Source organism: Apium graveolens, chromosome 6 (assembly GCF_009905375.1).
Source record: "Apium graveolens cultivar Ventura chromosome 6, ASM990537v1, whole genome shotgun sequence".
Classification (NCBI taxonomy): domain Eukaryota; kingdom Viridiplantae; phylum Streptophyta; class Magnoliopsida; order Apiales; family Apiaceae; genus Apium; species Apium graveolens.
In genome coordinates, this window is record NC_133652.1 from 13,935,704 (window position 1) to 14,007,792 (window position 72,089).

The window sequence follows — 72,089 nt, forward strand, 5'->3', positions numbered from 1 at the left end:
GAAGTGAGCCAAGGAAAGGAGTTCATCGAGCTGAAGCAAACTTCACATGCAAAGAAACTGCTAGAGAGGTGTGGTATGGGCGAATGTAAGCCTACGAAATATCCAATGGAGCCAACATTACAGCTGCACAAGGATGTGAATGGAAAACCAGTAGACTCAACTGAGTTTAAAAGTGTTGTGGGAGGTCTGAGATATCTGGTTCATACGCGACCAGATATCTCCTATGCTGTTGGGATTTTAAGCCGTTACATGGAGCGACCCACGGTCATGCACTGGAATGCAGTGAAGCGAATTCTCCGTTATTTGAAAGGTACGCTTGGTTTTGGTCTGATTTATTCAAAGGGAAGTGGAAATAACATATTGTCGGGGTACTCTGATAGTGATCTAGCGGGGCAAATAGATGACAGAAAATCTACTGGGGGAATGGCATTCTATTTAAATGAGAGCTTGATTACATGGGTGTCTCAGAAACAGCGCTGCATAGCTCTATCATCATGTGAAGCAGAATTTATGGCAGCTACAGCGGCTGCTTGTCAAGGTATATGGCTACGAAATTTGCTGGGAAATATTACAGGGGAGAAGGTAGGTCCTGTAGTCTTATACATAGACAACAAGTCAGCGATCGATTTAGCTAAGAATCCTGTGTTTCACGGGAGAAGCAAACACATTGATATACGATACCATTTTATTCGTGAATGTGTTGAGCGGGGTGAGATAAAGGTCGAGCATATTGGAACTGAAAATCAGCGTGCAGATGTGTTGACTAAAGCTATGGCCACTGTCAAGTTCGAGAGGCTACGGGCACTGCTTGGCATGAAGAACTTGCAGAAACCAAATTTAGATTAAGGGGGTATTTGTTGGTTTTAATTTAAATTTGGTTTTCGTATTTTGAAGTTTGTATTTAAATAAATAAGCTGTTAAGTCAGGACTGCAGCTAAGGCTTAGTTAGGTGTTTGTTTCCTGTTTTATAGGATCGTGGAGTAGTAGATGAGGAGTAGGAATGTAGTCGCTATTTTGTAGGAACCAACAACTCTTGTTTCTATTTAAGTACTTCTTGTAATCTCTTTGGCTAAATAAGAAGCTGAGTATCATATTAAGCTCTTCAGATTTATCTACTTGTGTTAAAGAGTTCAAATATATAATTCTGTTTTTACATTTGGTATCAGAGCTCATATATTCAGAGTACTCTCGAGACAGCACTGTAAGATGGATAACGGGAAAAACAAAGGTGGATCGTTTGGGCTAACTTACCCAATGTTGGCCAAGGGAAATTACACGGCGTGGGCTTTAAAAATGAGAGTGTTTATGCAGGCCCAGGGAGTATGGAATGCGATAGAAGCGCCTGACCCCAAAGATGAGAAGAGTGACAAGATTGCCTTGGCCATGATTTATCAGGGCATACCTGAAGACATGTTATTATCCATCGCTGAAAAGAAAACAGCCAAAAAGGGGTGGGAAGCCATTAAAGTCATGTGCCAGGGAGCTGATCGTGTAAAGAAGGCCAGAGTGCAGACACTTAAGGCGGAGTTCGAGACTTTACGGATGAATGATGGTGAGCAACTTGATGACTTTTATATGAAGCTCAATGGTCTGGTGTCTACCATTCGAGCTTTAGGAGAGGAAATGCACGAATCATATGTTGTTAAGAAATTGCTTCGAGCAGTTCCGTCCAGATTTCTCCAAATAGCTTCAACAATCGAGCAGTTTGGAGATTTAGAGAAAATGACAGTTGAAGAGACCGTTGGTTCGCTTCAAGCTCATGAGGAAAGATTGAAAGGGCAGAATGAGACAGCAGGGAGTAAGTTATTGTTGACAGAGGAGGAGTGGTCCAGGCGTGAGAAAAATGACACTAAACTTTTACTCACACGGGAGGACTGGCTAAAACGTACAGGCAACACTGATGGGACTAACAATTGGCGAGGTGGTCGTGGTTTCAAAGGCATGAGTCGAGACAAAAGCACTGTGAGGTGTTTCAATTGTAATATGCTGGGGCATTATGCTGCAGATTGCAGGAGGCCTCGTCGAGAAAGAAATCAAAAGTCTGAAGCAAATCTGGTGGAAATCAAAGATGACGAGCCTGCATTATTGCTGTCTGAGCTAGATGAAAGTAAGACACAAATGGTGTTGCTGAACGAGGAGAAAGTAATCCCGAGATTGGAGACAAACCCAATAGCGAAGAGAACGTCACAAGTATGGTACTTGGACAATGGATCTAGTAATCATATGACCGGAGATAAAACAAAATTCTCGACGCTGGATGAAGGAATAACAGGTGAGGTAAAGTTTGGAGACGGGTCAACCGTGAATATAAAAGGGAAAGGGTCAATCACTTTTAAGTGTAAAAATGGAGAAGAAAGAATATTTGCTAATGTATTCTATATTCCATGCCTGTGCAACAATATTATAAGTCTTGGACAGATGTCGGAAGAAGGTAACAAGGTGGTAATGCTTGGTGATCTATTGTGGGTTTATGAGAAAGATGGGAGGGCGTTGATGAAAGTTAAGAGGTCTGTGAATCGGCTGTATAAACTTATGCTGGAAGAGTCACCAGGTGCCTGCTTATTTACACAGAATACAAAGATGGAAGAAGAGTCATGGCTATGGCACTGTCGCCTAGGCCACGTCAATTTTAACGCAATGTCCATCATGAAGGAAAATGATATGGTTGTAGGTTTACCCAGATTGCTTCAACCTACTGAAGTATGCAAGGGATGTCTCATGGCGAAGCAAACACGGACTCCGTTTCCATCTCAGTCAAGCTATGCATCTAGCAAAGGGTTAGAGCTGGTCCACGGTGACTTATGCGGACCAATCTCTCCACCGACCCCATCTGGAAAGAGGTACTTCTTACTTTTAGTTGATGATTTCAGTCGTATGATGTGGGTTTTCTTTTTGTCAACAAAAGATGAAGCTTTTGAAGGTTTTAAAAAATTTAAAGCACTGGTTGAAACTGAGTCAGACAAGAAAATTAAAACTCTTCGTACTGATAGAGGTGGTGAGTTTTGTTCCCTGGAATTTAAAAAATTCTGTGAAGATGCTGGAATTTTTAGGCAATATACTGCTCCTTATTCTCCACAACAGAATGGTGTGGTGGAACGAAGAAATAGAACAGTTGTAGCCATGGCACGAAGTTTTTTAAAGGAGAAGGGCGTACCGTCAGAATTCTGGGGGGAAGCTGTAAGGCACTCAGTATATGTGTTAAACAGATTGCCTACACGAGCCCTGTCAAGCCACACACCCTATGAAGCTTGGACAGGGCGTAAACCTGATATCTCTCATCTCAGAGTGTTTGGTTGTTGTGCGTATATGAAGGTACCATCGGTGCATACTCAAAAATTGGATGATCGCAGTCAGTATGTTGTGTACCTTGGACGAGAACCCGACACAAAAGCCCATCGTCTGTATGACCCAGACAAAAAGAAGGTGTATGTGAGCAGAGATGTAAAGTTCGTGGAGTCAAAATCGTGGGCTTGGAACATCATGGGCAAAACAAATGAAGCCCATACTCAGTTCTTTACTATCGACACGTCCCATGAACAAAGTTCTAGTGAAGCTAACACAGAGGAGGTTGAAGAACCTGCAACACCAGTTACCCAGACTATATCAGTCCAGTCGAGTGAGGCACTCCCATCAGATGGATCAATATCGACAGGTAGCAGTAGCTCTCAGACATCAGGTGCAAGCAGCACACCAAAACGTTTCAGAACGTTGTCTTCAATTTATGGCACGACAGAAGATATAGAGGCAGAGGATGAGCAGTTGTTATTCTTGGGGGTCGAGGAGCCAGTTACATATACTCAGGCTACAAAAGAACAAGCTTGGAATGACGCTATGCGAACTGAAATAGAAGCTATTGAAAGAAACAATACATGGCGGTTAGTCGAGCTTCCCACTGGCCAGAAACCAATAGGTTTAAAATGGGTCTACAAATTAAAGAAAAATACGGAAGGAGACGTGGTGAAACATAAAGCGAGGCTTGTCGCAAAAGGATATGTTCAGAAACAGGGAGTTGACTTTGAGGAGGTATTTGCGCCAGTAACCCGTCTTGAAACTGTGCGTTTATTGTTGGCGTTAGCAGCAAAAAACTGCTGGGAAGTCCACCATCTTGATGTTAAGTCAGCCTTTTTAAATGGTGATCTACAAGAAGATGTATATGTTATGCAGCCAGAGGGTTTTGTGCAAACGGGCAAGGAACAGATGGTGTACAAGTTAATGAAAGCGTTGTATGGACTTCGACAGGCTCCACGGGCCTGGTATGCTAAATTAAACAAGTGTTTGGAAAGTCTGGGCTTCACTAAATGCCCATATGAGCATGCAGTATATACGAAGCGGGTAGGCAATAAAACAGTGATAATTGGAGTATATGTAGATGACTTGTTGGTTACAGGAACCGACCTATCACTTATAAAATCGTTCAAGGAACAGATGAGTCATATATTTGATATGAGTGATCTTGGCAGATTGTCTCATTATCTCGGAATAGAAGTGAGCCAAGGAAAGGAGTTCATCGAGCTGAAGCAAACTTCACATGCAAAGAAACTGCTAGAGAGGTGTGGTATGGGCGAATGTAAGCCTACGAAATATCCAATGGAGCCAACATTACAGCTGCACAAGGATGTGAATGGAAAACCAGTAGACTCAACTGAGTTTAAAAGTGTTGTGGGAGGTCTGAGATATCTGGTTCATACGCGACCAGATATCTCCTATGCTGTTGGGATTTTAAGCCGTTACATGGAGCGACCCACGGTCATGCACTGGAATGCAGTGAAGCGAATTCTCCGTTATTTGAAAGGTACGCTTGGTTTTGGTCTGATTTATTCAAAGGGAAGTGGAAATAACATATTGTCGGGGTACTCTGATAGTGATCTAGCGGGGCAAATAGATGACAGAAAATCTACTGGGGGAATGGCATTCTATTTAAATGAGAGCTTGATTACATGGGTGTCTCAGAAACAGCGCTGCATAGCTCTATCATCATGTGAAGCAGAATTTATGGCAGCTACAGCGGCTGCTTGTCAAGGTATATGGCTACGAAATTTGCTGGGAAATATTACAGGGGAGAAGGTAGGTCCTGTAGTCTTATACATAGACAACAAGTCAGCGATCGATTTAGCTAAGAATCCTGTGTTTCACGGGAGAAGCAAACACATTGATATACGATACCATTTTATTCGTGAATGTGTTGAGCGGGGTGAGATAAAGGTCGAGCATATTGGAACTGAAAATCAGCGTGCAGATGTGTTGACTAAAGCTATGGCCACTGTCAAGTTCGAGAGGCTACGGGCACTGCTTGGCATGAAGAACTTGCAGAAACCAAATTTAGATTAAGGGGGTATTTGTTGGTTTTAATTTAAATTTGGTTTTCGTATTTTGAAGTTTGTATTTAAATAAATAAGCTGTTAAGTCAGGACTGCAGCTAAGGCTTAGTTAGGTGTTTGTTTCCTGTTTTATAGGATCGTGGAGTAGTAGATGAGGAGTAGGAATGTAGTCGCTATTTTGTAGGAACCAACAACTCTTGTTTCTATTTAAGTACTTCTTGTAATCTCTTTGGCTAAATAAGAAGCTGAGTATCATATTAAGCTCTTCATATTTATCTACTTGTGTTAAAGAGTTCAAATATATAATTCTGTTTTTACAAAAATTCATGAATTTTTGATTACCATTATTTCAGTGGAATTTTTAAAAGATTTTGATAGATTTTTCAAAATTTAAATTAAATACACTTAGATTTTAATGAATTTTTAATAATCCAAATTGAATAGATTTTGAAAGATTTTTCAAAATCTGAATTGAATACGCATATAATTTTGTGCTTAAAAATCCTTTAAAATTTTGATCCAATACACACAGTCTATTACCATTGCTGCAAGCTGAGAACAGGTATATTTCTTCATCATGATTTATGTTGGTAAATATTTTATTTATATTGTTGAATTATTTCATTTTATGTTGTATTTCTGATATCTATGGTCTATTCTCGGCTTGGAATGTTCTCTTTTATTTTTGCTAAATCTGTTTAGAATGTTCTAGTTCATAATTGAATTCATAGTTGTATATATATTCAATTGATAAAAAAAATACTGGATTGTCAACTGTGGATGTATGTTGTTTAAATGCTGTGCTAGTGGCTATTACCAGGCGAACACTGGTTTTTTTAATTATTGGTACCTGTTTGTATCTCCAGAATTATGTCGAGAATTGCCAAACCAAGGCGATCTGAGAGTGGAACAGCTGCAATTGATAGAATCAGCAGCTTACCTGGAAACGTAATTGACAACATCCTAGAACGCTTGCCCATTCATGATGCAGCAAGTACAAGTGTTCTTTCTAAAACGTGGAGGGATTTATGGGATTTGTACCCCAATCTGGTTTTTGATTGGGTTTTTTTCTCACGGATTGTTGCCAACAATGATACACTAGATAAAGAAAATTTAATATCGGAAGTTACAGGAACTATAAATGAGATCCTTTTAGGTAACCCTGGCCCCATTTTGAAGTTCCATCTTTGGGTTCCAGAAGATCTGCCTCTTCATGAAACTCCAAATATGGATTTATGGATTAAAAACATATCAAATAATAGGGTTAGGCAGTTGAAGCTTATAATTGGACCACTAACAGCCTACAAAATACCCTCTTATTTGTTTTCCTGTTCAGAGTTAACTCATTTGAGCCTCACTAATTGTTTACTCAATCCACCGCTTAGATTTGGAGGCTTTTGTAATTTGATTGATGTTACACTTGAGAATGTCATCATTACTGGCGACATGTCATTTGGGACCCAACTCAAGGAATTGAAGTTGAGATTTTGCTCCGGGATAGAACATTTAGAATCCTAATTTAAACAAAATCACCACCTCATCACCTTTCTTATCCACAAAAGTGGAGAAATTGATCTTAAATGGTTTGAATGCACCAAAAAGTTGCGAACTCTTGGTCTCTTGTCGGAAAAAGGGGCAGATTCTAGAAAGAGTTATATCAATCTAGAAAAGCTACTTGGAAACATGATTGAAATACGTACTATCCACTTCAATGGCTCTTTTCTCAAGGTAAATTGAAACTCCTATACGAATTGAAGTAGTTAATTTTCTTTGACTAATTTGATTATTAATGCTTACAAATACTCTTGGTGCCAAGTGTTTCTCACTTTTTTTTCCGTCAATATACATGCACACATGTGTATAATAGTTATTGGAGTCAAGTGCAGCTGTTTCGAAGAGACTTATAACAACAACCAGAAAGTTGTCCCTTTACAAAGTTGAATTTTATGATTTGGTTCAGATCCGACATGTTCTTTTCTTGATGAGAAGTTTCCCCAAGCTGCAACGTCTTGAAATAATTGTGGTAAGAACTATTAATTTAATCCGAAGCAAGTTAGATGTTCATTTGTCCTTCTCTAATTTTAATTTTTTTGAGTTTTTTATATCTCAAAATATTTTGTCATTTTTTATTGGTCTGGTCATGACAGACTTGTATATTCTAGGATTGCTTCATCACGATCTTATGCAATTAGATGATATTTGAACAATGAAACTTCTTATGCTCGGAGATTTATTATAAATATTGATATTGCATAATATGCTCATGTTTTATGTATCAGACAATAAGATCAGAAGCTAACTAGATTTATAAATGTTTCATGTTTATGAAAACCATCCTCATATATTTACCTTTGTACGTATTTAAATGGCAAACCAAAGGGCAACCATGGAATGGACTTGGTAGGAAGCAGGGAACCTATGGTATCATCTGTTCTGCAATATTTACAATCACCGAACCTCGTCAACGTGATTTTTGACCAACTTCAAACCGTGAAGATACATAGGATGGCCGGTTCAAGGGCTGAGCTTCATTTCATAAAGTTTTTGCTTGCATTTTCTCCAAGGCTTAGGTGGATTGAACTTCTCAACACCATGACTGATGATCCTAAAGAAGAATCGAGAATTTCAAAAGAGTTGATGAGTTTCCCTAGAACATCCAAAGTTGCACGGATAATATGGCCGTGAACTACTAGTTGCCTAGATGGTTTGGACTTTGAAAACTATTTTGTAGTGGAGTGCACCTTGTGTTAGAAAGATGTTGAAACTCATCTAAACTTCGCATAATGGTGTTATTTTGTAGAGCAATCCTGTAGTTGGCTCCCGTATTTGGTTTGTGGTATAATTACTTGTAACGTTTTCGAACTTAGCAAATTTGTTGTTGTTATTATTATACAATTAGACCATGATTTTATGAGTTAAAAGTTAAACTATTAATTTGTGTTGCATGTTGGCTTCAAGAAATCACATTCAGAAAATAATCACTTCTGCTATATATATATGTTTCTACTTTATATTATAAATATTAATAACAATAACACCGAAAACTTTAAGCAAAGTTCAGGTTTCAACCCTCACAGCTGGTTTCTGAGGGGAACTAATTTAACAAGTTTCTCGGGAAAGCTGATAAACTTTTTACTTGCATTGATTTTTTAAGCTTGACAGATAGGAAAACATGTTTATGTTGCTACTTTGAATTCACCAAAATAAGTAACATCTTACATGGTCAATTTTCTTAAGCTTCTTTTATCATCGATTAGGCATTGAAGACCTTAAAGAGTTTTAGTTGTTCTAAATTTTTTGGAGGAAAAAAGTTGATATTATGTTAAGATTGATATAATTTGTTTTAAAAAATTATGATATATCTTTTAAATTTAAATTCATGTATTCAAGATATAATAAATATTTTAACTTATTTTTAAAATTTTTGAATAATTTTTCATATACTCCTTGGGTCCTTAATTAATTTTCTAGTTCTGACTTTTGGGGTTCAATTGACTAAATTTTAAGTGAAATTTAGATATATATTATATAATTGAAAATATTATTAATGAATCACCCTATAAACATGTTTACATTGAAAATTGGTTCATAATATTAAATGTCTAGATTTTGTATTCTGTGTTGGTTAATATTTTATTTTAATATTTTTTATCCTTGGATTAGTTTGTCAATGAATGTACTTACTAGGTCCCCTGTACCACCAAGTAAACTAAGTTGTCTCTTGTGCTTGCAATTGAATCTATTAAATTAAATATATTAAAGGATGAATGTGCTTATAACTAGTAAAAACAAATTGGTGTTAGTTGTGTAATATTTTAATTAAAGGATGAATGTGCTTAAAGGATGTATGTGCTTATGGTAAAAAATGTTACTGAATTTTTTGTAAAAAAGATGAAGGAGGAGGTTAAGGAAGGAAAGCTTAAAGTTGAAGGTACTAATGATGTGTTAACAATGGCGCTCGTAAGCCTGAGCACGGAGGCAGAGTACGTGGTCAGAGAATTCATGTGAAGCAGTCGGTTTATTTTGATCTTCCGAGGGAAAAAAGCGAGGACAGTGGAAGAAAGGGTACATGAGGCAATTCAAAAGTACATGGCAGAGGAGACTCCAAAAATTATTAAAGAGAGAGATGCATTTTGGGCTGCTGAATTTGAAAAATACAACGCACATTCATCGAAAAATGGTGTACAACATGATGGTAGTCCGAAACCAAATTCCCAGCACGCAAGCTGTCACTCTAAGGGTGAGGTTGATGTGGATGTGGATGTGGATGTAGGTGTTCATAAAAATGTGACATTGATAGATAATTTGTTTGTGGATTTAGCGGTGGAGCTTGAGGATAATAAAAAGGTGGCGGGTGAGGATGATAATGGAAGGGCTGTTGAGGAAATGAAGGTGGATTCTTTGGGTGGTTCTGTATGCCGATTGGCTGTTGGATCGTTGAGCAACATTGTTGCTTGTGCAACAATTGATGAAGTACGCGTTCCCGAAGGACATGAGAAGACTATCCATGGAGTAAGTCTTGGAGAAAAGAACGCAAGGGTGTCTATCACTAAAGTCATTCAAGGAGATGCTAAGATTTCCTTCCCTATCGGGGATGAAATTTTGACTGTTCAAGAAGCCATGGGAACTTTTATTGCATGACCGAGAAACATGATAATTGCAGGAAACAATAGCAGTACTTCTCATGTTTTGGCCGCCAAGGTCAGAATGCTTTTTTAGTATGGTTAATATATGTACTATGTGTTTGTTTAGTCTGTTTTTTTAATTATTTTTATTTGCAATTATTTTAGAAAACCAAGAAATCCCGTGCTAAGAAAATGAAGAAGACGTATAAAGTAATTGAAGATGTTGAACCAGAGCTTGTTGTTCAAATTGGTCCGAATTATCCTTCTGCAATGAAACGTTTGTGGACATGGGCAAACGAAGCCTTGAGTGGTGGCCAAACAATTTCTTTTGAGCTAAGCAAAGAAGCATTTGGCTTTACAAAGAAGCAAATCATGTTCTTATCTGATATACATGTAGTGTGCTCTGGAGGTGAAATGGCCGGCTCTGTCATTTGCCTTTTTATTCAGTAAACTTTTCATTCAAAGTTTTTTTCCGGAGTATATAGCCTTGGAATAAATATGACAATCTTTACTAAGGACTGCTTAATTTAATTTGTAGCTTCTTGAATGAATATGTGAAGAAGCATAAGATGGTCAACATGATTAGCTTTGTAGATCCGGGCACAATTGGTGCCATTGGATGTGGCAGTGCAGTGCAGAGGTTGCGTGAATTGTGTACAAGATTTAAAGATTCTAGGAAAGGGCAGCATTTTCTCCTGCCGTACAATGATGTGTAAGTATTTTTACTATCCCAAGCTATTAAGCTGTTAAGCCTTGCCGGTTTTTTATTAATTTTTTTCAAGAATTTAGCTTTTATTTTTAAGGAATGGGTTCAATTGTATAGTTAAACTCGATAATATTTGTTGTTGAAATTTATATTAATTGCATTGGTTCAGTATAAACGTAATCAAATGCCTTGACAGTTTTGAAGTTAATATAATAGTAATCAAATGCCTTACAGTATTTAATTGATTTTGTTACTAGATGTTAGGTTTGTTTCTAAGACGGGAGAAATTGTATAGATCAACCTCATAATATTTGAAGTTCAAATTTGATGATAATTGTATAGGTTCAGTTTTAAAGTTGATTTATTTACCGGAATTTAAATTTTATTAGTATGAGCCTTCAATTTTTGATGTTATACCTGATCATGTTTATTACAGTAAATTACACTCTACTAAATCATTTTTCGCAAAACGAGAAAATTTATAAATTATCTAGATGTTCAGAACAAGGCGATTGTAAAAGCCATTTGATGAAAAATAAGGCCCATTATTTTATTTGAAATACTGGCTTTAAAATCATCGTTTGGGTCATAAAACGTTTGAAATAAAACCTATAAATGCATAATAAAATATCTGAAAAATACCTTAAAATACAGAAATGACATGGAATACACGTATCACGTAACAATTAGGGTTTATCAGATAATCACACATAAATGACACATTAATTCACATATTTTATTATAATCATGATATAATATAAACGTAAAGTTCCCAGTCGTTACATCCTCCCCCCTTTAAAAGGATTCTGTCCTCAGAATCTTCTATAAAAACAAATGAGGGTATTTCTCTAATATTTCACTTTCGAGTTCCCAGGTTGATTCTTCAACCATAGGATTTCTCCACAACACTCGCACTAAATATACAGACTTATTTCTCAACACTTTCTCTCGCCGATCTAAAATTCTTACCGGCTGTTCTATAAAAGAGAAATCAGGTTGGATTTCTATCGGCTCATACTCGATTACATGCCTAGAATCAGGATTATATCGCTTAAGCATGGACACGTGAAACACATTGTGAATATGCTGCATATGAGGCGGTAAAGCTAATTCGTATGCAACTTTTCCCACTTTCTTCAAAATTTCAAACGGTCCAACGTAACGTGGTTTCAATTTACCCTTATTTCTAAATATGGTTAATCCTTTCCATGGCGATATTTTGAGTAGTACGTTTTCTCCTTCCTGATAGTCTATATCTTTCCTGGCTTGATCTGCATATTTGCGTTGCCTGTTTTGCGCTGCATCGAGTCGTTTTCGAATGAGTTCAATCTTTTCTTTCATCTGTTGAATTAGTTCTGGACCCAAAATTTTGCGTTCTCCAACTTCATCCCAATATACTAGTGATCTGCATTTTCTCCCGTATAATGCTTCATACGGTGGCATTCCAATGCTGGCATGATAACTGTTATTATAAGAAAATTCCACTAGGGGTAGATGTTCATCCCAACTGCCTTCAAAATCGATCGCACAAACTCGTAGCATGTCTTCAATCGTTTGGATAGTTCTTTCACTTTGCCCGTCGGTTTGCGGATGATAAGCGGTACTCATGTTCAATTTAGTTCCAAGACATTCTTGAAATTGTCTCCAAAATTTTGAGTTGAAACGAGGATCTCGATCAGACACGATAGATACTGGAACTCCATGTCGCATCACAATTTCTTTGAGATATATGTGTACTAGCTTGTCGAGTGAAAATCTTTCATTGATTGGTAGAAAATGTGCCGACTTCGTGAGTCTGTCAATGATTACCCATATCGCATCATGATTTGCCTTTGTCCTTGGTAGTCCTACCACAAAATCCATCGCTAGATGTTCCCATTTCCATTCTGGAATGTCTAATGGTTGCAATAATCCACTCGGACGTTGATGTTCCGCTTTAACTCGCTGGCATGTGTAGCACTTACTTATCCATTCAGCTATTTCCTTCTTCATGTTCGGCCACCAGAAGTTTTCTTTCAGATCACGATACATTTTTGTACTTCCTGGATGAATGGAATACTTCGAATTATGCGCATCTCGCATTATTTCTTCTTTTAATTCTACTACGTTAGGGATCCAGATTCTCGACGTAAAGCGTAAAATTCCTTCATTATCTTTCTGAGTTGTGATTTCTTCTCCCGTCAGGTCATCATCTTGACTCATCACTTCATTTTGACAGCAGCGAATCTTTTCTAACAATTCCGGTTGGAAAGTCATATTGTAGATAGCTTCTGCAGATTCATTGGGAATACGAATCTCAATTTCCAATTTGTTGAATTACTTGATTAAGTCTTCACACAAAGTTAACCGATTCAATCTTTCTTTCCTGCTTAGCGCATCTGCTACAACATTTGCTTTCCCTGGATGATAACTAATCGTGACTTCGTAATCCTTTATCAATTCTAGCCATCGACGTTGTCGCATGTTCAACTCCTTTTGCGTAAAGATATACTTTAGACTTTTATGATCTGTGTAAATTTCACATTTTTCACCGTAGAGATAATGTCTCCAAAGCTTCAACGCAAATACGATCGCTGCCAATTCCAGATCATGAGTAGGATATTTTTGTTCATGAGGTTTAAGTTGTCTCAAAGCATATGCGATGACGTTACCGTGCTGCATCAGTACACATCCTAACCCGCGATACGAAGCGTCGCTGAAAATGACGAAATTTCCTAGCTCGTCTGGCAATACAAGTACTGGTGCAGTTACTAACCGATTTTTCATCTCTTGAAAACTTTCTTCACACTTATCACTCCATTCAAACTTTTCACTTTTTCGAGTTAACTTGGTCAGCGGCGTTGCTATTTTCGCAAAATCGTTGACAAACCTTCGATAATATCCTGCCAATCCCAAGAAATTTCGATCTTCTGTCGGCGTCCTTGGTCTTTCCCAATTTAACACAGCTTTAATCTTCGCTGGATCGACTTGGATGCCTTCTCTACTGATAATATGCCCTAGAAATTGTACTTCTCTTAACCAGAATTCACATTTCGAGAATTTTGCGTATAGTTGCTCTTTCCTCAGAATTTCCAAAGTTATTCTCAAGTGTTCTGCATGCTCTTCTTCTGACTTGGAGTAAATCAAGATGTCATCAATGAATACAATCACGAATTTATCCAAATATTTCTTGAATACTCTGTTCATCAAATCCATGAATGCTGCTGGCGCGTTTGTCAGACCGAATGCCATTACCAAAAACTCGTAATGCCCATATCTTGTACGAAACGCAGTTTTTGGAATATCTTCAGCTTTAGTCTTCAATTGATGATAGCCTGATCGCAAATCTATCTTTGAAAACCATGCTGCTCCTTTTAGCTGATCGAACAAATCATCGATTCTTGGTAAGGGATACTTATTCTTGATAGTGAGTTTATTCAATTCCCTATAGTCAATGCATAATCGCATGCTGCCGTCCTTCTTCTTCACAAATAACACCGGTGCACCCCATGGGGATACACTAGGTAGTATGATGCCTCGGTCTAGAAGATCTTGCAGTTGCGTTGACAATTCCTTCATTTCGACTGGAGCCATCCGATATGGAGCTTTCGAAACTGGTTCTGTACCTGGTGCTAGATCAATTGTGAACTCAATTTCTCGATCTGGCGATAACCCTGGAAGCTCATCTGGAAATTCGCACACAATTGGAATGTCTTCTATTCTAGGACTTCCTCTTTCGGTATCTAACACGTAAACTATGTACGCCTCACATCCTTGTCGAAGCAATCGTTTAGTCTGCATCACAGTAAGAAATTTCTTCTGCTATTTTTCGCCTTTGAATATTACTGTTGCATTCTCCGTAGTTCGCAATTTGACTCTCTTATTCGCGCAATCTATCTGAGCATTATGATATGCTAACCAATCCATTCCCAAGATAATATCAAATTCTCCTAGCTTAAAAGGAATTAAATCTACCGAAAAATGATGTCCGGCTATTTCTATATCACACGCAGGACATACTCGATCTACCAGAACTTGGTCGTCATTCGCTAATTTTATAATTAATATTTCACCCAACCATTCGATTTCACAATGTAACTTACCAAGAAATTCTTCAGAAACAAATGAACGAGTAGCTCCAGAATCAATTAATACTTTTGAAATTACAGAATTCACCAAAAGTGTACCTGCAATAACACTCGGACTCTGCACCGCTTCTTTCATGGTCATGTTAAAAGTTCTTGCTTTGGGTTGATTAAGCGGCGGCGGAGGTAATGCTAACATTCTCGGAACACTGGCTGCCATAGCTGATCCTTTGCAATTTCTGGCGATATGCCCTTTCTTTCCACACTGGAAACAAGTCATCTCTGCTATTCTACCTGTTGGACATTCGTTAGAATAATGCCCTTTCTGCTTACACCGATAACACGTTACATCCCTTTTGATACATACACCAGTATACTTTCGATTACATGTCTTGCAGTACGGCACTGGAACTCTGACCATTCCCTGCTGACTGGAGGTTTGGAAATGATTACCTGCCTTCTGTGAACCTTGTCCTATCCTTTTAAAATTCAAATTTGCCCGGGCTTGGAATCCCGGCTTTCTGCTGGAGCGATCTTGGAAACTTCCCTGTCCCTTGTCTTGCTGAGATCTTTCACTTTCCCCTTCAATAATCAAAGCTTTCTGAACTACGGCGGTATACGTCGTTAATTCGAAAACTGCAACTTGGCCACGAATCCATGGTCATAATCCTTCTTGAAATCTTTGAACTAGTTTTTCTTCAGTGTCAACCTGTTCTGGAACAAACCTAGCCAACTCAGTAAATTTGGCTTCATATTCTGTCACGAACATATTTCCCTGCTTCAGTTCTAGAAACTTAATCTGCATTTGATTCTTCACATAGCGAGGAAAATGCTTTTCTAAAACAAACTCTTTAAACCTATCCCATGCAATAACTTCTTCACCCTCTAAGGCCTTTTTAGATTCCCACCAATAATTCGCCTCTCCTTTCAATAAGTAACTAGCAAAATCAGTCTTCTGGTCCTCACCTACCTTCACTAGTGCGAACGCTTTCTCTACTTCTTTTAACCAGGTGGTAGCTTTAATAGGATCAGTAGTCCCTTCAAACTCTGGAGGTTTAACTGACTGAAACTGCTTAAAAGTAACAACAGGTAATACTGGTGGTAATTGAAGCTCAGGACGAGGTGGCTGTTGCAACATTTGTTGTTATATCTGCTGTTGCTGATGCTGCATCATTACCATCTGTTGTTGCATCAGATGGAACATTTGGTTCATGGTCTCATTAGTCTGATTTTCAGAATTGCTGTTAGAGGTCTCAGCCCTAGTCTTTCTTTTTGGTGCCATCTTTTTCTGATAATAAAACAGGTGATATTTATTTAACAGCTTAATAAACAATCGACAATATGTATGGAAAATAATTTATCCTGTATTCATAACATGGTTTATTTAAAGAAAACAGTTGCTGAGTGTACAGACTGGAAATCTAAATAGTTAAATAAAATAATTGTTTTATTTTATTTTATTTATTTATTTATTTATTTTTTTTCCAACAGGAATTTATTTATTTATTTATTTATTTATTTATTTTTTTATCATGTATTTCAGTCAACTATGATAAAGAGCTCAAAAGTGCAGCAAGAAGCAACCAATGAGACACATGTTACCTATGATTATTATGAGTATGATAATTTTCCAAATATAAGTCAAGATGCAACATAGTCAGAACCCGATCTTCATCAACAAGAACAATCAATTATTCAAAGATCAAATAGAGAGCATATACCTCCTGCTTGGTATAATGATTACTTTATCAGTGCTAATTGTGTTGGGAAGATAACTGAAACTCAGGCCATCTCTCAATTCTCATGCTTTATGAATACAGTAGGTAGAGCACCTGATACTAAATGTTTCAAATAAGCAGTAAGGCATAGTCATTGGCTCCAAGCCATTAATGAAGAACTGGATCTATTGGAAAGTAATCAAACCTGGGAAATTACTGATTTACCTGCTGGAAAGACTATTATAGGGTGCAAGTGGATGTACACAACAAAGTTTGATCCTTAGAGAAAAAGTACCAGATACAAGTCTAGACTTGTTATTTTGGGAAATAAACAAAGGTATGACATTGATTATGACCAAACCTTTGCCCCTGTAGCAAAGTTATCTACAGTCAGATTTTTACTTGTAGTTGCATCTTTGAAGGGTTGGCACAAATATCAGATAGATGTGAAGAATGCATTTTTACATAGAAATTTGCAGGAGGTGGTATACATGAAATTTCCTCCATGTTATGAAGGTGCTGATTTTAGAATTGATGTTGCATCACTAGAGAAATATGCAAAATACTCTGTGCTTCAAACTAAAGTTTGCAGATTACTTAAGACCATTTATGGTATTAGACAGTCACCAAGACTATGGTTTGATAAGCTAAGCTCAGCTTTAAAAGAGAATGATTTTACTTCATCTAAGGTAGACTGCTCTTTCTTCAAAAAACAGGAGGATGAAAATTTCACTGCAATTCTGGCATATATGGATGACTTGATTATGACAGGTAGCATCATGCCTCATATTCAGGAAGCAAAGAAATTTTTGAGCTCTTAGTTCAAGATGAAGAATCTTGGAGACTTGAGATATTTTCTAGGATTTGAAGTTGATAGAAGTGCTCAATGCATTTTTCTATCACAGAAGAAATATATGCAGAATATTCTTGAGGAGTTCAAAATGACAAAGTACAAGCCTTTAAGGTTAACGATGGATGCTCATGTGAAACTTCTTTTTACTGCTGGAGATCTCCTTCCTGATCCTGATGTATAGCAGAAACTTGTTGGTAAACTGATTTACCTTACAATCACTAGACTAGACATTGCATATACTGTGCATGTACCGAGTCAATTTATGCACAAACCTACATCTGTTCATTTTCAAACTGCAAAAAAGAGTTCTTAGGTATCTTTTTGGTTCTACAAATCAATGTATCCTCCTTACTTCTGATTCTGTAGCAGAACTCCAAGTTTATTGTGATAGTGATTGGGCATACTATCCTAACTCTAGGAGATCAACTTCTGGTTTCTGCCACAGTTGAACCAGAATATAGATCTTTAGAAATGGCTACATGTGATATAGGTCTTTAGCAATGGTTACATGTGAAGTCCCTTGGATCAAGCAACTTCTCAAGGACCTGGGACTTACTCATCTTGGAGCAAATACCATTTTCTGTGATAATAAAGTAGCATTGACAATTGTTGATAATCCAGTTCATCATCAAAAAACTAAATATGTGGAGATAGACTGTCATTTTATCAGAGAGAAGACTGTTGTAGGAAAAATTACTCCAACTTATGTCTCCACTACTAATCAACTAGTTGATGTTTACTAGTAGTGGTGGTAGACTTGTTTTTATCAAATGCTGAAGCTGTTGGAATATAAGCTAGAACCTTCCAGAAAAACTATTTAATTCCTTACATGAATGTGAAGTCACAGATACATGATTCTGGTGCATGAACCTTAGTTTACATATTCCTAGATAATTAAGTGTTCTATGTACTAGTTCAGTGAATCTATATCTATGTAATCCTATAAATTGTAATATCCAATTACTCAATCATATCAAGAAATTCTAGAGAACAAGTTTCTTCTCTTTGTATTTTATTTTTCCCATCAAATTGGTATTAGAGCCTGTTCGAGAACCTGTTCTATAACCTGTTCAGAGCCAATTTCTTAACTTGTTCATCAAACATCCTCTTCTAATATGGCCACCAACAACAACACACTATAACCTCAACTGCCAAGATTAAATGGAAAGAATTCCGGTCAATGGAGTATTATGATGAAAGCTTTATTTGGTTCTCAAGATTTATGGGATATTGTTGAAACTGGTTATGAAGAACCTCCTGATGAAACTACTCTCAATCAACAACAATTGGCAGTTGTAAAGGAAAATCGGAAAAAAGACAAGAAAGCACTTTTTTCATATATCAGGCAGTAGATGAAGCTATTTTTGAAAGGATCTCTACAGCAGCAACATTAAAAGAAGCATGGAGCACTTTTAATACAACATACAAAGGTGAAGACAAGGTGAAAATGATAAGATTGCAGGCTTTAAGGGGTGAGTTTGAGCTATTAAGAATGAAGGAGATAGAGTTCGTAGAAGACTACTTTAACAGAGTTTTTTCTATCTCGAATCAACTCAGGGTCAATGGTGAAGAATTGAAGGATCAGCGGATAATAAAAAAATAATTCTTCGGAGTATGTCAAAGAAATACGAGCATATAGTTGTTGCAATAGAGGATTCAAAAAATTTAAGTGAGCTTCCACTTGAATCTCTATTGGGCTCCTTACAATCTCATGAATTAAGGATTAAACAATTTGAATCATCACCCTCTGAGCAAGCATTCCGGATGCAAGAATTCCATCGTGGAGGCTTCCATGGAAGAGGACGCGGGAGAAATTTTTGTGGAAAAGGAAGAAGCTAACCAGATTCTTACGCAAGAGGAAGGTCTCAAGCACGAAATTATCAATATCAATTAAATCATGAAGCAAGTTCAGGAAATCAATATGAAAGAGGAAGATTCCATGGACAAGTTAGAGACAGAGGAAGAGGTAATTATCAATTTTAAATCCAATGCAATTTTTGTCATAAATTTGGTCATTTAAAGAAAGATTGCTACTCGAGATTGAAATATGAAAGAAATGAGACCAGTTTTTTACATGAAAGTTCTGAATCAAAGAATGAAGAATCTGTCCTTCTTATGTTTAATGAGCAAGAGGTCTCCACCAAGAATATTTGGTACATTGACAGTGGTTGCAGCCAGCACATGACAGGACACAAAAGCATTCTTATTAATCTGGATGAATCTGTCCAGCGAGAGGTAAAAACTGACGATGATAAACAGCACCTGATACAAGGATGTGGTGATGTTCCAATCCAAACCAAACGAGGCCAGAATTTTGTTTGTGATGTCTACTATATTCCAGGGCTGAAGCACAATCTTTTAAGCGTGGGACAATTATTAAATAAGGGACATAATGTGATTTTCAATGGTGAGCTGTGTGAAATAAGAGATAAGAATAATTCTCTTATTGCGAGAATCAAAATGACACCAAATAAAATGTTCCCTTTAAAGTTAAATGAGACATCACTCAATTGTTTCTCTAGTATTGTGGAGGAAAAATCATGGCTGTGGCATCTAAGATACAATCATCTAAGCTTCAGCACACTCTCAAAAATCTGTCAGGAGCATATGGTGAGAGGCATTCCATACATCAATAAACAAGATCAAATCTGTGAAGGCCATGTATTTGGAAAACACAAACGTGATTCTTTTCCAAGTGGAATGGCAAAAAGGGCATCTTAACCTTTAGAGCTGGTGCACTCAGATTTATGTGGTCCAATTCGAGAAAATTCACTTGGAGGTAAAAAATATTTTCTCATATTTATTGATGATTGCACTAGGAAAATATGGATATATTTTCTAAAACAGAAATCTGAAGCTTTTGGAGTGTTCAAGAATTTCAAAGCTCTTGTTGAAAAATAAAGTGGACTTGATCTAAAGGCCTTACGTTCTGACCAAGGCGGTGAATACATGAATGGAGAATTTGAAGCCTTTTTGAAAGAGAATGGCATTAAACATCAGCTGACGGTAAGTTTTAGTCCCCAACAAAATGGGGTGGCAGAAAGAAAAAAATAGAATTATTATGGAACTTGTGCGCAGCATGCTCAAGACAAAAAGGCTACCTCATCCTTTCTGGGCTGAAGCTGCATTATCAGCATGCTATGTCTTAAACCGTGCTTCTACTAAAGCTGTACAAGGAAAAACCCCAGAAGAGGCATGGAGTGGTCACAAACCTGGTGTATCTCATTTCAGAATTTTTGGAAGCCTATGTTATTCTCATATACCGAAGAAGAAGCGTGGAAAGCCTGATGATAAATCTGGAAGGTGCATTTTTGTTGGCTACAGCGAGAATCCAAAGGCATATAGGCTGTTCAATCCAGTGTCAAAAAAATTAATAATCAGTCGTGACGTAATATTTGATGAACAAGCATCTTGGGATTGGAAGAATGGAAAAGAAAGCGACACCATCATATATGACAACAATATACTGGAAGAAGAAACTGGGGCTGTTCTAGAAGAAGTTCCACTGCATGCATCACCAACATCTTCATCAAGTTCTGAGTCTGCATCTTCTTCAACACCTCGTAAAACCAGAAGTTTAGGTGAAATTTATGGCCAAACAAGAAGAATACTTGAAGAAGAATATGCAGACTTTGCTTTTTTCATGGAAAATAATCCTGTCACCTTTGAAGAGGCTACTAAAGAAGAAAAATAGAGGGAGGCCATGAAGCAAGAAATGGATGCAATTCAAAGGAATAAGACATGGGAATTAATTGATTTGCCTCCTGGAAAGAAAACAATTGGAGTCAAATGGTTGTTTAAACTAAACGTGATGCAGATGGAAAAATTCAAAAGCATAAAGCTCGCTTTGTAGTAAAAGGTTACAAACAGAAGGCTAGCATTGATTATCAAGAAGTATTTTCTCCAGTTGCCCTTCTTGAAACTATCCGGTTAGTACTTGCTCTTGCTGCTCAAAACAATTGGATTATTCACCAAATGGACTTTAAGTCGGCATTTTTAAATGGTGTTTTAAAAGAGGAAGTGTACATAGACCAGCCACCAGGATTCATCAAAAAAAGGAGAAGAACATAAAGTTTGTCGCTTAAAGAAATCCCTTTATGGATTAAAACAAGCTCCGAGAGCTTGGTACAGCCGTATCAATGGTTATCTCTTAAAGAATGGTTTCCAGAAGTGTCCTTTTGAACACACTCTTTATGTTAAAGAAGGGGCAAATAATAGTGTTCTTATTATCAGCTTATATGTTGATGATTTGATCATTGCTGAAAGCAATGCTGAAGATATAAATGTCTTTAAAGAAAACATGGAAAAAGAATTTGAGATGACTGATTTGGGACTGCTACATTTCTTTTTTGGCATGGAGATTAAACAAAGCAATGGTGGATTTTTTATCTCTCAGCAGAAATATGCTAAAGAATTGCTGAAAAAGTTCAAAATGGAAAATGCAAATTCGGTTAGTACACCAGTTACAGTTGGTTTGAAGTTAAGTAAAGATGATGATTCTGAGCTTATTGATCCTATATTATTTAGAATCCTTGTGGGAAACCTAATGTATCTTACTGCTACAAGACCTGACATAGCTTATGGGGTCAGCTTAATTAGAAGGTTTATGGAATGTCCCAGGATGTCTCACTGGGAAGCGGGAAAAAAATATTAAGATACATTCGAGGAACTCTCTCAGATGGAATTTATTATCAAAAGGTAAACAATCCTAAACTTGTTGGATTTTGCGATAGTGATTGGGCAGGAGACCATGATGATAGTAAGAGCACATCAGGAAATGTGTTTTTTTGTTGGATCTGGTGTGATATCATGGATGTCAAAGAAACAGGTTGTTGTGGCGCTCTCAACAGCGGAAGTAGAGTACATATCATTGGCTATAGCTGGTTGTCAATCCCTCTGGATAAAATGGGTGTTACAAGAACTGAAGCAAAATTTCAAGGATTGTCCAGAAATTTATTATGACAACAGCTCTGCTATTGCACTTAGTAAAGGTCCTGTTTATCATGGAAAACGTTAACACTTTCGAATTAAATACCATTTCATCCGTGATTTGATCAAGAATGGAGAGCTTGAAGTTAAGTACTGTAGAAGTGAAGAACAAGTCTCAGACATATTTACAAAGCCATTAAAGTCAGAAGTGTTCACTGGACTGAATACAAAGCTAGGTGTTGCAAGATTCTAGCTTAAGGGCGGCTGTTGGAATATAAGATAGAACCTTCCAGAAAAACTATTTAATTCCTTACATGAAAGTGAAGTCACAGATACATGATTCTGGTGCATGAACCTTAGTTTACATATTCCTAGATAATTAAGTGTTCTATGTACTAGTTCCGTGAATCTATATCTATGTAATCCTATAAATTGTAATATCCAATTACACAATCATATCAAGAAATTCTAGACAAGTTTCTTCTCTTCGCATTATATTTTTCCCATCAGAAGCTACAATAGACTTACTAAAATATGGAGTAGATTTGTCTAAGAAAATGTTAAAGCCTATATGAAGTCAACATTGTTGTAACATCTCTTTTGGTTCCGGTTGAATATTTTATCTCGTAGCAGTCATAGAGAATCCATTGGAGCTTTTTTGTGGTTGATATCAATTATCAATTATCAATTATCATTTCTTATTTCTTTGTCAGAAATATTTTTTATATTAACTTGTTCCTTTTTGTGTAGTTTATAGAACTCGATTAACTATTAAACTTTCACCTATATGCTTGAGTTTGTCGTCCATTACCTATTTCAAATGTTATTAAATTAATTAGTTTCTGTAAAGATTTTTTCATTGAATCTACCAGGTCTTTTTACCTTTGTATAAGCTAATGTTATTTAAATTTATCGTGATTTGCTGCATATTGTGGTTCAGACAAAACAAGCAGTTGAAAGGTTTACCTTATTCCTGCTCTATAGATCTGATTGAGTTAGGTTTGAGTTTCATTCCTAATATCTCACTCTCCTCACCTCCATCCCAAATTATGTTAAGTAAAAGTGATGTAGTGTGCCGTCCCCTTACCAGATTCAGTTCTTATTGATTGTGATGCTGCTGTTCCTGAATGCAAAATTGGTTGTGGTTTGGGAGTCAAAATTTTATTATTTCATAAACAAGCTCCATTTTCTAAAATTTAATAACCATTCCAACCTGGCCCCATTATGAAGTTTCATCTTTTCATTCCTCAAGATTATGAACCTTATATTTGTAAACCTTGCCCTGCTACAAGAAAATACTCTTACATTTGTATACTGAATCCACCCCTTAGATTCAGAGGCTTCTGTGATTTGATCGGTGGCGAGCTTCAAGATGTCATATTTTTTGTCAATATGATATTAAAGAATGATTTTTTTTATAAAATGTCATTTCCGTATAGAATGCCCTTGTATTTATTTTCCTCTTTGGTATCAAGTTAATTTGACTCTCACTAACTGTATACTGAATCCATCTCCAAGCTAGATTTGGGGGATTTTGTAATCTAATTATTGTCAACAATCTTGGTGTGTTAACTTATTAGTCTCATTATGATTGGAGAGGCCAATTCTAAGAGAGAGTCATCAATTTGGAGAAGCTGGTCAGCAATATGCCGAATTAGCAGTCTCCTGTCTTGATGGCCATTTCTTCTAGGTAAGTGAATGTCCTAAAAATTTTATAAATTCATATCGTCATCACTAATGATTAGCGTTGCATGTCATTCTACTGAATGTGTCTTCACTTCTTGATTTATTTTTTGATATACATATATGTATTATAGTTGTTGGAACCCGGTGCAGCTCTATATACTGTTAAAAATAAATAATATATTTTTGACTATTAAAATAATAGAATTGTGTGGGAGTCTCTGGAATAATCTTGGTACATGTATTAGTATCTTGATACATGTATTAGTATTTTTCTATGTTCAATGTATTGGTGTAGGTACATGTAATCTCTAGATACATGTATCTTGGTCAAGTGATATCTATTGGAGTCTAAGAGTTATCTAGATCTTTCTAAGGAGTCCTATATAAAGCCTTGTACCAAGTCATTTGTAATCAAGTAATTTTTCAAGTAATACATTTCTTCTCCTAAATTGTCTTGAGTGAGTTTGAGTGAGATCCTTTCTTCCAACAAAGTGGTATCAAGAGCCAAAGGTTCTACTTCTACTTGTCTTCAAAGAAGGCTTGTGTGGTGTAAAGAAGAAGGAGATCATGGAAAATGGAATGTCTCAATGGCAAATGCCAAAGTTCACCAAAGATAATTATGAGAATTGGTGCATTCGTATGAAGGCGATCCTTGGAGCAAATGATGTGTGGGAAATTGTAGAGAAAGGATTGGAGGTGCCCGAAAATAAAGCAAATTTGAATCAAGTTCAAAAAGATCAACTTAAAGCCCAAAGAAAGAAGGATCAAAAGGCGATCATGATCATTCATCAATGTTTGGATGATTCTATGTTACAAAAAGTGGCTTCCGCCACAACGTCAAAGAAAGTTTGGGATACTCTCAAATCTTCTTTTAGTGGCGATGCTAAAGTAAAGAGAGTTCGGCTACAAACACTTCGTGGCGAGTTTGAGGCTTTGCGAATGAAGGAATCCGAATCAATCTCGGATTATTTTTCAAGGGTCTTGACCGTTGTCAATCAAATGAAAAGCAATGGAGAAGAGGTAAGTGATGTTCGTGTTATTGAAAAAGTTCTTCGTTCACATGACTCTAAATTTGATTATAAAGTTGTGGCAATTGAGGAGGCTAAAGATATAGATGAAATGACTATTGATGAGCTTATGGGATCATTACAAGCCCATGAAGAAATTTTTTTAAAGAAGGAGCCAATTGAACAAGCCTTACAATCAAAGTTATCTTTTAAAGATAATGATGGAAGGTATATGAGGAGCCAAAGAGGTCTTGGACAAGGACGTGGAAGAGGATTTCTATACGGACAAGGAAGAGGTCGTGGCAAACAAAGGGAGGAAAGTCAAAAGTATGAAAGATTGTACGAGACAAGAAATTCAAGAGGCCGTGGAAGAGGAAGAGTTACACCAAGGTATGGCAAGTCAAATGTTAAATGCTATAATTGTCAAAAATTTGGTCACTATGCATCTGAGTGTCACGCTTCAAAAAATCAAGTGGAGGAGAAAGCTAATTTTGTTGAAGATAAAGGCAATGTTGATGAGCCCACTTTGCTTCTAGCGCATAAAGGAGAAGTAAATTGTGAAGATAATTTATGGTATCTTGATAGCGGCGCAAGTTATCATATGTGTGGCAATAAAAATTTGTTCGTAGATCTTGATGAGAAAGTGAATGGAAAAGTAACTTTTGGAGACTCTTCGGGAGTGCCTATCAAAGGCAAAGGTAACATCTTAATTCGCTTGAAAAATGGAGATCATAATTTTATTTCAAGTGTTTATTATGTGCCTAGCATGAAAAATAATATCTTGAGTTTGGGGAAACTAATGGAGAAAGGCTATACCATCACCATGAAAGATGGATTTCTCAATTTGAGAGATTCTAATGATAATTTAATTGCAAAGGTGCCTATGACCAAGAATCGTATGTTTATTCTCAAAATTCAAAATGATGTTGCAAAATGTCTTAAGGCTTGTGTTGGAGATTCTTCTTGGCTTTGGCATCTTAGGTTTGGGCATTTGAACTTTGATGGACTAAATTCACTATCAAAGAAGCATATGGTGAATGGATTGCCTCACATCAACCATCCAAACCAAATTTGTGAAGGATGTCTTTTCGGAAAACAATCAAAAAAGAGCTTTCCAAAAGAATCTATGTCAAGAGCAAAGGAGCCACTTGAACTCATTCACTCCGATGTATGTGGGCCTTTTAATACTCCATCTTTTAGTAAGAATCGCTATTTCTTGTTATTTATTGATGATTTTAGCCGCAAGACATGGGTGTACTTTCTCAAAGAGAAGTCTCAAGTTTTTGAATGCTTCAAAAAGTTCAAAGCCCAAGTTGAAAAAGAGATCAAGTATCAAATACAAGCCATTCGTACGGATCGAGGAGGTGAATTCAATTCAAAGGAGTTCTTGCAATTTTGTGAAGCTCATGGTATTAGACGACCCGCAACGGTTCCAAGATCACCGCAACAAAATGGAGTCGCCGAAAGAAAAAATAGGAGCATTCTTAACATTGGTCGAAGCATGCTAAAGAGCAAGAATATGCCTAAGGAATTTTGTACCGAAGCGGTAGATTGTGCCGTCTACTTGTCAAATAGATGTCCCACAAGAAGTGTTAAAGATATAACTCCGTAACAAGCATGGAAAGGAAAGAGACCATCTATTGCTCACTTAAGAGTTTTTGGAAGCATAGATTATGCACACGTCGATGATGAGCTAAGAACAAAGTTGGATTACAAGAGTGAAAAGTATGTGTTTGTTGACTATGATGCAAGAGCAAAAGGGTACAAACTTTACAACCCCATCAATGGAAAGATTGTTATTAGTCGAGATGTTGTATTTGACGAAGAGAGCTCATGGGATTGGAGCAACACACAAGAAGATTATAATTTCTTCCCATTTGTTGATGAAGAAAGTGAAGAAAATATCACTCCTCCCACATCACCATGAGCAACAAGTGATGGACAAACTCCTTTATCTTCTTCAAGTGATGATGACGAGACACCACCAAGATGCTATAGAAGTCTTGGAGAAATATACGATGAAACGGAAGAGGTTCCCGCTATTTCCGACTTAACACTTCCTTGTCTTCTAGCGGAAACCGAACCAACAAGCTTCAAAGAAGCCGTGCAAGATGAAAGGTGGAAGAAAGCAATGAACGACGAGATTGAGTCTATAAAGAGGAATGACACATGGGAGTTAGCAACACTTCCAAAAGGACAAAAAACTATTGGTGTAAAGTGGATTTATAAGGTGAAGAAGAATGCCCAAGGTAAGGTGGAAAAATATAAGGCAAGATTGGTGGCCAAAGGCTACAATCAAAGACATGGAGTTGATTATGATGAAGTTTTTTCCCCGGTTGTAAGAATGGAGACTATAAGGCTAATCATCTCATTAGCGGCTCAAAATGGATGGAAAATTCATCAAATGGATGTGAAGTCCGCTTTCTTGAATGGTATTCTTGAAGAAACCGTGTATATGGAGCAACCATTGGGATACATCGTAAAAGGACAAGAAGGAAAAGTGTTAAAGTTAAAGAAGGCCTTGTACGGATTAAAACAAGCACCGAGGGCTTAGAATAGTAGACTTGACAAATACTTTCAAGCTCAAGGATTTTACAAGTGTCCTCATGAACATGCTCTATATGCCAAGGTTGCTAAAAATAGAGAATTTCTTCTTGCGCGCTTGTATGTGGATGATTTAATATTCACGGGAAATAGTCCAAGTATGTTTGAGAAATTTAAACAAGACATGATAAGAGAATTTGAGATGACCGATATTGGGCTTATGTCATATTATCTTGGCATTGAAGTAAAGCAAATGGATGATAGAATACTAATATCACAAGGAAGCTATACAAGAGAGATTTTGAAGAAATTCAAGATGGAAAATTGTCAAGCCGTAAGCACCCCCATTGAATGTGGAACGAAGTTGTCGAAATTTGAAGAATGTGAGAAGGTGGATCCTACATATTTCAAAAGTCTTGTGGGAAGTTTGAGATATTTGACATGCACGAGGCCCGACATACTCTATAGTGTTGGACTTATTGGTCAATATATGGAGGCTCCAACAACAACACACATGAAGGCGGCCAAGAGAAATTTTCGTTATCTCAAAGGCACAATGGATTATGGATTGTTGTATCATTACCTAAATGAGTTCAAACTTGTTGGTTATTGTGATAGTGATTGGGCCGGTGACATTGATGATCGAAAGAGTACCACCGAATATGTATTCTTTATTGGTGACACATCTTTTTCATGGAGTTCAAAGAAACAACCCATTGTTACCCTGTCCACTTGTGAGGCGGAGTATGTGGCGGCCTGTTCTTCTGTTTTTCAAGCTATATGGCTAAGGAGAGTTTTAGAAGAGCTCCACATGCCATAAAATGAGTCCACGTAAGTATTGGTTGATAACAAGTCGACAATAGCTTTGGCCAAAAATCCGGTGTTTCATGAACGGAGCAAGCACATTGATACAAAATATTACTTTATTCGGGAATACATCGAAAGGCGTGAAGTGGAGTTAAATTATGTGAAGTCCCAAGATCAAATTAGTGACATATTTACAAAGCCTCTCAAAAGTGACGCCTTCAACAAATTCCGAAGTCTATTTGGGATAGTCAAAATTAAGGGGGGTGTTAAAAATAAATAATATATTTTTGATTATTAAAATAATAGAATTGTGTGGGAGTCTCTGGAATAATCTTGGTACATGTATTAGTATCTTGGTACATGTATTAGAATTTTTCTATGTTCAATATATTGGTGTAGGTACATGTAATCTCTAGATACATGTATCTTGGTCAAGTGATGTCTATTGGAGTCTAAGAGTTATCTAGATCTTTCTAAGGAGTCCTATATAAAGCCTTGTACCAAGTCATTTGTAATCAAGTAATTTTTCAAGTAATACATTTCTTCTCCTAAATTGTCTTGAGTGAGTTTGAGTGAGATCCTTTCTTCCAACATATACTAGCTATATTTTAGGATTCGGTTCAGATTTAATATGTTCTTTGCTTGATCAGATGTTCCCCTAATCTGCAGTTAACTAGTATTGTATTTGACAAACTTGCATCATTGGACAATTATGTAACATATGAATATGTATATTTCTAGCAAACATGCCTTCTGATAGGTGATTTATTCATTTGTTTTATGGGTTTTGATGTGTAATCGCTCAGTTTTCGTTGAAATACAGCTGGATTAAAGTTATCATGTTTAAAATTATGTAAAGAATTGCCTGTTTTACTATTTTTGTGATGAACAATTGCGTATTTGACTAGTTAAAGCAATTGTTCAAGTTATTTGTTGTGACTATACTGTATATGTGTATAAATGATTCCTTGAAGGACTTATTCGATGAACAATTTTACTATAAAAATTTGTCGAAATCTTTTACCAATGTACACAAAGAATTAGGTTTTCTAGTTTTGTGGATGAGTGTTGATTTAGTTTTTAATAAGCAATCTAACTTCTGGCTAATTACAGTTGGTTCAAATGTTTCCTGTTTTGTCTAGTAGCACAGCAGTGAACTAGTGATGCTAAAAAAAGACGAGTTGAGTGTGTAACTGCAGTCGATGGAATAAGCAACTTGACTGTAAACATAGTGGATTTCATCCTAGAACACTTGTCATTGCACAATGCAGCAGGAACGAGTCTACTCTCTCAAACTTGGAGGGTAAATTTTAGATACTCTCTTTATTTTTCTTTTTTTGTCTAGAGATACTATTTGCCTTTAACTTAATTATAATGGCCAACCTTCCATGGAGGGCCATATTATATAGAGGTCTAGAGAGAACCCATTATTTAATTTCTGCCCTTAGATTAGAAATAAAGTTAACGGTCCAGATTTTTTAATAATTAAATATTAAATATTTGAGACAAAAAGCGGTGATAGTTGTATCTATAGGCTGATAGTTAGATACACACAGATGATTAAGGTTGATCCGACCATCTCCCTACGACGATCTATCTCTCTACATCTTTCTCAATTTATGCGTTTAGGCCTTTTCTTGAAATCAAACTCAAAATTTTGATTTTGCAGCTTCATTAGATTTCTCTCTTCTTCCTTTATTTTGATATCATCAAATTTGTTAATTGAAATCTATTTCAATTTTAACCTTTAATTTGTGTATTTTATATCTATATTCTTGAAATTTTGGCTTCGTACTTGTTTGTGGTTTCTTAATTTCGATGTACTCGTCATTTTTATTCTCTTTTAGAATTTTAATCTACATTTAAATTAAAATTTGTTAATTTGTTGTTAATAAGTTGATTGACAATCATAAAACTCAACTTTTTACGAATATGTTTTTTGATTCTGTAGTAAAATCATAATAATAATTTTATTTTTATATATTTATGATTTTTGGGAGTGTTTTATACTCATAAGCGTTTGATTCTACATTAGAATCAAATTAAGTTATGAACACAAAAAATATTTATTATTCTAAAATATATTTATTTTAGTTTTCTAAAATGTAATCAAAATTATGTAAACTCGGTTGCATAAGGATAAAGATAAGAATATTTTTAGTGTTCTATATTTTTTTTTCAGTTGGAGTCAATTTGTTGTTATAATGTTAATTCGACTATCATAAAACACATAATTTTTATGAATACATTTTTTTGATTCATTAGTAAAATAAAGAAATATATTTTATTTGTTTTTTATATTTTCTGGTAGTGATCACTGTTAATTTTTTTTGGCACTAGTTTTGGTTGTGATTGAATAGAACTAATATACTAATTTTGCACAAGTACTGATGCACCAATGGGTGCAACTTTTCATTTACAACTTAAGAACTTAGCTTGAGTATTATGCTTCCAAATTTTAAATTATAAATGCATCTAAAACTAAATTATTAAAGGTATATATCCGAAAATGGGTCTGTAAATATCATTGGAGTGGTGTGTTCATCTAGCCAATTTGGTCGGTTGACGCTTATTTGAGAGATTGTGATGTAAAGTTATATATTTTGTGTTTTTTTTGCTAAATATTATTATTATTTTTTATTTTTATTAATTACAAATTAGGGGGACTTTACTTTCTTACTATTGTCAAGGAGTGCAAATATTTAATTATATTGGTAGCATCCTAGTTGTAATAAATGTGTGCATTTTAATAGTTGTAAGGTTGTTTTCGAGGGTGTTGCTAACATATAATTTTAGGGCTTTTTAAAAAATACATAGGGCCAATTTTTTTTTGCAAAAATACTTTTGTTTTTGCAAAAATATGATTTTTTTGTAAATCGAATCAACTGAATGCAATTTTTGACGAGTTTCTACAACTATATGCAACCTTAAATCCAATAAAAAAACTCGATTGATTTTGGTTGATTTCTCTTGATTTTATTTTAGAAACTCGTAAAAATAAATTAAAGTTAATATTTTTGGTAATTTCTCTTATTTTATTTTAGAAAAAAGGTCATCCTAGGTTCTTTGTTGGTAGCAAGAAAATAAGTTTTGATTTGAACTACAGGGGAATTTTATAGAGGTCAAACTTGGAGAATTTTATAGTCATATTGTAATTAGATGAGAATTTGATTGAAGTTGAACTTGAAATTTTCTGGAGATAAAAATTGATTTTACAGTAGAATCAAATTAGTATTTTTAGTACATCCTCTGCTAATGTTTCTTCTTTTTTGGATTTCTATAAGTTTCTATATTAGAATCATATTATGTGTCAAATTTATGTGTTTTCTTTTGGAACTTATGTGCGCTTCTATTTTAAAATCAGTTTATATGTATAATTTATGTCCTTTTAAAAACTCGTATGAGGTTCTATACTATAATTATTTTTTATGCCTAATTTATGTGCTGCCTTTTTCAAATATATGAGGTTTTGTATTAGAATCATTTGTTGCGCCTAATTATGCATTTAATTTTTGAATTCATATGATATTAGAAAGAATTTGTGTGCCTATTGTATGTGGTTCCTTTTGTATTCACATTAGCATATATTAGAATCATTGATAAAATTTGTTGTTTGGTTATAAGCATTTGGTGTGTTTAAGACTTTGGGGTTCTCCTTTTTATATTCCAACTTTTATGATGGTAAAAGTATTATGAGTAATTGCATCATTTAGTTAGCTTGGTTACGAGTCTAGTGATTGGATGACTCTGTTCAATTATTTGCGGATATGTTCTTGCATCCTGGTAGAAGTTTCTGGTTTGCTTATCGTGGCTTTAAGGTGTTATCTCTGGAGCCCATGAAGGGTGCTTTTTAATGGTCATTGGTCATCACTTTGACCATAGTAATTTTTATTAGGTTCATTATGGACTTGGTTTAACTTTTGAATAATAGTAGTACATTGTAGAGTAAGTTCTCTAATGACATAATTTTAGCCCTAATTATTTTTGTGTATTAATTACTACACTAAGTGTGACATTTTGAACCTAAGCAGTATCACTGAATATATGATTATTATGGTCACATAAGAGCATAGTTGCGCATAAAAGTTCATAGCAAAGAAAATATTTCTTATTTAGCATTTAATATAATTTTTGATTTAGACAAGTCTATGAAATGGGTTTCACATGCTTTAAGTATATTTGCTGGTCATCTAATGATCTAGGCTTGAGGAAGAAATAGAAGGTTAAAAAGGATTACAAGGAAGAAAAAAAGATTTTTTTTGCAAAGAGGTGTGACCAGCGCATGACTCTTATCCATTTGAGTCAGATAGATAAGAGTAAGACTTTGTTTTCTTAGTAGCCGGCGCATGACTGTTATTATCCATATGGATATACGATTTGTTCCCTAATAAAAAAATTATAATAGCTTTGCATAATAAATTATCTCTTTCATGATAGTACAGTTTTCTAGTACTTTTTTCTTCTTTATGACTTCTCCTAACATCCCAGCAAATATATGACCAAATCTGCAATGTAATCACCTTTCTTGGCATCTAATCCACATCTCCCATTCAAAATTTTATATCCTTACATGTTAAATATATGAAGCTGATTTTTGTTCAAGAGATAAGCACACATTAGTTAGTAAATCAACAAATATTGATAATCAAATGCAAGCTTAGTACTAGAAAATTATCTTTTGGGGAGTTTCCAAATACAATTTTCGTCGTTCTAATTATGTAAACCATAACAAAACGCACATATATTAACCCAATTTCAATATATTAACCATAAATAGTTTCTGAGTTACATGTCATTGATGGTGCGGAGCTACTAATGATTTATAGTAAAGAAGGAGCCACACATGACAATAAATCGATATTTACATAAATTTTTCATACCGTATTACCAACCATCTCGGTAGAAAAGAGCCCGACATCATGTCTTTGTTATCAACTCACATGTTTAGACAAAAATGTATTGCCATTAAAATAACTTTCAAGTACATGGCAGAAGTATTTCAGTCGAACAAAACACATACAAGAATAGACGAAGTCAAATTTTATTTACTACAAAACCATTATTTTACACAAAAGTTCTAGACAAAAAAACTTAGATGATATGCTTCTACTATAGATCACATAACATACAAAAATCATTAACAACACTAGAATTAGATCTATTATGCTTCTGCTTCCATAGTAGAACACAAAATACTTGCACAAAGGACATAAAATTCCGAAAATATACTACTAGAATCATGACAGTACAAAACATTTTGTAAGGGGGAGACGAATAAAGCAAAAGAGATGTGTGAATAAATAGAAAAAAAGAATAATCAGCTGAAGATTCAGTTCAAGCCAAATTGGACACAACACATTATACATTTGACTTCAAACACAAGAAAAAGAAAAAAAACTGGTGTATCCAAATGCATACAAGTTCCACCCGTATATGTAAATAAAATACCAAAAATCTATTCTATTTAATTTTTAAATTTTTGTTTCGACGGCTTTACCATACACGACCCTCAAATTCTCAAGTAATTGGATTGCTACAAAATTGGAAAACTCACGCCCTCGACTGTCAATATCTTACGACTTTTTTCTTAGTTAACCTTTAGTGTGGTTTTGGTATGTATCCATCAATAGAAAAAATATGTGTAGCAGCAGACAGTGCTAAACGAAGTTCATCAGGTTTGGGACTCGAATGACTTGACAACCCAGTCGAGATCTGCTTCGTATTAAATCCAACTCAATCTTTTTTAGTAAAGTATAAGTATGTTGCATTATAAACCAAATATATTTAGGAAAGAAACCTACGTTTCTGTGAGGCCAAAAGTAAGGTATAACATGTCATTTTTCTCGTCATTCAGATCCTCTAATTTATGTAATACTCTATATCATAAGAAAAATTCACTAAAAATTTAGTTTTATTAAAATAGATGCATGAAGTCATATTGCTAGTGAGTAGTGACCAATGTAGAAAATTGTTGTGCAGTTATCCAAGCATAGGGAGAAATAGACCATCACAATTACATGATAAGTGGAACAAGCAAGCGATTCTTCAAAAGCCCCTATATTAAGAATCAAGTTTAACTATCTTTTACATATAGAGGAAGAATACCAAAATTGAACAAAACCTAATTACATATTTCAGATTGTGTAATAGGATTAAGTGCACCAAAAACAGTTCTAGATTCCAGAGTATTAGATGTTACTAGGGCATGTATTAGAGCAAAAAAAGCTTCATTAAATTAAAGACCTTACATAGGTATCTTGATGTTTAAAAAAAATATGCATATTACTTTTATGACAAAAACATAACAATTAAGTCAGAGATCATTTTTGCATCAATACACGGCCAGATAAAAAATATTTATCCAAGTGCTTACCTTGAAGTTCTATGTCATTTTCATGGGCAGCTTCCAACATAGACATGCCAACAGGGACCTTGATGGCCTTCTCCTCTCCTCCATCACCAACAAATGTCAGAGAAATTCTGCAGAATCGCATAACAAGAAAAAAATCATATATATCGACACAACTGCAGGATATTTTGTGTATTATGAACTTCATGATTCTCAATTTGGTTCTAAATTTAAATTAAACAAGTATTGATATGTACAAAAAGCTATGAGCCTTTCAAAAAGTGTGAAAAATTCAGTAAAAGTTACAAAACATCAGGAGGTGAATCAATATTCGGATCTACAAGCTATTTTCACCATTATTCAGTTCCATCTCAATCTAGAAGATATCTAAAGCAATAAAGTGAAACTACCGCTTCTCTCTTTACTTCCATAACTCTAAAATTTCTTATATATTTTAATTAGAAAAACATAAACTAGCTTCTATGAATTGAAATTAGACTATGCTAATATAATTTTTCAATAGAATCAATCACTAAAAAAATAAAAACTAGCTTCTATGAATTATAAATTTGAAGCATAATTATTTTCTCCTATAGAATTCATATTTACAAACAACAATACACATAATTAAAAGTCAGATCTAATTCATATGCGTAAAAATCACATATGATTCTACTATATATAAAATCACATAAATACAAGTATTCTTTTAAAGTAGAATCAAACAATATAAACACATAGATTATGAATGTAATGTAGAATCAAAATTTTAAATATAACATATTTTTAATCCACTGTAGAACCAATATTTCTATGTGTAAATATAGAACACAAATCGATATGCGTTTGAATTTTGGTCAATTTTGTATAATTTTTACCGTGGAAGCAAAAACAAGCACAAACATAGTTCAAAAACTATAAAAATCACATTCTACTCTCTGAACCTCAAATATAGTATAAAACATTAAAAAACAACTTACCTATTCGATTAAACATCATTTAAAGATGAATTTCTTCCTGGAATCAACCTGAAAAAAATGAATTAAATATTAGAAACATATACATTTTATCTCGAAAACCTTAAAAATACGAATTAATGACTAATACTCCCTCCGTCCCATCCATTTGTATACAAATGGTTTGGGCACGGAGGATAAGAAACATAATAAAATAATGTTAGTTTTGTTAAGATAGTGGGATGAAAGAGAAAGAAAAAGTATAATTTAGTCAGAAAAAGTATAAAGTTGGTTAAAGTGGTGGGACCATTTAATATTTAATGAATAAAGTGAGTTTAGTGGGAGAAAGTAGTGAGTGTAGTTGAATTTTATATTATAAAATTTTTACTATTTTTGGTAAGTTTGAAATGTATAGAATTGAATGGGACATTCAAAAAAGGAAAGTGTATAGAAATGAATGGGACAGAGGGACTAACAACTTTTTATGAACCCCTTTTTGCTGAAATCTTAGACTATCAAACTCAAATCGTCCATTTCTTACTACCCTCAAATCTTCGATTCCTCCCCACTCTTGTTCTCAATATCTCATTGACTGGGTGTATAGTTTGTGTACTATATGTATAGTTTTGGAGTATGTATCTGTTGCTGTTATAAAATATATTGGGGATATATTTTTTTTTATTTTAATTAGGCTTAAAAATTCTAACATTTAGAATAATGCCACGGCATTATATTTAATCTAGGCTGTTTAGAACGTTGATAGCTGTGATTGTGGTTCTCTGTAGATCTCTATCTAATTAGTTCTCTCTTAATTGATACTCTAATTATAATACCCTTTTCCATTTATGAAAAGAAAGAGGTCACAGAATGTGACGTGAATCCTTGTCTCTCCTTTCAAGCTTAGGGGAAGGGTGTATCGTGTATGCAATCCATTTCTGAAGAATTGATAATAATTTATGGATTTTATAAGATTTTAGTTGACTTTAAATGTTGGCGGATTTTGATGGTAAAAAATCTTTCAGAGTCTTTATGATTTTATGAATTTTTTTAGAAATATTTCAAAATCTCATATAAGATTTCAAAAAATTAAAAATGTACTACCAAATCCATCAAAATTCATATATTTTTCAAATAAAACAAAATTCATGAATTTTTGAATACCATTATTTCAGTGGAATTTTTAAAAGATTTTGATAGATTTTTTAAAATTTAAATTAAATACACTTAGATTTTAATGAATTTTTAATAATCCAAATTGAATAGATTTTGAAAGATTTTTCAAAATCTGAATTGAATACGCATATAATTTTGTGCTTAAAAATCCTTTATTATTTTGATCCAATACACACAGTCTATTACCATTGCTGCAAGCTGAGAACAGGTATATTTCTTCATCATGATTTATGTTGGTAAATATTTTATTTATATTGTTGAATTATTTCATTTTATGTTGTATTTCTGATATCTATGGTCTATTCTCCGCTTGGAATGTTCTCTTTTATTTTTGCTAAATCTGTTTAGAATGTTCTAGTTCATAATTGAATTCATAGTTGTATATATATTCAATTGATAAAAAAAATACTGGATTGTCAACTGTGGATGTATGTTGTTTAAATGCTGTGCTAGTGGCTATTACCAGGCGAACACTGGTTTTTTTAATTATTGGTACCTGTTTGTATCTCCAGAATTATGTCGAGAATTGCCAAACCAAGGCGATCTGAGAGTGGAACAGCTGCAATTGATAGAATCAGCAGCTTACCTGGAAACGTAATTGACAACATCCTAGAACGCTTGCCCATTCATGATGCAGCAAGTACAAGTGTTCTTTCTAAAACGTGGAGGGATTTATGGGATTTGTACCCCAATCTGGTTTTTGATTGGGTTTTTTTCTCACGGATTGTTGCCAACAATGATACACTAGATGAAGAAAATTTAATATCGGAAGTTACAGGAACTATAAATGAGATCCTTTTAGGTAACCCTGGCCCCATTTTGAAGTTCCATCTTTCGGTTCCAGAAGATCTGCCTCTTCATGAAACTCCAAATATGGATTTATGGATTAAAAACATATCAAATAATAGGGTTAGGCAGTTGAAGCTTATAATTGGACCACTAACAGCCTACAAAATACCCTCTTATTTATTTTCCTGTTCAGAGTTAACTCATTTGAGCCTCACTAATTGTTTACTCAATCCACCGCTTAGATTTGGAGGCTTTTGTAATTTGATTGATGTTACACTTGAGAATGTCATCATTACTGGCGACATGTCATTTGGGACCCAACTCAAGGAATTGAAGTTGAGATTTTGCTCCGGGATAGAACATTTAGAATCCCAATTTAAACAAAATCACCACCTCATCACCTTTCTTATCCACAAAAGTGGAGAAATTGATCTTAAATGGTTTGAATGCACCAAAAAGTTGCGAACTCTTGGTCTCTTGTCGGAAAAAGGGGCAGATTCTAGAAAGAGTTATATCAATCTAGAAAAGCTACTTGGAAACATGATTGAAATACGTACTATCCACTTCAATGGCTCTTTTCTCAAGGTAAATTGAAACTCCTATACGAATTGAAGTAGTTAATTTTCTTTGACTAATTTGATTATTAATGCTTACAAATACTCTTGGTGCCAAGTGTTTCTCACTTTTTTTTCCGTCAATATACATGCACACATGTGTATAATAGTTATTGGAGTCAAGTGCAGCTGTTTCGAAGAGACTTATAACAACAACCAGAAAGTTGTCCCTTTACAAAGTTGAATTTTATGATTTGGTTCAGATCCGACATGTTCTTTTCTTGATGAGAAGTTTCCCCAAGCTGCAACGTCTTGAAATAATTGTGGTAAGAACTATTAATTTAATCCGAAGCAAGTTAGATGTTCATTTGTCCTTCTCTAATTTTAATTTTTTTGAGTTTTTTATATCTCAAAATATTTTGTCATTTTTTATTGGTCTGGTCATGACAGACTTGTATATTCTAGGATTGCTTCATCACGATCTTATGCAATTAGATGATATTTGAACAATGAAACTTCTTATGCTCGGAGATTTATTATAAATATTGATATTGCATAATATGCTCATGTTTTATGTATCAGACAATAAGATCAGAAGCTAACTAGATTTATAAATGTTTCATGTTTATGAAAACCATCCTCATATATTTACCTTTGTACGTATTTAAATGGCAAACCAAAGGGCAACCATGGAATGGACTTGGTAGGAAGCAGGGAACCTATGGTATCATCTGTTCTGCAATATTTACAATCACCGAACCTCGTCAACGTGATTTTTGACCAACTTCAAACCGTGAAGATACATAGGATGGCCGGTTCAAGGGCTGAGCTTCATTTCATAAAGTTTTTGCTTGCATTTTCTCCAAGGCTTAGGTGGATTGAACTTCTCAACACCATGACTGATGATCCTAAAGAAGAATCGAGAATTTCAAAAGAGTTGATGAGTTTCCCTAGAACATCCAAAGTTGCACGGATAATATGGCCGTGAACTACTAGTTGCCTAGATGGTTTGGACTTTGAAAACTATTTTGTAGTGGAGTGCACCTTGTGTTAGAAAGATGTTGAAACTTATCTAAACTTCGCATAATGGTGTTATTTTGTAGAGCAATCCTGTAGTTGGCTCCCGTATTTGGTTTGTGGAATAACTTGTAACGTTTTCGAACTTAGCAAATTTGTTGTTGTTATTATTATACAATTAGACCATGATTTTATGAGTTAAAAGTTAAACTATTAATTTGTGTTGCATGTTGGCTTCAAGAAATCACATTCACAAAATAATCACTTCTGCTATATATATATATGTTTCTACTTTATATTATAAATATTAATAACAATAACACCGCAAAGTTCAGGTTTCAACCCTCACAGCTGGTTTCTGAGGGGAACTAATTTAACAAGTTTCTCCGGAAAGCTGATAAACTTTTTACTTGCATTGATTTTCTAAGCTTGACAGATAGGAAAACATGTTTATGTTGCTACTTTGAATTCACCAAAATAAGTAACATCTTACATGGTCAATTTTCTTAAGCTTCTTTTATCATCGATTAGGCATTGAAGACCTTAAAGAGTTTTAGTTGTTCTAAATTTTTTGGAGGAAAAAAGTTGATATTATGTTAAGATTGATATAATTTGTTAAAAAATTATGATATATCTTTTAAATTTAAATTCATGTATTCAAGATATAATAAATATTTTAACTTATTTTTAAAATTTTTGAATAATTTTTCATATACTCCTTGGGTCCTTAATTAATTGTCTAGTTCTGACTTTTGGGGTTCAATTGACTAAATTTTAAGTGAAATTTAGATATATATTATATAATTGAAAATATTATTAATGAATCACCCTATAAACATGTTTACATTGAAAATTGGTTCATAATATTAAATGTCTAGATTTTGTATTCTGTGTTGGTTAATATTTTATTTTAATATTTTTTATCCTTGGATTAGTTTGTCAATGAATGTACTTACTAGGTCCCCTGTACCACCAAGTAAACTAAGTTGTCTCTTGTGCTTGCAATTGAATCTATTAAATTAAATATATTAAAGGATGAATGTGCTTATAACTAGTAAAAACAAATTGGTGTTAGTTGTGTAATATTTTAATTAAAGGATGAATGTGCTTAAAGGATGTATGTGCTTATGGTAAAAAATGTTACTGAATTTTTTGTAAAAAAGATGAAGGAGGAGGTTAAGGAAGGAAAGCTTAAAGTTAAAGGTACTAATGATGTGTTAACAATGGCGCTCGTAAGCCTGAGCACGGAGGCAGAGTACGTGGTCAGAGAATTCATGTGAAGCAGTCGGTTTATTTTGATCTTCCGAGGGAAAAAAACGAGGACAGTGGAAGAAAGGGTACATGAGGCAATTCAAAAGTACATGGCAGAGGAGACTCCAAAAATTATTAAAGAGAGAGATGCATTTTGGGCTGCTGAATTTGAAAAATACAACGCACATTCATCGAAAAATGGTGTACAACATGATGGTAGTCCGAAACCAAATTCCCAGCACGCAAGCTGTCACTCTAAGGGTGAGGTTGATGTGGATGTGGATGTGGATGTGGATGTAGGTGTTCATAAAAATGTGACATTGATAGATAATTTGTTTGTGGATTTAGCGGTGGAGCTTGAGGATAATAAAAAGGTGGCGGGTGAGGATGATAATGGAAGGGCTGTTGAGGAAATGAAAGTGGATTCTTTGGGTGGTTCTGTATGCCGATTGGCTGTTGGATCGTTGAGCAACATTGTTGCTTGTGCAACAATTGATGAAGTACGCGTTCCCGAAGGACATGAGAAGACTATCCATGGAGTAAGTCTTGGAGAAAAGAACACAAAGGGTGTCTATCACTAAAGTCATTCAAGGAGATGCTAAGATTTCCTTCCCTATCGGGGATGAAATTTTGACTGTTCAAGAAGCCATGGGAACTTTTATTGCATGACCGAGAAACATGATAATTGCAGGAAACAATAGCAGTACTTCTCATGTTTTGGCCGCCAAGGTCAGAATGCTTTTTTAGTATGGTTAATATATGTACTATGTGTTTGTTTAGTCTGTTTTTTTAATTATTTTTATTTGCAATTATTTTAGAAAACCAAGAAATCCCGTGCTAAGAAAATGAAGAAGACGTATAAAGTAATTGAAGATGTTGAACCAGTGCTTGTTGTTCAAATTGGTCCGAATTATCCTTCTGCAATGAAACGTTTGTGGACATGGGCAAACGAAGCCTTGAGTGGTGGCCAAACAATTTCTTTTGAGCTAAGCAAAGAAGCATTTGGCTTTACAAAGAAGCAAATCATGTTCTTATCTGATATACATGTAGTGTGCTCTGGAGGTGAAATGGCCGGCTCTGTCATTTGCCTTTTTATTCAGTAAACTTTTCATTCAAAGTTTTTTTCCGGAGTATATAGCCTTGGAATAAATATGACAATCTTTACTAAGGACTGCTTAATTTAATTTGTAGCTTCTTGAATGAATATGTGAAGAAGCATAAGATGGTCAACATGATTAGCTTTGTAGATCCGGGCACAATTGGTGCCATTGGATGTGGCAGTGCAGTGCAGAGGTTGCGTGAATTGTGTACAAGATTTAAAGATTCTAGGAAAGGGCAGCATTTTCTCCTGCCGTAGAATGATGTGTAAGTATTTTTACTATCCCAAGCTATTAAGCTGTTAAGCCTTGCCAGTTTTTTATTAATTTTTTTCAAGAATTTAGCTTTTATTTTTAAGGAATGGGTTCAATTGTATAGTTAAACTCGATAATATTTGTTGTTGAAATTTATATTAATTGCATTGGTTCAGTATAAACGTAATCAAATGCCTTGACAGTTTTGAAGTTAATATAATAGTAATCAAATGCCTTACAGTATTTAATTGATTTTGTTACTAGATGTTAGGTTTGTTTCTAAGACGGGGGAAATTGTATAGTTCAACCTCATAATATTTGAAGTTCAAATTTGATGATAATTGTATAGGTTCAGTTTTAAAGTTGATTTATTTACCGGAATTTAAATTTTATTAGTATGAGCCTTCAATTTTTGATGTTATACCTGATCATGTTTATTACAGTAAATTACACTCTACTAAATCATTTTTCGCAAAATGAGAAAATTTATAAATTATCTAGATGTTCAGAACAAGGCGATTGTAAAAGCCATTTGATGAAAAATAAGGCCCATTATTTTATTTGAAATACTGGCTTTAAAATCATCATTTGGGTCATAAAACGTTTGAAATAAAACCTATAAATGCATAATAAAATATCTGAAAAATACCTTAAAATACAGAAATGACATGGAATACACGTATCACGTAACAGTTAGGGTTTATCAGATAATCACACATAAATGACACATTAATTCACATATTTTATTATAATCATGATATAATATAAACGTAAAGTTCCCAATCGTTACATCCTCCCCCCTTTAAAAGGATTCTGTCCTCAGAATCTTCTATGAAAACAAATGAGGGTATTTCTCTAATATTTCACTTTCGAGTTCCCAGGTTGATTCTTCAACCATAGGATTTCTCCACAACACTCGCACTAAATATATAGACTTATTTCTCAACACTTTCTCTCGCCGATCTAAAATTCTTACCGGCTGTTCTATAAAAGAGAAATCAGGTTGGATTTCTATCGGCTCATACTCGATTACATGCCTAGAATCAGGATTATATCGCTTAAGCATGGACACGTGAAACACATTGTGAATATGCTGCATATGAGGCGGTAAAGCTAATTCGTATGCAACTTTTCCCACTTTCTTCAAAATTTCAAACGGTCCAACGTAACGTGGTTTCAATTTACCCTTATTTCTAAATCTGGTTAATCCTTTCCATGGCGATATTTTGAGTAGTACGTTTTCTCCTTCCTGATAGTCTATATCTTTCCTGGCTTGATCTGCATATTTGCGTTGCCTGTTTTGCGCTGCATCGAGTCGTTTTCGAATGAGTTCAATCTTTTCTTTCATCTGTTGAATTAGTTCTGGACCCAAAATTTTGCGTTCTCCAACTTCATCCCAATATACTGGTGATCTGCATTTTCTCCCGTATAATGCTTCATACGGTGGCATTCCAATGCTTGCGTGATAACTGTTATTATAAGAAAATTCCACTAGGGGTAGATGTTCATCCCAACTGCCTTCAAAATCGATCGCACAAACTCGTAGCATGTCTTCAATCATTTGGATAGTTCTTTCACTTTGCCCGTCGGTTTGCGGATGATAAGCGGTACTCATGTTCAATTTAGTTCCAAGACATTCTTGAAATTGTCTCCAAAATCTTGAGTTGAAACGAGGATCTCGATCAGACACGATAGATACTGGAACTGCATGTCGTATCACAATTTCTTTGAGATATATGTGTACTAGCTTGTCGAGTGAAAATCTTTCATTGATTAGTAGAAAATGTGACGACTTCGTGAGTCTGTCAATGATTACCCATATCGCATCATGATTTGCCTTTGTCCTTGGTAGTCCTACCACAAAATCCATCGCTAGATGTTCCCATTTCCATTCTGGAATGTCTAATGGTTGCAATAATCCACTCGGACGTTAATGTTCCGCTTTAACTCGCTGGCATGTGTAGCACTTACTTATCCATTCAGCTATTTCCTTCTTCATGTTCGGCCACCAGAAGTTTTCTTTCAGATCACGATACATTTTTGTACTTCCTGGATGAATGGAATACTTCGAATTATGCGCATCTCGCATTATTTCTTCTTTTAATTCTACTACGTTAGGGATCCAGATTCTCAACGTAAAGCATAAAATTCCTTCATTATCTTTCTGAGTTGTGATTTCTTCTCCCGTCAGGTCATCATCTTGACTCATCACTTCATTTTGACAGCAGCGAATCTTTTCTAACAATTCCGGTTGGAAAGTCATATTGTAGATAGCTTCTGCAGATTCATTGGGAATACGAATCTCAATTTCCAATTTGTTGAATTCCTTGATTAAGTCTTCATACAAAGTTAACCGATTCAATCTTTCTTTCCTGCTCAGCGCATCTGCTACAACATTTGCTTTCCCTGGATGATAACTAATCGTGACTTCGTAATCCTTTATCAATTCCAGCCATCGACGTTGTCACATGTTCAACTCCTTTTGCGTAAAGATATACTTTAGACTTTTATGATCTGTGTAAATTTCACATTTTTCACCGTAGAGATAATGTCTCGAAAGCTTCAACGCAAATACGATCGCTGCCAATTCCAGATCATGAGTAGGATATTTTTGTTCATGAGGTTTAAGTTGTCTCAAAGCATATGCGATGACGTTACCGTGCTGCATCAGTACACATCCTAACCCGCGATACGAAGCGTCGCTGAAAATGACGAAATTTCCTAGCTCGTCTGGCAATACAAGTACTGGTGCAGTTACTAACCGATTTTTCATCTCTTGAAAACTTTCTTCACACTTATCACTCCATTCAAACTTTTCACTTTTTCGAGTTAACTTGGTCAGCGGCGTTGCTATTTTCGCAAAATCGTTGACAAACCTTCGATAATATCCTGCCAATCCCAAGAAATTTCGAACTTCTATCGGCGTCCTTGGTCTTTCCCAATTTAACACAACTTCAATCTTCGCTGGATCGACTTGGATGCCTTCTTTACTGATAATATGCCCTAGAAATTGTACTTCTCTTAACCAGAATTCATATTTCGAGAATTTTGCGTATAGTTGCTCTTTCCTCAGAATTTCCAAAGTTATTCTCAAGTGTTCTGCATGCTCTTCTTCTGACTTGGAGTAAATCAAGATGTCATCAATGAATATAATCACGAATTTATCCAAATATTTCTTGAATACTCTGTTCATCAAATCCATGAATGCTGCTGGCGCGTTTGTCAGACCGAATGCCATTACCAAAAACTCGTAATGCCCATATCTTGTACGAAATGCAGTTTTTGGAATATCTTCAGCTTTAATCTTCAATTGATGATAGCTTGATCGCAAATCTATCTTTGAAAACCATGCTGCTCCTTTTAGCTGATCGAACAAATCGTCGATTCTCGGTAAGGGATACTTATTCTTGATAGTGAGTTTATTGAATTCCCTATAGTCAATGCATAATCGCATGCTGCCGTCCTTCTTCTTCACAAATAACACCGGTGCACCCCATGGGGATACACTAGGTCGTATGATGTCTCGGTCTAGAAGATCTTGCAGTTGCGTTGACAATTCCTTCATTTCGACTGGAGCCATCCGATATGGAGCTTTCGAAACTGGTTCTGTACCTGGTGCTAGATCAATTGTGAACTCAATTTCTCGATCTGGTGGTAACCCTGGAAGCTCGTCTGGAAATTCGCACACAATTGAAATGTCTTCTATTCTAGGACTTCCTCTTTCGGTATCTAACACGTAAACTATGTACGCCTCACATCCTTGTCGATACACACAGATGATTAAGGTTGATCCGACCATCTCCCTACGACGATCTATCTCTCTACATCTTTCTCAATTTATGCGTTTAGGCCTTTTCTTGAAATCAAACTCAAAATTTTGATTTTGCAGCTTCATTAGATTTCTCTCTTCTTCCTTTATTTTGATATCATCAAATTTGTTAATTGAAATCTATTTCAATTTTAACCTTTAATTTGTGTATTTTATATCTATATTCTTGAAATTTTGGCTTCGTACTTGTTTGTGGTTTCTTAATTTCGATGTACTCGTCATTTTTATTCTCTTTTAGAATTTTAATCTACATTTAAATTAAAATTTGTTAATTTGTTGTTAATAAGTTGATTGACAATCATAAAACTCAACTTTTTACGAATATGTTTTTTGATTCTGTAGTAAAATCATAATAATAATTTTATTTTTATATATTTATGATTTTTGGGAGTGTTTTATACTCATAAGCGTTTGATTCTACATTAGAATCAAATTAAGTTATGAACACAAAAAATATTTATTATTCTAAAATATATTTATTTTAGTTTTCTAAAATGTAATCAAAATTATGTAAACTCGGTTGCATAAGGATAAAGATAAGAATATTTTTAGTGTTCTATATTTTTTTTTCAGTTGGAGTCAATTTGTTGTTATAATGTTAATTCGACTATCATAAAACACATAATTTTTATGAATACATTTTTTTGATTCATTAGTAAAATAAAGAAATATATTTTATTTGTTTTTTATATTTTCTGGTAGTGATCACTGTTAATTTTTTTTGGCACTAGTTTTGGTTGTGATTGAATAGAACTAATATACTAATTTTGCACAAGTACTGATGCACCAATGGGTGCAACTTTTCATTTACAACTTAAGAACTTAGCTTGAGTATTATGCTTCCAAATTTTAAATTATAAATGCATCTAAAACTAAATTATTAAAGGTATATATCCGAAAATGGGTCTGTAAATATCATTGGAGTGGTGTGTTCATCTAGCCAATTTGGTCGGTTGACGCTTATTTGAGAGATTGTGATGTAAAGTTATATATTTTGTGTTTTTTTTGCTAAATATTATTATTATTTTTTATTTTTATTAATTACAAATTAGGGGGACTTTACTTTCTTACTATTGTCAAGGAGTGCAAATATTTAATTATATTGGTAGCATCCTAGTTGTAATAAATGTGTGCATTTTAATAGTTGTAAGGTTGTTTTCGAGGGTGTTGCTAACATATAATTTTAGGGCTTTTTAAAAAAAACATAGGGCCAATTTTTTTTTGCAAAAATACTTTTTTTTTTTGCAAAAATATGATTTTTTTGTAAATCGAATCAACTGAATGCAATTTTTGACGAGTTTCTACAACTATATGCAACCTTAAATGCAATAAAAAAACTCGATTGATTTTGGTTGATTTCTCTTGATTTTATTTTAGAAACTCGTAAAAATAAATTAAAGTTAATATTTTTGGTAATTTCTCTTATTTTATTTTAGAAAAAAGGTCATCCTAGGTTCTTTGTTGGTAGCAAGAAAATAAGTTTTGATTTGAACTACAGGGGAATTTTATAGAGGTCAAACTTGGAGAATTTTATAGTCATATTGTAATTAGATGAGAATTTGATTGAAGTTGAACTTGAAATTTTCTGGAGATAAAAATTGATTTTACAGTAGAATCAAATTAGTATTTTTAGTACATCCTCTGCTAATGTTTCTTCTTTTTTGGATTTCTATAAGTTTCTATATTAGAATCATATTATGTGCTTATGTGCGCTTCTATTTTAAAATCAGTTTATATGTATAATTTATGTCCTTTTAAAAACTCGTATGAGGTTCTATACTATAATTATTTTTTATGCCTAATTTATGTGCTGCCTTTTTCAAATATATGAGGTTTTGTATTAGAATCATTTGTTGCGCCTAATTATGCATTTAATTTTTGAATTCATATGATATTAGAAAGAATTTGTGTGCCTATTGTATGTGGTTCCTTTTGTATTCACATTAGCATATATTAGAATCATTGATAAAATTTGTTGTTTGGTTATAAGCATTTGGTGTGTTTAAGACTTTGGGGTTCTCCTTTTTATATTCCAACTTTTATGATGGTAAAAGTATTATGAGTAATTGCATCATTTAGTTAGCTTGGTTACGAGTCTAGTGATTGGATGACTCTGTTCAATTATTTGCGGATATGTTCTTGCATCCTGGTAGAAGTTTCTGGTTTGCTTATCGTGGCTTTAAGGTGTTATCTCTGGAGCCCATGAAGGGTGCTTTTTAATGGTCATTGGTCATCACTTTGACCATAGTAATTTTTATTAGGTTTATTATGGACTTGGTTTAACTTTTGAATAATAGTAGTACATTGTAGAGTAAGTTCTCTAATGACATAATTTTAGCCCTAATTATTTTTGTGTATTAATTACTACACTAAGTGTGACATTTTGAACCTAAGCAGTATCACTGAATATATGATTATTATGGTCACATAAGAGCATAGTTGCGCATAAAAGTTCATGGCAAAGAAAATATTTCTTATTTAGCATTTAATATAATTTTTGATTTAGACAAGTCTATGAAATGGGTTTCACATGCTTTAAGTATATTTGCTGGTCATCTAATGATCTAGGCTTGAGGAAGAAATAGAAGGTTAAAAAGGATTACAAGGAAGAAAAAAAGATTTTTTTTTGCAAAGAGGTGTGACCAGCGCATGACTCTTATCCATTTGAGTCAGATAGATAAGAGTAAGACTTTGTTTTCTTAGTAGCCGGCGCATGACTGTTATTATCCATATGGATATACGATTTGTTCCCTAATAAAAAAATTATAATAGCTTTGCATAATAAATTATCTCTTTCATGATAGTACAGTTTTCTAGTACTTTTTTCTTCTTTATGACTTCTCCTAACATCCCAGCAAATATATGACCAAATCTGCAATGTAATCACCTTTCTTTGCATCTAATCCACATCTCCCATTCAAAATTTTATATCCTTACATGTTAAATATATGAAGCTGATTTTTGTTCAAGAGATAAGCACACATTAGTTAGTAAATCAACAAATATTGATAATCAAATGCAAGCTTAGTACTAGAAAATTATCTTTTGGGGAGTTTCCAAATACAATTTTCGTCGTTCTAATTATGTAAACCATAACAAAACGCACATATATTAACCCAATTTCAATATATTAACCATAAATAGTTTCTGAGTTACATGTCATTGATGGTGCGGAGCTACTAATGATTTATAGTAAAGAAGGAGCCACACATGACAATAAATCGATATTTACATAAATTTTTCATACCGTATTACCAACCATCTCGGTAGAAAAGAGCCCGACATCATGTCTTTGTTATCAACTCACATGTTTAGACAAAAATGTATTGCCATTAAAATAACTTTCAAGTACATGGCAGAAGTATTTCAGTCGAACAAAACACATACAAGAATAGACGAAGTCAAATTTTATCTACTACAAAACCATTATTTTACACAAAAGTTCTAGACAAAAAAACTTAGATGATATGCTTCTACTATAGATCACATAACATACAAAAATCATTAACAACACTAGAATTAGATCTATTATGCTTCTGCTTCCATAGTAGAACACAAAATACTTGCACAAAGGACATAAAATTCCGAAAATATACTACTAGAATCATGACAGTACAAAACATTTTGTAAGGGGGAGACGAATAAAGCAAAAGAGATGTGTGAATAAATAGAAAAAAAGAATAATCAGCTGAAGATTCAGTTCAAGCCAAATTGGACACAACACATTATACATTTGACTTCAAACACAAGAAAAAGAAAAAAAACTGGTGTATCCAAATGCATACAAGTTCCACCCGTATATGTAAATAAAATACCAAAAATCTATTCTATTTAATTTTTAAATTTTTGTTTCGACGGCTTTACCATACACGACCCTCAAATTCTCAAGTAATTGGATTGCTACAAAATTGGAAAACTCACGCCCTCGACTGTCAATATCTTACGACTTTTTTCTTAGTTAACCTTTAGTGTGGTTTTGGTATGTATCCATCAATAGAAAAAATATGTGTAGCAGCAGACAGTGCTAAACGAAGTTCATCAGGTTTGGGACTCGAATGACTTGACAACCCAGTCGAGATCTGCTTCGTATTAAATCCAACTCAATCTTTTTTAGTAAAGTATAAGTATGTTGCATTATAAACCAAATATATTTAGGAAAGAAACCTACGTTTCTGTGAGGCCAAAAGTAAGGTATAACATGTCATTTTTCTCGTCATTCAGATCCTCTAATTTATGTAATACTCTATATCATAAGAAAAATTCACTAAAAATTTAGTTTTATTAAAATAGATGCATGAAGTCATATTGCTAGTGAGTAGTGACCAATGTAGAAAATTGTTGTGCAGTTATCCAAGCATAGGGAGAAATAGACCATCACAATTACATGATAAGTGGAACAAGCAAGCGATTCTTCAAAAGCCCCTATATTAAGAATCAAGTTTAACTATCTTTTACATATAGAGGAAGAATACCAAAATTGAACAAAACCTAATTACATATTTCAGATTGTGTAATAGGATTAAGTGCACCAAAAACAGTTCTAGATTCCAGAGTATTAGATGTTACTAGGGCATGTATTAGAGCAAAAAAAGCTTCATTAAATTGAAGACCTTACATAGGTATCTTGATGTTTAAAAAAAATATGCATATTACTTTTATGACAAAAACATAACAATTAAGTCAGAGATCATTTTTGCATCAATACACGGCCAGATAAAAAATATTTATCCAAGTGCTTACCTTGAAGTTCTATGTCATTTTCATGGGCAGCTTCCAACATAGACATGCCAACAGGGACCTTGATGGCCTTCTCCTCTCCTCCATCACCAACAAATGTCAGAGAAATTCTGCAGAATCGCATAACAAGAAAAAAATCATATATATCGACACAACTGCAGGATATTTTGTGTATTATGAACTTCATGATTCTCAATTTGGTTCTAAATTTAAATTAAACAAGTATTGATATGTACAAAAAGCTATGAGCCTTTCAAAAAGTGTGAAAAATTCAGTAAAAGTTACAAAACATCAGGAGGTGAATCAATATTCGGATCTACAAGCTATTTTCACCATTATTCAGTTCCATCTCAATCTAGAAGATATCTAAAGCAATAAAGTGAAACTACCGCTTCTCTCTTTACTTCCATAACTCTAAAATTTCTTATATATTTTAATTAGAAAAACATAAACTAGCTTCTATGAATTGAAATTAGACTATGCTAATATAATTTTTCAATAGAATCAATCACTAAAAAAATAAAAACTAGCTTCTATGAATTATAAATTTGAAGCATAATTATTTTCTCCTATAGAATTCATATTTACAAACAACAATACACATAATTAAAAGTCAGATCTAATTCATATGCGTAAAAATCACATATGATTCTACTATATATAAAATCACATAAATACAAGTATTCTTTTAAAGTAGAATCAAACAATATAAACACATAGATTATGAATGTAATGTAGAATCAAAATTTTAAATATAACATATTTTTAATCCACTGTAGAACCAATATTTCTATGTGTAAATATAGAACACAAATCGATATGCGTTTGAATTTTGGTCAATTTTGTATAATTTTTACCGTGGAAGCAAAAACAAGCACAAACATAGTTCAAAAACTATAAAAATCACATTCTACTCTCTGAACCTCAAATATAGTATAAAACATTAAAAAACAACTTACCTATTCGATTAAACATCATTTAAAGATGAATTTCTTCCTGGAATCAACCTGAAAAAAATGAATTAAATATTAGAAACATATACATTTTATCTCGAAAACCTTAAAAATACGAATTAATGACTAATACTCCCTCCGTCCCATCCATTTGTATACAAATGGTTTGGGCACGGAGGATAAGAAACATAATAAAATAATGTTAGTTTTGTTAAGATAGTGGGATGAAAGAGAAAGAAAAAGTATAATTTAGTCAGAAAAAGTATAAAGTTGGTTAAAGTGGTGGGACCATTTAATATTTAATGAATAAAGTGAGTTTAGTGGGAGAAAGTAGTGAGTGTAGTTGAATTTTATATTATAAAATTTTTACTATTTTTGGTAAGTTTGAAATGTATAGAATTGAATGGGACATTCAAAAAAGGAAAGTGTATAGAAATGAATGGGACAGAGGGACTAACAACTTTTTATGAACCCCTTTTTGCTGAAATCTTAGACTATCAAACTCAAATCGTCCATTTCTTACTACCCTCAAATCTTCGATTCCTCCCCACTCTTGTTCTCAATATCTCATTGACTGGGTGTATAGTTTGTGTACTATATGTATAGTTTTGGAGTATGTATCTGTTGTTGTTATAAAATATATTGGGGATATATTTTTTTTTATTTTAATTAGGCTTAAAAATTCTAACATTTAGAATAATGCCACGGCATTATATTTAATCTAGGCTGTTTAGAACGTTGATAGCTGTGATTGTGGTTCTCTGTAGATCTCTATCTAATTAGTTCTCTCTTAATTGATACTCTAATTATAATACCCTTTTCCATTTATGAAAAGAAAGAGGTCACAGAATGTGACGTGAATCCTTGTCTCTCCTTTCAAGCTTAGGGGAAGGGTGTATCGTGTATGCAATCGATTTCTGAAGAATTGATAATAATTTATGGATTTTATAAGATTTTAGTTGACTTTAAATGTTGGCGGATTTTGATGGTAAAAAATCTTTCAGAGTCTTTATGATTTTATGAATTTTTTTAGAAATATTTCAAAATCTCATATAAGATTTCAAAAAATTAAAAATGTACTACCAAATCCATCAAAATTCATATATTTTTCAAATAAAACAAAATTCATGAATTTTTGAATACCATTATTTCAGTGGAATTTTTAAAAGATTTTGATAGATTTTTCAAAATTTAAATTAAATACACTTAGATTTTAATGAATTTTTAATAATCCAAATTGAATAGATTTTGAAAGATTTTTCAAAATCTGAATTGAATACGCATATAATTTTGTGCTTAAAAATCCTTTATTATTTTGATCCAATACACACAGTCTATTACCATTGCTGCAAGCTGAGAACAGGTATATTTCTTCATCATGATTTATGTTGGTAAATATTTTATTTATATTGTTGAATTATTTCATTTTATGTTGTATTTCTGATATCTATGGTCTATTCTCCGCTTGGAATGTTCTCTTTTATTTTTGCTAAATCTGTTTAGAATGTTCTAGTTCATAATTGAATTCATAGTTGTATATATATTCAATTGATAAAAAAAATACTGGATTGTCAACTGTGGATGTATGTTGTTTAAATGCTGTGCTAGTGGCTATTACCAGGCGAACACTGGTTTTTTTAATTATTGGTACCTGTTTGTATCTCCAGAATTATGTCGAGAATTGCCAAACCAAGGCGATCTGAGAGTGGAACAGCTGCAATTGATAGAATCAGCAGCTTACCTGGAAACGTAATTGACAACATCCTAGAACGCTTGCCCATTCATGATGCAGCAAGTACAAGTGTTCTTTCTAAAACGTGGAGGGATTTATGGGATTTGTACCCCAATCTGGTTTTTGATTGGGTTTTTTTCTCACGGATTGTTGCCAACAATGATACACTAGATGAAGAAAATTTAATATCGGAAGTTACAGGAACTATAAATGAGATCCTTTTAGGTAACCCTGGCCCCATTTTGAAGTTCCATCTTTCGGTTCCAGAAGATCTGCCTCTTCATGAAACTCCAAATATGGATTTATGGATTAAAAACATATCAAATAATAGGGTTAGGCAGTTGAAGCTTATAATTGGACCACTAACAGCCTACAAAATACCCTCTTATTTGTTTTCCTGTTCAGAGTTAACTCATTTGAGCCTCACTAATTGTTTACTCAATCCACCGCTTAGATTTGGAGGCTTTTGTAATTTGATTGATGTTACACTTGAGAATGTCATCATTACTGGCGACATGTCATTTGGGACCCAACTCAAGGAATTGAAGTTGAGATTTTGCTCCGGGATAGAACATTTAGAATCCCAATTTAAACAAAATCACCACCTCATCACCTTTCTTATCCACAAAAGTGGAGAAATTGATCTTAAATGGTTTGAATGCACCAAAAAGTTGCGAACTCTTGGTCTCTTGTCGGAAAAAGGGGCAGATTCTAGAAAGAGTTATATCAATCTAGAAAAGCTACTTGGAAACATGATTGAAATACGTACTATCCACTTCAATGGCTCTTTTCTCAAGGTAAATTGAAACTCCTATACGAATTGAAGTAGTTAATTTTCTTTGACTAATTTGATTATTAATGCTTACAAATACTCTTGGTGCCAAGTGTTTCTCACTTTTTTTTCCGTCAATATACATGCACACATGTGTATAATAGTTATTGGAGTCAAGTGCAGCTGTTTCGAAGAGACTTATAACAACAACCAGAAAGTTGTCCCTTTACAAAGTTGAATTTTATGATTTGGTTCAGATCCGACATGTTCTTTTCTTGATGAGAAGTTTCCCCAAGCTGCAACGTCTTGAAATAATTGTGGTAAGAACTATTAATTTAATCCGAAGCAAGTTAGATGTTCATTTGTCCTTCTCTAATTTTAATTTTTTTGAGTTTTTTATATCTCAAAATATTTTGTCATTTTTTATTGGTCTGGTCATGACAGACTTGTATATTCTAGGATTGCTTCATCACGATCTTATGCAATTAGATGATATTTGAACAATGAAACTTCTTATGCTCGGAGATTTATTATAAATATTGATATTGCATAATATGCTCATGTTTTATGTATCAGACAATAAGATCAGAAGCTAACTAGATTTATAAATGTTTCATGTTTATGAAAACCATCCTCATATATTTACCTTTGTACGTATTTAAATGGCAAACCAAAGGGCAACCATGGAATGGACTTGGTAGGAAGCAGGGAACCTATGGTATCATCTGTTCTGCAATATTTACAATCACCGAACCTCGTCAACGTGATTTTTGACCAACTTCAAACCGTGAAGATACATAGGATGGCCGGTTCAAGGGCTGAGCTTCATTTCATAAAGTTTTTGCTTGCATTTTCTCCAAGGCTTAGGTGGATTGAACTTCTCAACACCATGACTGATGATCCTAAAGAAGAATCGAGAATTTCAAAAGAGTTGATGAGTTTCCCTAGAACATCCAAAGTTGCACGGATAATATGGCCGTGAACTACTAGTTGCCTAGATGGTTTGGACTTTGAAAACTATTTTGTAGTGGAGTGCACCTTGTGTTAGAAAGATGTTGAAACTTATCTAAACTTCGCATAATGGTGTTATTTTGTAGAGCAATCCTGTAGTTGGCTCCCGTATTTGGTTTGTGGAATAACTTGTAACGTTTTCGAACTTAGCAAATTTGTTGTTGTTATTATTATACAATTAGACCATGATTTTATGAGTTAAAAGTTAAACTATTAATTTGTGTTGCATGTTGGCTTCAAGAAATCACATTCACAAAATAATCACTTCTGCTATATATATATGTTTCTACTTTATATTATAAATATTAATAACAATAACACAACTAGCAAAGTTCAGGTTTCAACCCTCACAGCTGGTTTCTGAGGGGAACTAATTTAACAAGTTTCTCCGGAAAGCTGATAAACTTTTTACTTGCATTGATTTTTTAAGCTTGACAGATAGGAAAACATGTTTATGTTGCTACTTTGAATTCACCAAAATAAGTAACATCTTACATGGTCAATTTTCTTAAGCTTCTTTTATCATCGATTAGGCATTGAAGACCTTAAAGAGTTTTAGTTGTTCTAAATTTTTTGGAGGAAAAAAGTTGATATTATGTTAAGATTGATATAATTTGTTTAAAAAATTATGATATATCTTTTAAATTTAAATTCATGTATTCAAGATATAATAAATATTTTAACTTATTTTTAAAATTTTTGAATAATTTTTCATATACTCCTTGGGTCCTTAATTAATTGTCTAGTTCTGACTTTTGGGGTTCAATTGACTAAATTTTAAGTGAAATTTAGATATATATTATATAATTGAAAATATTATTAATGAATCACCCTATAAACATGTTTACATTGAAAATTGGTTCATAATATTAAATGTCTAGATTTTGTATTCTGTGTTGGTTAATATTTTATTTTAATATTTTTTATCCTTGGATTAGTTTGTCAATGAATGTACTTACTAGGTCCCCTGTACCACCAAGTAAACTAAGTTGTCTCTTGTGCTTGCAATTGAATCTATTAAATTAAATATATTAAAGGATGAATGTGCTTATAACTAGTAAAAACAAATTGGTGTTAGTTGTGTAATATTTTAATTAAAGGATGAATGTGCTTAAAGGATGTATGTGCTTATGGTAAAAAATGTTACTGAATTTTTTGTAAAAAAGATGAAGGAGGAGGTTAAGGAAGGAAAGCTTAAAGTTAAAGGTACTAATGATGTGTTAACAATGGCGCTCGTAAGCCTGAGCACGGAGGCAGAGTACGTGGTCAGAGAATTCATGTGAAGCAGTCGGTTTATTTTGATCTTCCGAGGGAAAAAAACGAGGACAGTGGAAGAAAGGGTACATGAGGCAATTCAAAAGTACATGGCAGAGGAGACTCCAAAAATTATTAAAGAGAGAGATGCATTTTGGGCTGCTGAATTTGAAAAATACAACGCACATTCATCGAAAAATGGTGTACAACATGATGGTAGTCCGAAACCAAATTCCCAGCACGCAAGCTGTCACTCTAAGGGTGAGGTTGATGTGGATGTGGATGTGGATGTGGATGTAGGTGTTCATAAAAATGTGACATTGATAGATAATTTGTTTGTGGATTTAGCGGTGGAGCTTGAGGATAATAAAAAGGTGGCGGGTGAGGATGATAATGGAAGGGCTGTTGAGGAAATGAAAGTGGATTCTTTGGGTGGTTCTGTATGCCGATTGGCTGTTGGATCGTTGAGCAACATTGTTGCTTGTGCAACAATTGATGAAGTACGCGTTCCCGAAGGACATGAGAAGACTATCCATGGAGTAAGTCTTGGAGAAAAGAACACAAAGGGTGTCTATCACTAAAGTCATTCAAGGAGATGCTAAGATTTCCTTCCCTATCGGGGATGAAATTTTTGACTGTTCAAGAAGCCATGGGAACTTTTATTGCATGACCGAGAAACATGATAATTGCAGGAAACAATAGCAGTACTTCTCATGTTTTGGCCGCCAAGGTCAGAATGCTTTTTTAGTATGGTTAATATATGTACTATGTGTTTGTTTAGTCTGTTTTTTTAATTATTTTTATTTGCAATTATTTTAGAAAACCAAGAAATCCCGTGCTAAGAAAATGAAGAAGACGTATAAAGTAATTGAAGATGTTGAACCAGTGCTTGTTGTTCAAATTGGTCCGAATTATCCTTCTGCAATGAAACGTTTGTGGACATGGGCAAACGAAGCCTTGAGTGGTGGCCAAACAATTTCTTTTGAGCTAAGCAAAGAAGCATTTGGCTTTACAAAGAAGCAAATCATGTTCTTATCTGATATACATGTAGTGTGCTCTGGAGGTGAAATGGCCGGCTCTGTCATTTGCCTTTTTATTCAGTAAACTTTTCATTCAAAGTTTTTTTCCGGAGTATATAGCCTTGGAATAAATATGACAATCTTTACTAAGGACTGCTTAATTTAATTTGTAGCTTCTTGAATGAATATGTGAAGAAGCATAAGATGGTCAACATGATTAGCTTTGTAGATCCGGGCACAATTGGTGCCATTGGATGTGGCAGTGCAGTGCAGAGGTTGCGTGAATTGTGTACAAGATTTAAAGATTCTAGGAAAGGGCAGCATTTTCTCCTGCCGTAGAATGATGTGTAAGTATTTTTACTATCCCAAGCTATTAAGCTGTTAAGCCTTGCCAGTTTTTTATTAATTTTTTTCAAGAATTTAGCTTTTATTTTTAAGGAATGGGTTCAATTGTATAGTTAAACTCGATAATATTTGTTGTTGAAATTTATATTAATTGCATTGGTTCAGTATAAACGTAATCAAATGCCTTGACAGTTTTGAAGTTAATATAATAGTAATCAAATGCCTTACAGTATTTAATTGATTTTGTTACTAGATGTTAGGTTTGTTTCTAAGACGGGGGAAATTGTATAGTTCAACCTCATAATATTTGAAGTTCAAATTTGATGATAATTGTATAGGTTCAGTTTTAAAGTTGATTTATTTACCGGAATTTAAATTTTATTAGTATGAGCCTTCAATTTTTGATGTTATACCTGATCATGTTTATTACAGTAAATTACACTCTACTAAATCATTTTTCGCAAAATGAGAAAATTTATAAATTATCTAGATGTTCAGAACAAGGCGATTGTAAAAGCCATTTGATGAAAAATAAGGCCCATTATTTTATTTGAAATACTGGCTTTAAAATCATCATTTGGGTCATAAAACGTTTGAAATAAAACCTATAAATGCATAATAAAATATCTGAAAAATACCTTAAAATACAGAAATGACATGGAATACACGTATCACGTAACAGTTAGGGTTTATCAGATAATCACACATAAATGACACATTAATTCACATATTTTATTATAATCATGATATAATATAAACGTAAAGTTCCCAATCGTTACATCCTCCCCCCTTTAAAAGGATTCTGTCCTCAGAATCTTCTATGAAAACAAATGAGGGTATTTCTCTAATATTTCACTTTCGAGTTCCCAGGTTGATTCTTCAACCATAGGATTTCTCCACAACACTCGCACTAAATATATAGACTTATTTCTCAACACTTTCTCTCGCCGATCTAAAATTCTTACCGGCTGTTCTATAAAAGAGAAATCAGGTTGGATTTCTATCGGCTCATACTCGATTACATGCCTAGAATCAGGATTATATCGCTTAAGCATGGACACGTGAAACACATTGTGAATATGCTGCATATGAGGCGGTAAAGCTAATTCGTATGCAACTTTTCCCACTTTCTTCAAAATTTCAAACGGTCCAACGTAACGTGGTTTCAATTTACCCTTATTTCTAAATCTGGTTAATCCTTTCCATGGCGATATTTTGAGTAGTACGTTTTCTCCTTCCTGATAGTCTATATCTTTCCTGGCTTGATCTGCATATTTGCGTTGCCTGTTTTGCGCTGCATCGAGTCGTTTTCGAATGAGTTCAATCTTTTCTTTCATCTGTTGAATTAGTTCTGGACCCAAAATTTTGCGTTCTCCAACTTCATCCCAATATACTGGTGATCTGCATTTTCTCCCGTATAATGCTTCATACGGTGGCATTCCAATGCTTGCGTGATAACTGTTATTATAAGAAAATTCCACTAGGGGTAGATGTTCATCCCAACTGCCTTCAAAATCGATCGCACAAACTCGTAGCATGTCTTCAATCATTTGGATAGTTCTTTCACTTTGCCCGTCGGTTTGCGGATGATAAGCGGTACTCATGTTCAATTTAGTTCCAAGACATTCTTGAAATTGTCTCCAAAATCTTGAGTTGAAACGAGGATCTCGATCAGACACGATAGATACTGGAACTGCATGTCGTATCACAATTTCTTTGAGATATATGTGTACTAGCTTGTCGAGTGAAAATCTTTCATTGATTAGTAGAAAATGTGACGACTTCGTGAGTCTGTCAATGATTACCCATATCGCATCATGATTTGCCTTTGTCCTTGGTAGTCCTACCACAAAATCCATCGCTAGATGTTCCCATTTCCATTCTGGAATGTCTAATGGTTGCAATAATCCACTCGGACGTTAATGTTCCGCTTTAACTCGCTGGCATGTGTAGCACTTACTTATCCATTCAGCTATTTCCTTCTTCATGTTCGGCCACCAGAAGTTTTCTTTCAGATCACGATACATTTTTGTACTTCCTGGATGAATGGAATACTTCGAATTATGCGCATCTCGCATTATTTCTTCTTTTAATTCTACTACGTTAGGGATCCAGATTCTCAACGTAAAGCATAAAATTCCTTCATTATCTTTCTGAGTTGTGATTTCTTCTCCCGTCAGGTCATCATCTTGACTCATCACTTCATTTTGACAGCAGCGAATCTTTTCTAACAATTCCGGTTGGAAAGTCATATTGTAGATAGCTTCTGCAGATTCATTGGGAATACGAATCTCAATTTCCAATTTGTTGAATTCCTTGATTAAGTCTTCATACAAAGTTAACCGATTCAATCTTTCTTTCCTGCTCAGCGCATCTGCTACAACATTTGCTTTCCCTGGATGATAACTAATCGTGACTTCGTAATCCTTTATCAATTCCAGCCATCGACGTTGTCACATGTTCAACTCCTTTTGCGTAAAGATATACTTTAGACTTTTATGATCTGTGTAAATTTCACATTTTTCACCGTAGAGATAATGTCTCGAAAGCTTCAACGCAAATACGATCGCTGCCAATTCCAGATCATGAGTAGGATATTTTTGTTCATGAGGTTTAAGTTGTCTCAAAGCATATGCGATGACGTTACCGTGCTGCATCAGTACACATCCTAACCCGCGATACGAAGCGTCGCTGAAAATGACGAAATTTCCTAGCTCGTCTGGCAATACAAGTACTGGTGCAGTTACTAACCGATTTTTCATCTCTTGAAAACTTTCTTCACACTTATCACTCCATTCAAACTTTTCACTTTTTCGAGTTAACTTGGTCAGCGGCGTTGCTATTTTCGCAAAATCGTTGACAAACCTTCGATAATATCCTGCCAATCCCAAGAAATTTCGAACTTCTATCGGCGTCCTTGGTCTTTCCCAATTTAACACAACTTCAATCTTCGCTGGATCGACTTGGATGCCTTCTTTACTGATAATATGCCCTAGAAATTGTACTTCTCTTAACCAGAATTCATATTTCGAGAATTTTGCGTATAGTTGCTCTTTCCTCAGAATTTCCAAAGTTATTCTCAAGTGTTCTGCATGCTCTTCTTCTGACTTGGAGTAAATCAAGATGTCATCAATGAATATAATCACGAATTTATCCAAATATTTCTTGAATACTCTGTTCATCAAATCCATGAATGCTGCTGGCGCGTTTGTCAGACCGAATGCCATTACCAAAAACTCGTAATGCCCATATCTTGTACGAAATGCAGTTTTTGGAATATCTTCAGCTTTAATCTTCAATTGATGATAGCTTGATCGCAAATCTATCTTTGAAAACCATGCTGCTCCTTTAGCTGATCGAACAAATCGTCGATTCTCGGTAAGGGATACTTATTCTTGATAGTGAGTTTATTGAATTCCCTATAGTCAATGCATAATCGCATGCTGCCGTCCTTCTTCTTCACAAATAACACCGGTGCACCCCATGGGGATACACTAGGTCGTATGATGTCTCGGTCTAGAAGATCTTGCAGTTGCGTTGACAATTCCTTCATTTCGACTGGAGCCATCCGATATGGAGCTTTCGAAACTGGTTCTGTACCTGGTGCTAGATCAATTGTGAACTCAATTTCTCGATCTGGTGGTAACCCTGGAAGCTCGTCTGGAAATTCGCACACAATTGAAATGTCTTCTATTCTAGGACTTCCTCTTTCGGTATCTAACACGTAAACTATGTACGCCTCACATCCTTGTCGATACACACAGATGATTAAGGTTGATCCGACCATCTCCCTACGACGATCTATCTCTCTACATCTTTCTCAATTTATGCGTTTAGGCCTTTTCTTGAAATCAAACTCAAAATTTTGATTTTGCAGCTTCATTAGATTTCTCTCTTCTTCCTTTATTTTGATATCATCAAATTTGTTAATTGAAATCTATTTCAATTTTAACCTTTAATTTGTGTATTTTATATCTATATTCTTGAAATTTTGGCTTCGTACTTGTTTGTGGTTTCTTAATTTCGATGTACTCGTCATTTTTATTCTCTTTTAGAATTTTAATCTACATTTAAATTAAAATTTGTTAATTTGTTGTTAATAAGTTGATTGACAATCATAAAACTCAACTTTTTACGAATATGTTTTTTGATTCTGTAGTAAAATCATAATAATAATTTTATTTTTATATATTTATGATTTTTGGGAGTGTTTTATACTCATAAGCGTTTGATTCTACATTAGAATCAAATTAAGTTATGAACACAAAAAATATTTATTATTCTAAAATATATTTATTTTAGTTTTCTAAAATGTAATCAAAATTATGTAAACTCGGTTGCATAAGGATAAAGATAAGAATATTTTTAGTGTTCTATATTTTTTTTTCAGTTGGAGTCAATTTGTTGTTATAATGTTAATTCGACTATCATAAAACACATAATTTTTATGAATACATTTTTTTGATTCATTAGTAAAATAAAGAAATATATTTTATTTGTTTTTTATATTTTCTGGTAGTGATCACTGTTAATTTTTTTTGGCACTAGTTTTGGTTGTGATTGAATAGAACTAATATACTAATTTTGCACAAGTACTGATGCACCAATGGGTGCAACTTTTCATTTACAACTTAAGAACTTAGCTTGAGTATTATGCTTCCAAATTTTAAATTATAAATGCATCTAAAACTAAATTATTAAAGGTATATATCCGAAAATGGGTCTGTAAATATCATTGGAGTGGTGTGTTCATCTAGCCAATTTGGTCGGTTGACGCTTATTTGAGAGATTGTGATGTAAAGTTATATATTTTGTGTTTTTTTTGCTAAATATTATTATTATTTTTTATTTTTATTAATTACAAATTAGGGGGACTTTACTTTCTTACTATTGTCAAGGAGTGCAAATATTTAATTATATTGGTAGCATCCTAGTTGTAATAAATGTGTGCATTTTAATAGTTGTAAGGTTGTTTTCGAGGGTGTTGCTAACATATAATTTTAGGGCTTTTTAAAAAAAACATAGGGCCAATTTTTTTTTGCAAAAATACTTTTTTTTTTGCAAAAATATGATTTTTTTGTAAATCGAATCAACTGAATGCAATTTTTGACGAGTTTCTACAACTATATGCAACCTTAAATGCAATAAAAAAACTCGATTGATTTTGGTTGATTTCTCTTGATTTTATTTTAGAAACTCGTAAAAATAAATTAAAGTTAATATTTTTGGTAATTTCTCTTATTTTATTTTAGAAAAAAGGTCATCCTAGGTTCTTTGTTGGTAGCAAGAAAATAAGTTTTGATTTGAACTACAGGGGAATTTTATAGAGGTCAAACTTGGAGAATTTTATAGTCATATTGTAATTAGATGAGAATTTGATTGAAGTTGAACTTGAAATTTTCTGGAGATAAAAATTGATTTTACAGTAGAATCAAATTAGTATTTTTAGTACATCCTCTGCTAATGTTTCTTCTTTTTTGGATTTCTATAAGTTTCTATATTAGAATCATATTATGTGTCAAATTTATGTGTTTTCTTTTGGAACTTATGTGCGCTTCTATTTTAAAATCAGTTTATATGTATAATTTATGTCCTTTTAAAAACTCGTATGAGGTTCTATACTATAATTATTTTTTATGCCTAATTTATGTGCTGCCTTTTTCAAATATATGAGGTTTTGTATTAGAATCATTTGTTGCGCCTAATTATGCATTTAATTTTTGAATTCATATGATATTAGAAAGAATTTGTGTGCCTATTGTATGTGGTTCCTTTTGTATTCACATTAGCATATATTAGAATCATTGATAAAATTTGTTGTTTGGTTATAAGCATTTGGTGTGTTTAAGACTTTGGGGTTCTCCTTTTTATATTCCAACTTTTATGATGGTAAAAGTATTATGAGTAATTGCATCATTTAGTTAGCTTGGTTACGAGTCTAGTGATTGGATGACTCTGTTCAATTATTTGCGGATATGTTCTTGCATCCTGGTAGAAGTTTCTGGTTTGCTTATCGTGGCTTTAAGGTGTTATCTCTGGAGCCCATGAAGGGTGCTTTTTAATGGTCATTGGTCATCACTTTGACCATAGTAATTTTTATTAGGTTTATTATGGACTTGGTTTAACTTTTGAATAATAGTAGTACATTGTAGAGTAAGTTCTCTAATGACATAATTTTAGCCCTAATTATTTTTGTGTATTAATTACTACACTAAGTGTGACATTTTGAACCTAAGCAGTATCACTGAATATATGATTATTATGGTCACATAAGAGCATAGTTGCGCATAAAAGTTCATGGCAAAGAAAATATTTCTTATTTAGCATTTAATATAATTTTTGATTTAGACAAGTCTATGAAATGGGTTTCACATGCTTTAAGTATATTTGCTGGTCATCTAATGATCTAGGCTTGAGGAAGAAATAGAAGGTTAAAAAGGATTACAAGGAAGAAAAAAAGATTTTTTTTGCAAAGAGGTGTGACCAGCGCATGACTCTTATCCATTTGAGTCAGATAGATAAGAGTAAGACTTTGTTTTCTTAGTAGCCGGCGCATGACTGTTATTATCCATATGGATATACGATTTGTTCCCTAATAAAAAAATTATAATAGCTTTGCATAATAAATTATCTCTTTCATGATAGTACAGTTTTCTAGTACTTTTTTCTTCTTTATGACTTCTCCTAACATCCCAGCAAATATATGACCAAATCTGCAATGTAATCACCTTTCTTTGCATCTAATCCACATCTCCCATTCAAAATTTTATATCCTTACATGTTAAATATATGAAGCTGATTTTTGTTCAAGAGATAAGCACACATTAGTTAGTAAATCAACAAATATTGATAATCAAATGCAAGCTTAGTACTAGAAAATTATCTTTTGGGGAGTTTCCAAATACAATTTTCGTCGTTCTAATTATGTAAACCATAACAAAACGCACATATATTAACCCAATTTCAATATATTAACCATAAATAGTTTCTGAGTTACATGTCATTGATGGTGCGGAGCTACTAATGATTTATAGTAAAGAAGGAGCCACACATGACAATAAATCGATATTTACATAAATTTTTCATACCGTATTACCAACCATCTCGGTAGAAAAGAGCCCGACATCATGTCTTTGTTATCAACTCACATGTTTAGACAAAAATGTATTGCCATTAAAATAACTTTCAAGTACATGGCAGAAGTATTTCAGTCGAACAAAACACATACAAGAATAGACGAAGTCAAATTTTATCTACTACAAAACCATTATTTTACACAAAAGTTCTAGACAAAAAAACTTAGATGATATGCTTCTACTATAGATCACATAACATACAAAAATCATTAACAACACTAGAATTAGATCTATTATGCTTCTGCTTCCATAGTAGAACACAAAATACTTGCACAAAGGACATAAAATTCCGAAAATATACTACTAGAATCATGACAGTACAAAACATTTTGTAAGGGGGAGACGAATAAAGCAAAAGAGATGTGTGAATAAATAGAAAAAAAGAATAATCAGCTGAAGATTCAGTTCAAGCCAAATTGGACACAACACATTATACATTTGACTTCAAACACAAGAAAAAGAAAAAAAACTGGTGTATCCAAATGCATACAAGTTCCACCCGTATATGTAAATAAAATACCAAAAATCTATTCTATTTAATTTTTAAATTTTTGTTTCGACGGCTTTACCATACACGACCCTCAAATTCTCAAGTAATTGGATTGCTACAAAATTGGAAAACTCACGCCCTCGACTGTCAATATCTTACGACTTTTTTCTTAGTTAACCTTTAGTGTGGTTTTGGTATGTATCCATCAATAGAAAAAATATGTGTAGCAGCAGACAGTGCTAAACGAAGTTCATCAGGTTTGGGACTCGAATGACTTGACAACCCAGTCGAGATCTGCTTCGTATTAAATCCAACTCAATCTTTTTTAGTAAAGTATAAGTATGTTGCATTATAAACCAAATATATTTAGGAAAGAAACCTACGTTTCTGTGAGGCCAAAAGTAAGGTATAACATGTCATTTTTCTCGTCATTCAGATCCTCTAATTTATGTAATACTCTATATCATAAGAAAAATTCACTAAAAATTTAGTTTTATTAAAATAGATGCATGAAGTCATATTGCTAGTGAGTAGTGACCAATGTAGAAAATTGTTGTGCAGTTATCCAAGCATAGGGAGAAATAGACCATCACAATTACATGATAAGTGGAACAAGCAAGCGATTCTTCAAAAGCCCCTATATTAAGAATCAAGTTTAACTATCTTTTACATATAGAGGAAGAATACCAAAATTGAACAAAACCTAATTACATATTTCAGATTGTGTAATAGGATTAAGTGCACCAAAAACAGTTCTAGATTCCAGAGTATTAGATGTTACTAGGGCATGTATTAGAGCAAAAAAAGCTTCATTAAATTGAAGACCTTACATAGGTATCTTGATGTTTAAAAAAAATATGCATATTACTTTTATGACAAAAACATAACAATTAAGTCAGAGATCATTTTTGCATCAATACACGGCCAGATAAAAAATATTTATCCAAGTGCTTACCTTGAAGTTCTATGTCATTTTCATGGGCAGCTTCCAACATAGACATGCCAACAGGGACCTTGATGGCCTTCTCCTCTCCTCCATCACCAACAAATGTCAGAGAAATTCTGCAGAATCGCATAACAAGAAAAAAATCATATATATCGACACAACTGCAGGATATTTTGTGTATTATGAACTTCATGATTCTCAATTTGGTTCTAAATTTAAATTAAACAAGTATTGATATGTACAAAAAGCTATGAGCCTTTCAAAAAGTGTGAAAAATTCAGTAAAAGTTACAAAACATCAGGAGGTGAATCAATATTCGGATCTACAAGCTATTTTCACCATTATTCAGTTCCATCTCAATCTAGAAGATATCTAAAGCAATAAAGTGAAACTACCGCTTCTCTCTTTACTTCCATAACTCTAAAATTTCTTATATATTTTAATTAGAAAAACATAAACTAGCTTCTATGAATTGAAATTAGACTATGCTAATATAATTTTTCAATAGAATCAATCACTAAAAAAATAAAAACTAGCTTCTATGAATTATAAATTTGAAGCATAATTATTTTCTCCTATAGAATTCATATTTACAAACAACAATACACATAATTAAAAGTCAGATCTAATTCATATGCGTAAAAATCACATATGATTCTACTATATATAAAATCACATAAATACAAGTATTCTTTTAAAGTAGAATCAAACAATATAAACACATAGATTATGAATGTAATGTAGAATCAAAATTTTAAATATAACATATTTTTAATCCACTGTAGAACCAATATTTCTATGTGTAAATATAGAACACAAATCGATATGCGTTTGAATTTTGGTCAATTTTGTATAATTTTTACCGTGGAAGCAAAAACAAGCACAAACATAGTTCAAAAACTATAAAAATCACATTCTACTCTCTGAACCTCAAATATAGTATAAAACATTAAAAAACAACTTACCTATTCGATTAAACATCATTTAAAGATGAATTTCTTCCTGGAATCAACCTGAAAAAAATGAATTAAATATTAGAAACATATACATTTTATCTCGAAAACCTTAAAAATACGAATTAATGACTAATACTCCCTCCGTCCCATCCATTTGTATACAAATGGTTTGGGCACGGAGGATAAGAAACATAATAAAATAATGTTAGTTTTGTTAAGATAGTGGGATGAAAGAGAAAGAAAAAGTATAATTTAGTCAGAAAAAGTATAAAGTTGGTTAAAGTGGTGGGACCATTTAATATTTAATGAATAAAGTGAGTTTAGTGGGAGAAAGTAGTGAGTGTAGTTGAATTTTATATTATAAAATTTTTACTATTTTTGGTAAGTTTGAAATGTATAGAATTGAATGGGACATTCAAAAAAGGAAAGTGTATAGAAATGAATGGGACAGAGGGACTAACAACTTTTTATGAACCCCTTTTTGCTGAAATCTTAGACTATCAAACTCAAATCGTCCATTTCTTACTACCCTCAAATCTTCGATTCCTCCCCACTCTTGTTCTCAATATCTCATTGACTGGGTGTATAGTTTGTGTACTATATGTATAGTTTTGGAGTATGTATCTGTTGTTGTTATAAAATATATTGGGGATATATTTTTTTTTATTTTAATTAGGCTTAAAAATTCTAACATTTAGAATAATGCCACGGCATTATATTTAATCTAGGCTGTTTAGAACGTTGATAGCTGTGATTGTGGTTCTCTGTAGATCTCTATCTAATTAGTTCTCTCTTAATTGATACTCTAATTATAATACCCTTTTCCATTTATGAAAAGAAAGAGGTCACAGAATGTGACGTGAATCCTTGTCTCTCCTTTCAAGCTTAGGGGAAGGGTGTATCGTGTATGCAATCGATTTCTGAAGAATTGATAATAATTTATGGATTTTATAAGATTTTAGTTGACTTTAAATGTTGGCGGATTTTGATGGTAAAAAATCTTTCAGAGTCTTTATGATTTTATGAATTTTTTTAGAAATATTTCAAAATCTCATATAGATTTCAAAAAATTAAAAATGTACTACCAAATCCATCAAAATTCATATATTTTTCAAATAAAACAAAATTCATGAATTTTTGAATACCATTATTTCAGTGGAATTTTTAAAAGATTTTGATAGATTTTTCAAAATTTAAATTAAATACACTTAGATTTTAATGAATTTTTAATAATCCAAATTGAATAGATTTTGAAAGATTTTTCAAAATCTGAATTGAATACGCATATAATTTTGTGCTTAAAAATCCTTTATTAATTTTGATCCAATACACACAGTCTATTACCATTGCTGCAAGCTGAGAACAGGTATATTTCTTCATCATGATTTATGTTGGTAAATATTTTATTTATATTGTTGAATTATTTCATTTTATGTTGTATTTCTGATATCTATGGTCTATTCTCCGCTTGGAATGTTCTCTTTTATTTTTGCTAAATCTGTTTAGAATGTTCTAGTTCATAATTGAATTCATAGTTGTATATATATTCAATTGATAAAAAAAATACTGGATTGTCAACTGTGGATGTATGTTGTTTAAATGCTGTGCTAGTGGCTATTACCAGGCGAACACTGGTTTTTTTAATTATTGGTACCTGTTTGTAATCTCCAGAATTATGTCGAGAATTGCCAAACCAAGGCGATCTGAGAGTGGAACAGCTGCAATTGATAGAATCAGCAGCTTACCTGGAAACGTAATTGACAACATCCTAGAACGCTTGCCCATTCATGATGCAGCAAGTACAAGTGTTCTTTCTAAAACGTGGAGGGATTTATGGGATTTGTACCCCAATCTGGTTTTTGATTGGGTTTTTTTCTCACGGATTGTTGCCAACAATGATACACTAGATGAAGAAAATTTAATATCGGAAGTTACAGGAACTATAAATGAGATCCTTTTAGGTAACCCTGGCCCCATTTTGAAGTTCCATCTTTCGGTTCCAGAAGATCTGCCTCTTCATGAAACTCCAAATATGGATTTATGGATTAAAAACATATCAAATAATAGGGTTAGGCAGTTGAAGCTTATAATTGGACCACTAACAGCCTACAAAATACCCTCTTATTTGTTTTCCTGTTCAGAGTTAACTCATTTGAGCCTCACTAATTGTTTACTCAATCCACCGCTTAGATTTGGAGGCTTTTGTAATTTGATTGATGTTACACTTGAGAATGTCATCATTACTGGCGACATGTCATTTGGGACCCAACTCAAGGAATTGAAGTTGAGATTTTGCTCCGGGATAGAACATTTAGAATCCCAATTTAAACAAAATCACCACCTCATCACCTTTCTTATCCACAAAAGTGGAGAAATTGATCTTAAATGGTTTGAATGCACCAAAAAGTTGCGAACTCTTGGTCTCTTGTCGGAAAAAGGGGCAGATTCTAGAAAGAGTTATATCAATCTAGAAAAGCTACTTGGAAACATGATTGAAATACGTACTATCCACTTCAATGGCTCTTTTCTCAAGGTAAATTGAAACTCCTATACGAATTGAAGTAGTTAATTTTCTTTGACTAATTTGATTATTAATGCTTACAAATACTCTTGGTGCCAAGTGTTTCTCACTTTTTTTTCCGTCAATATACATGCACACATGTGTATAATAGTTATTGGAGTCAAGTGCAGCTGTTTCGAAGAGACTTATAACAACAACCAGAAAGTTGTCCCTTTACAAAGTTGAATTTTATGATTTGGTTCAGATCCGACATGTTCTTTTCTTGATGAGAAGTTTCCCCAAGCTGCAACGTCTTGAAATAATTGTGGTAAGAACTATTAATTTAATCCGAAGCAAGTTAGATGTTCATTTGTCCTTCTCTAATTTTAATTTTTTTGAGTTTTTTATATCTCAAAATATTTTGTCATTTTTTATTGGTCTGGTCATGACAGACTTGTATATTCTAGGATTGCTTCATCACGATCTTATGCAATTAGATGATATTTGAACAATGAAACTTCTTATGCTCGGAGATTTATTATAAATATTGATATTGCATAATATGCTCATGTTTTATGTATCAGACAATAAGATCAGAAGCTAACTAGATTTATAAATGTTTCATGTTTATGAAAACCATCCTCATATATTTACCTTTGTACGTATTTAAATGGCAAACCAAAGGGCAACCATGGAATGGACTTGGTAGGAAGCAGGGAACCTATGGTATCATCTGTTCTGCAATATTTACAATCACCGAACCTCGTCAACGTGATTTTTGACCAACTTCAAACCGTGAAGATACATAGGATGGCCGGTTCAAGGGCTGAGCTTCATTTCATAAAGTTTTTGCTTGCATTTTCTCCAAGGCTTAGGTGGATTGAACTTCTCAACACCATGACTGATGATCCTAAAGAAGAATCGAGAATTTCAAAAGAGTTGATGAGTTTCCCTAGAACATCCAAAGTTGCACGGATAATATGGCCGTGAACTACTAGTTGCCTAGATGGTTTGGACTTTGAAAACTATTTTGTAGTGGAGTGCACCTTGTGTTAGAAAGATGTTGAAACTTATCTAAACTTCGCATAATGGTGTTATTTTGTAGAGCAATCCTGTAGTTGGCTCCTGTATTTGGTTTGTGGAATAACTTGTAACGTTTTCGAACTTAGCAAATTTGTTGTTGTTATTATTATACAATTAGACCATGATTTTATGAGTTAAAAGTTAAACTATTAATTTGTGTTGCATGTTGGCTTCAAGAAATCACATTCACAAAATAATCACTTCTGCTATATATATATGTTTCTACTTTATATTATAAATATTAATAACAATAACACCGCAAAGTTCAGGTTTCAACCCTCACAGCTGGTTTCTGAGGGGAACTAATTTAACAAGTTTCTCCGGAAAGCTGATAAACTTTTTACTTGCATTGATTTTTTAAGCTTGACAGATAGGAAAACATGTTTATGTTGCTACTTTGAATTCACCAAAATAAGTAACATCTTACATGGTCAATTTTCTTAAGCTTCTTTTATCATCGATTAGGCATTGAAGACCTTAAAGAGTTTTAGTTGTTCTAAATTTTTTGGAGGAAAAAAGTTGATATTATGTTAAGATTGATATAATTTGTTAAAAAATTATGATATATCTTTTAAATTTAAATTCATGTATTCAAGATATAATAAATATTTTAACTTATTTTTAAAATTTTTGAATAATTTTTCATATACTCCTTGGGTCCTTAATTAATTGTCTAGTTCTGACTTTTGGGGTTCAATTGACTAAATTTTAAGTGAAATTTAGATATATATTATATAATTGAAAATATTATTAATGAATCACCCTATAAACATGTTTACATTGAAAATTGGTTCATAATATTAAATGTCTAGATTTTGTATTCTGTGTTGGTTAATATTTTATTTTAATATTTTTTATCCTTGGATTAGTTTGTCAATGAATGTACTTACTAGGTCCCCTGTACCACCAAGTAAACTAAGTTGTCTCTTGTGCTTGCAATTGAATCTATTAAATTAAATATATTAAAGGATGAATGTGCTTATAACTAGTAAAAACAAATTGGTGTTAGTTGTGTAATATTTTAATTAAAGGATGAATGTGCTTAAAGGATGTATGTGCTTATGGTAAAAAATGTTACTGAATTTTTTGTAAAAAAGATGAAGGAGGAGGTTAAGGAAGGAAAGCTTAAAGTTAAAGGTACTAATGATGTGTTAACAATGGCGCTCGTAAGCCTGAGCACGGAGGCAGAGTACGTGGTCAGAGAATTCATGTGAAGCAGTCGGTTTATTTTGATCTTCCGAGGGAAAAAAACGAGGACAGTGGAAGAAAGGGTACATGAGGCAATTCAAAAGTACATGGCAGAGGAGACTCCAAAAATTATTAAAGAGAGAGATGCATTTTGGGCTGCTGAATTTGAAAAATACAACGCACATTCATCGAAAAATGGTGTACAACATGATGGTAGTCCGAAACCAAATTCCCAGCACGCAAGCTGTCACTCTAAGGGTGAGGTTGATGTGGATGTGGATGTGGATGTGGATGTAGGTGTTCATAAAAATGTGACATTGATAGATAATTTGTTTGTGGATTTAGCGGTGGAGCTTGAGGATAATAAAAAGGTGGCGGGTGAGGATGATAATGAAAGGGCTGTTGAGGAAATGAAAGTGGATTCTTTGGGTGGTTCTGTA

General features: G+C 33.7%; 5 protein-coding genes and 3 pseudogenes across 5 annotated transcripts; 5 read left to right on the forward strand and 3 right to left on the reverse strand.

Moving 5' to 3' along the window:
- Positions 1-17,402: 17,402 nt before the first annotated feature.
- On the forward strand, positions 17,403-20,005 carry LOC141664613 (uncharacterized). The gene is made up of 3 exons (XM_074470569.1): positions 17,403-17,459; positions 18,630-18,815; positions 19,307-20,005. The coding sequence occupies exons 1-3, from the start codon at positions 17,403-17,405 to the stop codon at positions 20,003-20,005; spliced, it is 942 nt and encodes a 313-aa protein (XP_074326670.1).
- A 7,629-nt stretch (positions 20,006-27,634) lies between these two features.
- Positions 27,635-28,270, forward strand: LOC141664614 (secreted RxLR effector protein 161-like). The gene has a single exon (XM_074470570.1). The coding sequence runs from the start codon at positions 27,635-27,637 to the stop codon at positions 28,268-28,270; it is 636 nt and encodes a 211-aa protein (XP_074326671.1).
- Positions 28,271-33,855: 5,585 nt separating this feature from the next.
- On the reverse strand, positions 33,856-34,751 carry LOC141664616 (adrenodoxin-like protein 1, mitochondrial; annotated as a pseudogene).
- A 2,500-nt stretch (positions 34,752-37,251) lies between these two features.
- On the forward strand, positions 37,252-40,375 carry LOC141664617 (F-box/FBD/LRR-repeat protein At1g13570-like). The gene is made up of 3 exons (XM_074470571.1): positions 37,252-38,109; positions 38,249-38,404; positions 40,259-40,375. The coding sequence occupies exons 1-3, from the start codon at positions 37,252-37,254 to the stop codon at positions 40,373-40,375; spliced, it is 1,131 nt and encodes a 376-aa protein (XP_074326672.1).
- Positions 40,376-49,492: 9,117 nt separating this feature from the next.
- Positions 49,493-50,388, reverse strand: LOC141664618 (adrenodoxin-like protein 1, mitochondrial; annotated as a pseudogene).
- Positions 50,389-52,888: 2,500 nt separating this feature from the next.
- On the forward strand, positions 52,889-56,015 carry LOC141664619 (F-box/FBD/LRR-repeat protein At1g13570-like). Its single transcript, XM_074470573.1, has 3 exons — positions 52,889-53,746; positions 53,886-54,041; positions 55,899-56,015. Exons 1-3 carry the CDS (start codon positions 52,889-52,891, stop codon positions 56,013-56,015), a joined length of 1,131 nt encoding a protein of 376 aa, XP_074326674.1.
- A 9,141-nt stretch (positions 56,016-65,156) lies between these two features.
- LOC141664620 (adrenodoxin-like protein 1, mitochondrial) lies at positions 65,157-66,052 on the reverse strand (annotated as a pseudogene).
- Positions 66,053-68,553: 2,501 nt separating this feature from the next.
- Positions 68,554-71,675, forward strand: LOC141664621 (F-box/FBD/LRR-repeat protein At1g13570-like). Its single transcript, XM_074470574.1, has 3 exons — positions 68,554-69,411; positions 69,551-69,706; positions 71,559-71,675. The coding sequence occupies exons 1-3, from the start codon at positions 68,554-68,556 to the stop codon at positions 71,673-71,675; spliced, it is 1,131 nt and encodes a 376-aa protein (XP_074326675.1).
- The last annotated feature ends 414 nt before the right edge of the window (positions 71,676-72,089 follow it).

Coding starts and splice junctions, on each gene's coding strand:
- LOC141664619 (XM_074470573.1), top strand. CDS start 52,889: ATGTCGAGAATTGCCAAACCAAGGCGATCTGAGAGTGGAACAGCTGCA. Junction 53,747..53,885: donor TCAATGGCTCTTTTCTCAAG/GTAAATTGAAAC, acceptor TGTGTATAATAG/TTATTGGAGTCAAGTGCAGC. Junction 54,042..55,898: donor AACGTCTTGAAATAATTGTG/GTAAGAACTATT, acceptor TTTGTAAAAAAG/ATGAAGGAGGAGGTTAAGGA.
- LOC141664617 (XM_074470571.1), top strand. CDS start 37,252: ATGTCGAGAATTGCCAAACCAAGGCGATCTGAGAGTGGAACAGCTGCA. Junction 38,110..38,248: donor TCAATGGCTCTTTTCTCAAG/GTAAATTGAAAC, acceptor TGTGTATAATAG/TTATTGGAGTCAAGTGCAGC. Junction 38,405..40,258: donor AACGTCTTGAAATAATTGTG/GTAAGAACTATT, acceptor TTTGTAAAAAAG/ATGAAGGAGGAGGTTAAGGA.
- LOC141664613 (XM_074470569.1), top strand. CDS start 17,403: ATGGATGCTCATGTGAAACTTCTTTTTACTGCTGGAGATCTCCTTCCT. Junction 17,460..18,629: donor ATCTCCTTCCTGATCCTGAT/GTATAGCAGAAA, acceptor TTCATATATCAG/GCAGTAGATGAAGCTATTTT. Junction 18,816..19,306: donor TAGAAGACTACTTTAACAGA/GTTTTTTCTATC, acceptor GGTCATTTAAAG/AAAGATTGCTACTCGAGATT.
- LOC141664621 (XM_074470574.1), top strand. CDS start 68,554: ATGTCGAGAATTGCCAAACCAAGGCGATCTGAGAGTGGAACAGCTGCA. Junction 69,412..69,550: donor TCAATGGCTCTTTTCTCAAG/GTAAATTGAAAC, acceptor TGTGTATAATAG/TTATTGGAGTCAAGTGCAGC. Junction 69,707..71,558: donor AACGTCTTGAAATAATTGTG/GTAAGAACTATT, acceptor TTTGTAAAAAAG/ATGAAGGAGGAGGTTAAGGA.
- LOC141664614 (XM_074470570.1), top strand. CDS start 27,635: ATGATAAGAGAATTTGAGATGACCGATATTGGGCTTATGTCATATTAT.